This window comes from Arachis stenosperma, chromosome 4 (genome assembly GCF_014773155.1).
Source record: "Arachis stenosperma cultivar V10309 chromosome 4, arast.V10309.gnm1.PFL2, whole genome shotgun sequence".
NCBI classification, from domain to species: domain Eukaryota; kingdom Viridiplantae; phylum Streptophyta; class Magnoliopsida; order Fabales; family Fabaceae; genus Arachis; species Arachis stenosperma.
In genome coordinates this window covers 119,869,913-119,942,001 of record NC_080380.1, presented here as the reverse complement: position 1 = coordinate 119,942,001, position 72,089 = coordinate 119,869,913, and the positions used below count along the sequence as shown (strand labels likewise).

The 72,089-nt window shown below is 32.8% G+C and overlaps 2 protein-coding genes and 1 non-coding gene across 3 annotated transcripts; all 3 read left to right on the top strand.

Moving 5' to 3' along the window:
- Positions 1–28,510: 28,510 nt before the first annotated feature.
- Positions 28,511–29,596, top strand: LOC130975387 (protein FAR-RED IMPAIRED RESPONSE 1-like). The gene is made up of 2 exons (XM_057900192.1): positions 28,511–28,736; positions 28,842–29,596. The coding sequence occupies exons 1-2, from the start codon at positions 28,511–28,513 to the stop codon at positions 29,594–29,596; spliced, it is 981 nt and encodes a 326-aa protein (XP_057756175.1).
- Positions 29,597–41,619: 12,023 nt separating this feature from the next.
- Positions 41,620–41,727, top strand: LOC130978541 (small nucleolar RNA R71). The gene has a single exon (XR_009086166.1). It is a non-coding gene; the product is annotated as a small nucleolar RNA R71 (small nucleolar RNA).
- Positions 41,728–48,231: 6,504 nt separating this feature from the next.
- Positions 48,232–57,194, top strand: LOC130974224 (AMP deaminase-like). The gene is made up of 19 exons (XM_057899010.1): positions 48,232–48,772; positions 49,808–49,980; positions 50,186–50,399; positions 50,593–50,771; positions 50,875–50,926; positions 51,044–51,171; positions 51,276–51,455; positions 52,063–52,130; positions 52,234–52,376; positions 52,989–53,050; positions 53,549–53,662; positions 53,867–54,007; positions 54,667–54,819; positions 55,240–55,293; positions 55,369–55,479; positions 55,558–55,731; positions 55,810–55,890; positions 56,339–56,437; positions 56,556–57,194. Exons 1-19 carry the CDS (start codon positions 48,397–48,399, stop codon positions 56,622–56,624), a joined length of 2,571 nt encoding a protein of 856 aa, XP_057754993.1. The 5' UTR covers positions 48,232–48,396; the 3' UTR covers positions 56,625–57,194.
- The last annotated feature ends 14,895 nt before the right edge of the window (positions 57,195–72,089 follow it).

Genomic DNA, 72,089 nt, shown 5'->3' with positions numbered 1-72,089 from the left:
TATCGCAAGTCTAATGCTTCAAGTTCCAAATGCATGCTCATGAACGTTTATGCCACATATATCAATCAGATATCCTAATAGCACATACACACACCCAGAGTATGCCCAGAAGTATAATCAGTCCATCCCTCAGGCTCTATAGGAACGAACTGCTCTGATACCATAATGTAACACCCTACCACACAGGGCCTTACGCTTAAGTCGTAAAGCAGAGATGGCAAGGTATTACGACCTCTAAAAGAAAATGATATCTACATAGATATAGTTGGGTGAAATCATATCTAGGAGCCTTGAAGAACAAGCTAAACAAATCGATAAACAGAAAAACGTGACACACTCGCATGGATATTCGTAAAACGGACAGGTAAAATCGAAAGATAATTGAACACATATATATACATATCAGAGTTCCAAAACTCAGATAGCAAGCTCCAGACTCGACCTGCGAAGCTAAGGCCGACCAGAGTATATAATTATGTATATATACAACCCAAAATAAAACTCAAACCACAAAATAAACCCCTGTATCTCCAAGTCGACCTCTAGGAGGGACAAAACACAAAATATACATGCGGAGATTCTATAAACATATATACATAGCCTAAAACAAAATATGACAGTCCAAAAGACAGTTCTTCGCTCGTAAGGAGGATACCCAAACGCTCAACGAGGTGTCTCTCGACCTGCATCTGAAAAACAACAACATAGTATGGGATGAGAACCGGAGGTTCTCAGTATGGTAAAGGTGCCCGCATAGTTAATATAAAAGGTCTCGGGAAAGTAGAGGCATTCCTAGAACTTCGACACTCAGATTTCAGTTTAAGAATTCAACTAAACCAGAAATTAGGTAAGTTGTCTAAGGTATTCTAATTCTGAATCTAACTTTAACCTAATAATTCACGTTCTGTCTCCTCTAATCCTCCGAATCATTGGTGGAACAATCCTCTCTCCTCACACCTTCACCAAGAAGGATTTCTCAGAAAACATACACATATAGTTTAAGCAAGAAAAGCACAGGTAGAGAAGCATTTACAGCAAGTAGAACAAGTAGCGGATAAGCAGAATTAAACAGTTAAGCAAACAAAAGCAATGCACACTCAAGCAAACAAACAAATGCATATGATGTATGCCTGTCCTATGGCTGATGAGTCTCATCTGTCGGTTATACAGCCAACCCGACAAGTCCTGGTAGTTAACCATTGGACAGTCCCTCTATGCGCGCATCCCCAAGCTCAATAATATTCCATGGAGTCAAACTCCAAGCTCAAATATAATATTCCATGGAGTCACACTCCAAGCTCAATAGTATAGTATTCCATGGAGTTGAACTCCAAGCTCAATAATATAGTATTCCATGGAGTTAAACTCCAAGCTCAATAATATTCAATATTCATATTTATATGCATGCCCATGGGGGAATCCGGGGAGTTAAAGTACCTGGTCACATCTTGCGACAGAGGGTCAACAAATAGTCTCAAATACACAAGCCACATAATAATCTCTTTCCCTTTTAAAATATTACCTCAAATCAAAACTCCAATTCTTAAAGAAATTTTGGCAATATCTCTTCTAAGACTCAAATTTCTGCCACCCTTCAAGGGTCCCAACTATCAAACCAAACACCTCTCAATTATTAAATTCACTTCCAGTAACAAATTATTTCAAAACCAAACAAATACCAATATTAAATCTTTTTCCAAACCGACCAACTTCAACAGCAAATTATTAACAACAGCTGAACCACACATTCTATTCCATATACACAATCCATCAATTATACATTCAGTCCATTCCTATCTTAAGGTCTTCTAGCCTGAGTTTTCACGTGACATTAAACATTAACTACGAGAAACCAAAACCATACCTTCGTACGGAATCAAAATATTCAAAGCTCTGGAGAAGCTTTCTGACCGAGCTATCGAAGAAGAAAACGTCCAGAATCATCTTTGCCTCCTAAAACTCTCGTTGGCCAAATCCAAAGAAAAGAGGAGCTATGTCATTGTCAACTTTCACTAATCAAAAATGGTGTCAACGTGTAGAGGAGGAGGTTATGAATACTTTCACCAGATTAGATTTTTGATTGGAGTTACGGATTGCAAGAAATCGAAGCCGGAAGTTTGGTGGGATTTACGGTTTGTTACGTTCTTCTCTCTTCCATTTTCTTTTTCTTTTTTTTTTCTCTCCCGCATATGCTCATCATATACATATATATGCATGTTTAATTAGTAAGCTGTTAAGCCGCCTTTGGCTTTCTTTTTTATTATTTTATATATATATATATATATATATATATATAATATGCACAATGATAATGATAATATATATCTAACTCAATGATAAATGTAAACCGCCTTTGATTTCCATACTTCATAATTAATAATAATAACGATGATACTAGAAATAGTAATGATAATCATGTAATAATAATAATAATAATAAACGCAATAATAGTAATAATAGTAGTAATGCAATGAATATAATATATATAAACTTATAATGCAATTTAATACTTACTGTAATTATATACAATGTTAATAATAATAATAATAATAATAATAATAATAATAATAATAATAATAATAATAATAATAATAATAATAATGAATTTGATTAAATTAAAATTATTAGTTCAATTACTGATAATAAAAATAATTTTTCTAAAAATAAGGAATTCTAATTTTATAAAATAAATTATAACTTATTTTTATTTATATTTTTAAAATTGAGGGTTGCTACATGACTACTCAGTAAGTTAAGGTCTATAAATCGTTCTATATTGATCGACAGTTATTTGAAGTTGGATAATGTTATTCGAAGAGTGATCTAAATTTTTAAATATTTTTTTAAAAAATTTAATGCAATAATATAATGGATGAAAATAATGGTTGTATTTTTTCTCCTTCACATAAAGAATTATCACAGAGTCAAATCCTTTGGCAATGTGATCTCTAAAAAAATAAAGATCAATTTCAAATTACTTCGGCCATGAGTGCTGAATTGGGTTGGCAGACATGAGAACAGCTTCTTGGCTATCATAGTACATCATAGAAACTGACAAGGTGATACGAATTTTAAGTAGTAGCTGTTTGATTACAAATAACTTAGTGACAAGATTGTAAACACCTCTGTATTCTGCTTCGGTACTAGATCTAGAGACAGAGGTTTGCTTTCTAGATGAGCAAGAAATGAGATTAGGACCTATATAAACACATAATCTAAATGTGGACTTTCAATCGTCAAAATCTGAGACCCATTCTAAGTCACTATATCCAGTGAGCGTGAGGGATTCTACACGCTTTAGATGTAGTCTAAAGATGATTATTCTTTGAATGTATCGAAGTATGCATTTTACTATTTTTCAATGATTTTTTCTTGGAGCTTGCATGAACTTGCACATTTTGCTTAATGAGAAAGAAATTTCTGGTCTTGTCACTATGAGGTATTGAAGGCTACCAACTATGGACTTATAGAAATTGAAATTGTCAAAAGATCACCTTGATTTGCTGTCAGCTTTAAATTCGAAGTCATGGGTGTAGAAAGAGGCTTGCAGCTCTCTAAACCAATTTTTTTCAAAGGTCAATCATATATTTGAATTGAGTAAGAAGCAGTCTATCTGCTACAAGTCTCACTTCTATACCTAGAAAATAATGGAGGTCTCTCATATCTTTGAGAAAAAAATTGACATTTAATTTTCTTATGACTTCTGTAATAGCATTAATTGATCCATGTAAATTTGGTGCAAGCATCAATGAAATGCAAGTAGTAACGAATTTTATTTATTCTTGGAATTGGGAAAGGTCCCCAAATGTCAGTGTATACAAACTCTAATAAACTATTGTATTTTGTATTAAAATAGAAAAAGAGAGCTATTGTGACTTCTGTAGACAGCAAGAGACACAAACAGAACTTAAAATTTGAAAGAATATTGCATGATTTTAAGACTCTATACAACATCAAATAAAAGATGTCTTAATTTGAGATGTCAAAGTTTGAAGTTGTCTTTTTTCTGAACAGATATGACAAGTGTAATAGGTGACTCATGTCTTTTATTATTTGGACCAAAAGAATAAAGTTTGTGATCAACTGACCCTTGGAGAAGAGTCTTCTTAGTATCTTGAGATTTGATAAGATATCTTATCAGCATGAAATTCAATCCAAATATAATTGTATATGCATTAAATTGTGCAGTTTAAAGATTTAATAGCTGAAAATAGTTTAAACAATGAGCTACCAATGTTAAAGATGAAAAGTATGTTACTATTACCAACTTGCACTTATTCAATTCTATGATAGGGTGAATAATCTATGACTTGTGATATATTTGGTGTCATGTGGTGAGTGGCTCCAAAATATGGATACCAATTAGAATCAAAGATTGTTGATAGAAAAATAAATGCATAAGTGGCGGTGAGATTAGCTTGTGATCTGAACTGTGAGTTGCTGGTACTAGAAATTTGTGCATTGCTTGAGTACTTTCTATTGAATCTATGCCAAAAATCCGTATTTATGTGTTCATACCTGTTGTAAAGTTGACATGTAGGCCTTTTTGATAGTTTCTGCCTCTTCCTCTTAAAGGCATTAGGAGTGGCAGCTTGGATACCCGGCATGAACCCTATCTGCGGGTATCCAAGCTTATCGAATCCGGTCGGGTAGGATTGCCAACCCGATACGCTGCGGGTAGGGTTGAGTGCAAAACGGGTTTGAGCGCGGGTCAGGTAGGGTCGTGACCAACCCGCACCCTATATATGTATCTGTTATAAATATATGTTATAAGTGGATGTTAAACTGATGATTTCTGACTTAGTGCAAAAGGCCTTTACTATCGAGTCAAGATCATCAAGTAATAATTTAACACTTTTGTTTATATAAAAATCAATTCTATTTTAGTGATATATAAATACAACATTGTATCACAATATTTTATTTGTGTTTGTGTTATTAATTTAAATAAAGACTTTTATGTAAATTAACATTTGATAGTAATATTGTCTGTAGAACGATTGTGTTGTTTGTGAGATGATTGTGCTTTTTGTATTGAATTTTTAATTTGCATGCTTAATGTATTATATAATAATATTGCATATTTGTGAAAACTCGTGAGTTGGGTTGGATATCCGCTGGTTTACCACGAGTAAGATTAGGATTGGATTGCTTTCAACCCATGGGGTAGTGTAGGATTGAGTTTTAGTAACAAATTCAATCTACATACTCATTACCACTCCTAGAAGGCATATAGTTTCTACCTTTTCCTCTTGAAAATTTTTTAAATCCTCTTCCATTTTTTCTTTCAAAATTGTTACCTCTAGTTCTATTGTATCTATCATTCATGTATCTTTCTGAGCCTCTTTTATTGTTGTATCTTTTTTGTGTTAAATTTTCTTGAATAAATTGGGAGCTTGATTTTTTGAATGTCTCTATTCAGACTTCTTGTGTCAGCAACAAAGATTTAAGTGCTGCTACTAAAATTGATGTTTTTCTTCTAGATCTGACACCAGAAAGTGTAACCTAACGATCGTATGGTGAGAATCGTATATTGAAGTTAAAAGCCAGGATTTAAGTAGTTCATTTGTCTTTTCTAAATTTTGTACTCTGCTGTCGTTATTTTATTACTACGATCCTCTTCTAAGTTGAACATCATTGAAATATTTACTCTAAGAACACGATCCATTAATTTGTGACCTTCTATAGTTAATTCAGCTTGATCTCTCCATGGTAAGTAATTTGCTTCATTCAACTTAATTTCAATTGGATTTAAAGAGCTGTGTAGTCTAGCTTCAATATTTACTTCAAAATTTACCATGATTCAAGATCTGCAAGCTCTGATACCATGAAAGGTATCAGACTTCTAGTGACATCGTAAAAAAAAAGTGTGAGAAAAAGGTAGAGAATAAGAGTTGAAAGAAAGAGAATGAGTTGCATTAGGTATTTGGTAGGTGTTTAGTACAATATATATAGTAGAGTACTTAAACTCTAAGTAATTTTTACATCTTAACAAATTTGGATTAATCATAACTAATTTTGACTAACTCTAACTGACTTTTATACCCTTTTACTTTGCAAGATAGTGTGTTTTTCTCATAGTGCTTGTTTGGATACTATTAAATTGAAAAAATATCTTTTTTATTTTTTAATGCATTTGACAAATTTTTAATAGTAAAAATAAAAGTACTAGAAAATTAAAAAAAAAACATCTTTTTTGAGATGTTTAATTACTCTGTTGGTCCCTATACTTTTTTTTCCTTTTAATTGGATTCCTGTACCAAGTCTTTTTTTAAATTAAGTCCCTTTTAGTATTAATTGGCTTAATTGTATAGGGACCCAACTAAAAAAAAAAAAATTGGTGTAGAGACTCAAATAAAAAGAAAAAAAAGTGTAGGGACTCAATTGAAAAAAATGATACAAGACCCAATTAAAAAAAAAGTATAGGGATCTAATTAAAAAATTTGTGAAACTATAAGGACTAATAAAGTAATTAAACCTTTTTGAGAAGCTACAATTTACATTTTTTTTAAAAGATCTTTTTTTCCTTAAAAAAAGATATTTTTTCACATAGTAAATGAACAAAAAAATACTTTTATTTTATTTTATCCAAATATAATTGATAAATAAAAATATTTTTTTACATGAGATATTTAAACATAAAATTATTTTTATTCTTGTAAAAGATCTTTAAAAAAAATATAATTTAAAAAAGATTTTTTTCAAAAATAAGATCCAAACAAGCTTATACTAATTTTTTTAATTATCTTAAATTTTATTACTAAAATTCAAATTCAACTGGTAAATTATAAAGTGTTTTTATTTTTGGTGAAAGAGAAATGTTAAATTATTATCAAAATTTATTATTTTTTATTATTAATTAATTATTAATATTTAAAAATATAAATTAAAATATGTTTTTAAATTACTAAATTAAAAAAATTAGATTAATAACTAAAATAATAACAACAATAATAAATTCTGTAATATTTTTTTCAGTAAAATATGGAGCGAACGAAACGCATGCAAATTAACTATTGAGATCTAATCATGCGTAATATATATTGGAAGAGCATAATAAAATATTGTAGACATTCCAATATATACTACAGGTTGCGTCCTACACTACTAATGGGCTAATAATAATGGTAACCATTTTTTATATTTAAATAGATTTTTTACACAAATAAAATAAAATAAAATAAATACAATATGTGATAATTGTAATGACAAAAATTCTTACGTGCATGACTCATAAATCGTAGTTCAAAAGTTCAAATACATGTGATTCATGTTTAAAATTATTATTTATGCACAAATAGTATATAAAAAAAATAAAGAAAGGAATTGTGATACTAAGCCATAAAAATAATAATGTGCGTGACTTTTGTTGCTTAATTCTATTATAAGTCCTGCATTTCTCAAAAAGATAAGATATTTAGATATTTTATAAATATTAAATATTTTTATCTATTTTTTTAGAGATTAAATTATTAATTCTATTCAATCTCAATTCTAATATAATATTAAAATCTATTTAATTCATCAATATCGTAGTCTTTAAATAATTTATAAATATTAAATATTTTTTATTTCTTAAACTAACTTTTAGAATTGAATTAGATCACATCATCTCAATTCTAATAAGTTTCACCATTCATTTATTTTAATTAACCAAAGATATCAGAGTGATGATTCATGTGAATAAATGGTATATAATAAAAAAAATTAGAGCATTAGATATTTATTTTGAATATTTATTTCAAAAATATTTTTTAAATAACACAACCGGACAACAAAGGGGACTTGATGATAACTTTTTCAATTGCAAAATCTATTTGGCATAGTCAATTGCAAAATCAGTTTTATATACAAGATTTGTTTGAAAATTTTCAAAAGTTATTTTTTTGAACTTTTGACTTATAAAAAATAGTAATATTAATATTTGGTGTAATTTTTAAAATTAAATTATAATATTTTAAAAAATTATTTAAATATTTATAAAAAATTAAAAAAATAATTTTTTTATAATAAAATTTTTTATCATATTTTTTCAAAATAAATATTTTTAAAATTAAAAAATTAAATACAAAATAATTATAAATTATTTTTAATATAAATATTTATTATTTAAATTATTTTTTTAAAAATAGCTTAATTAAACTGTTTACAACCTGGGTCATAATCAACTATAATTTTCACTTAAAGAATATGCACTTCCGGGTGTTGGTTGGTAAATAAAGTCAACTTACCTTAACCTACTTTTTGGGCTAGATTTAAACGGAGCAAGATAAATGATCCCACCTAACTATATGTGTTTTAATACTCAAATTTATATTATTAATAAGTTATAGTTGAAATAGTATAATATTTTTATATTCACTACAGAGATTATGAATTTAAATCTTTCTATTTTTGATAAAAAAATATTTAATTTATATTATTTTTTGATGAATTAAGAATATTAAATAAAAAATATTATATTAATTATTAATTAAATAAATTTTAATTCTTTATTCATTATATTTCAATTAATGACTTAGATTTATTATTTAGAATTTTAAATTTAGAGTTAGAGGTTAAAATTTATAATTTAAACTTAAAAATTTAAGAGAAAATTATTACAAAGCACCATTAGAAAAGATATTTAATATAAAAATTATTTAAAAGTATTAATTTTTATAATAATTAGAAAGAAAGACCAAATTTTTTTTTGTAAAGAGATAAATATACTTAGGTTATTTTCTCATTTACTTCTTTCTTGTAAACATGTATTTTTTTTTTAATTTTCTATCATACTCAAATCCTTATTGATAAACCTTTATCTTATTGACACACCTTCATTCATAAATCATAATTCATAACAGAAATTTGTTACTGTGAATCACAAATTCATTTAGTAAGTCTTCTATTTTTTTTTTCTTATTTTCTCTAACTTATCGACTAATTATTGACTTTAAAAAACGTTAATAATAGAGTAATTAAGCGATAGACACCGAGGTAGAACAACGTCACAGTAATTAGGGTTACAAGTTACAAGGTGTGACATTCCTGATCACCGTTTTTCAAGTCTCAAATTTGATTTAAGCATCATGAATGCCGAATTTAAATTTATGAATATTCCAGATGTCATACATTTATCATGCATGGTTCATGAGACATGGCATGATGCGAATCAGGGTCCGTAGTTATTTTGGAATTGGCTTCAAAATCAAATAAGAGGCACAACACCATATTGCTATATTAGACTGATATCATCCCATAATACTGGAGAGCTGCAAAATTTTTTTTTGGAATAGCTAATAAGGTTACTAATAATAAACGTAAGACCTTGGGGAATATATTCTTCTTTTGGTTTTATAAACTAGTTCTTCTCAAACCTTAAGGCCACAGTATTCATATAAAACTCATTGATTGATTAGTCAAAGCTACAGTATTCGTATAAAACTCAACGCTACAGTATTCATATAAATTGTCAAAGCATAAAATAATTAGGACACATTTATTAGTCTTTAAGGTTTTTATTTGTTTCGCAGCAACAAATCTCTGATATGAGTTATGGACGAAGGTGTATCAATTAGGATTTAAGTATGAATGTATGATAGATAATTAAAGAAAAGATATGTTTATAAAAATAAAAATAAAAAATAACTTAAAAATATATTTATCTCTTTACAAAAAAGATTATTTAGTCATTCTCTTTAATTATTATAAAAATTAATACTTTTAAATAATTTTAATATTGAACTTTTTTTATAATTAAATTTTTTAACAGTTTTTTGTAATATTTTTTTTAAAATTTAAAGAATATTGCACTCCTTTTTTTACTGGGACGTATTAGTATTCGTCCAAGTTAATATATCATAGATAAAAATAAAAATAAAAATAAAAATAAAAACAATTAAAGATTATCCTAATTGAGAAATTAGAAAAGCAAGTAACATGGAGGCAACGATTGCTGCAATTGAGATCACTCATAAGAGGAATGAAGAATACATCAATCATGAAGAGGAGGATGGAGGAAGTGTAATGGCCAATGGTTGCTGAGAATATATGTCTCACTTATATATGCTATGGCGCATCCGCTACCATTACCAATTTACCATGCTTGGCTACTTGTCATTAGAAAATAGTTGCTATACTTATCTGTATTTGAGTCCACTTGGCATCTTCTCCTCATTTGTTGTGCTTGCCTAGCGTCGTTAATAATTTAATATTAGGGTATGTTATGTTATGTGCTCCTGAGTTCGATGAATGAAAAATATTTATTCAATTCATATTTTTATTAATATTTTTTAATTTTATTCTTTATTATTTAATTTATATATAAAAATGATTAGAAGTCTTAATTTATTTTTTAATTATTTTTTTAATTTTTAAATATTTTTTTATATTTTATATTTTTTAGTATTTAAAAATATATATTTAAATTCTTACTCATTCAAGTATTAAAAAGATAATTAAAAGAATAAATTAAGTCTCTTAATAATTATTTATATTTATTACTCTAGAATGATATTATTATAAATTTTTATTTTTAATGAATATTTGACTGATTAATTCAAATAATGAGGATTATATATTTTATTTACAAATCATATTAATTAAAGTTGATATACAATAAAAAATATAAATTAAATTTATTAAAATGATTAATAATATTTTAGTAAGATTTTAGTCATTTAATATCAATTTTCATATTATTTTAAAGAAAATATTTTTTTAAAATATTCTGAGAGGAGAGAGGTATGTATATTGACACAAGGAGCTGGAGTGTTCTCGAAGATCGATTTGAGGTCAGGTTATCACCTGATAAGGGTGAAGGAAGAGGATATTTCGAAGACTATATTCAGAACATATTATGATCACTATGAATATGCGATGATATTCTATGGGTTGACGAATGCACCTGTTGTCTTCATGAATTATATGAACATAGTATTTTGTCCCTTTTTGGATAAATTTATGGTGGTGTCTATAGATGACATCTTGGTATATTCAAATACGAGAAAGGAGAATGAGGAGCACCTGAGGTGGAGTAAATACTCATAGTCGTCCCTGAGATTCACGCAAATACCCATAGTAATCCCTAAGATCCCGATTTCTCTATTGTAGTCCTCCAAATATAGCTCCGAGCACTCAAACTGGTCCCTGGCCATATTTCAGGTGATGATGAGTCATCATCGGGGTGCTGACATGGCCTCGGATTGCCACGTGGGAGGGGTCCAAAACGTCGTCGTTTTGGTTTGGCGCCCTTCATAGCAAAAAACGACGCCGTTTAGATGTTTTCACAAACGCTTCACTTCACTCGTCTCTTCTTCTTTCACCCTCTGACTTCTTCTTCATCTCCCCATCAATGACGTAGCCGTAGGGTTGTATTTGCTGGCTAAAAAAATTTGAGAGAAGAAGTAATTCGACCAGAAATTATTATCATTTTTCTCCTCCTTCACGAGAAGAACGTGGTTCTGACTTTGTGATCGGACTCAAGGTTGTTTTGCTGAATTCATATTTTAGGGTCTTCAATTCTTCATAGTGTTGGTGATTTAATTAAGAAAGTAGCTTAGAAATTTCAGAGAGGTTGAAGATGAGAAAGGTTCTGTTTTTCGACATCTCTTGTATAATATAGTGCTAGAACTCATGCTGAGAAGACATTGGTATCCAAAGACAAAGAAACTGAAAATGGAAAGAGATGAAGTAGTTAAAATTAAGATCATCCCTCCACCTGGCTGTGGGAAGAAAATCTATGAAATTGATCCACTTTTGTTCACTCACCGCGATCATCTTGATTTCCGGTAACCTCACTTTTAAGCTTCATTTCCTTTAAGTATTTGTGGAACAACTATCTGAGTTACTAGATCATGTAAATTTTTCAAATTACAGTTTCGAACGATACTTGAGGTTGCGAGAGGATATCGACAAGCATGAAGGTGGCCTAGATCCATTTTCTCGCAGCCATGAAAATTTTGGCTTTAGACAGAGGTATCTAACTTCTTGCTCAAAAAGCTGCTATGAACTTATCTACTTTTATTAATACCAACTTATTTATCAATATTACTACTATTGTTTGCAGTGTCACAGGAATTACTTATAGAGAATGGGCACCAGGAGCTAAGGTATATATGCTTTCATATTATATTCTTAACTCTTATTATTAAAATTGGTTTCTTTTCTTATGCTCAAATTCAATTTAAGGGGTTGTATTATTAAAAAATCTGTTTTGGATGTTCATCTAAAGTTCAACAAAAATCTTGTTTTCGATGTAGAAATATAGCTTGACATGTGTCTTAAAAATGATTGGATATTTTCTCAGTTAGTAGCATTAATTAGAGACTTCAACAATTAGATTCCAAATGCCGCTGTAATGACTTCGGTATGTTTCGGTTAATGTATGCGAATGATTGTGCTAGTTGGAGCATGTAATTATCTTCGGTTAATATATCCAAACAGAATGAATTTGGTGTGTGGGATATCTTCTTGCCAAACAATGCAGATGGTTCGCCACCAATTCCCCATGGATCTCGAGTTAAGGTATGCTTATGCAGATGGTTCGCCACCAATTCCTCATGACATCGAAGCACCAATATATATCGCGAAAAAATGAACAGGAAGAAGTGAATGAAAGAAGAAGGAGAAGAGATTAACAAGACGAAGAGATAAAGTGTTTGAGAATTTGGGGATTTAGGGTTACATATAATAGGAGGGACCAATCTGGGTGCAATTGGAAATTAGCCAGCTCAGCTAGTTGTTGGGACCCCTCCAACGTGACAAATCGAGTCCACGTCAGCGCTCCGGTGATGAGTCATCACCAAAAATATACCTAGGGACCAGTTTGAGTGCTTGGAGCTCTATCTGGAGGACTACAATGGAGAAATCGGGATCTTAGGGATTAACATGGGTATTTGTCTGAATCTCAGGAACGACTATGGGTATTTACTCTTGCGAATTCTGAAGAAGAGGAAGGTTTATGCAAAGTTGCCTAAGTGTGAATTTTGGAAGAAAGAGGTGAAGTTTTTAGGTCATAAGTAGAGGAAGAATAGTAGTGGATCCTTTAAAAAAAGCGCTGAAAGCCAAAAATAAAAAATGCGCGCAAGGCCCTTTGTAATTTGTAATACTTCAACTAAAAAATTAAAAACTCCACTATCCCCATTATCTCCCCTTTTGCCATTTAGCTACTGTACAAAAAGAAAAACAAGGATTCTTGGTTGTGGAAAAAGAAGGATTTTCATATTGTTGGTGCTGTTTGTTTAAAGAAGGAGGTCCGCTGAAGGAGGTCCGCTGAAGGAGGTCCAACCGACGACACCGCTCAAGGAGGTTCGATCCACGACACAGCTGAAGGAGGTCCGCTGCTCCTTTCCACAAATCGCATGTTATGATAATCTCTTCCCATACTTGTTCTTATGTATTATTTAATAAGATTGTGATGGTTCTTGCATTCAAAATTTTCTTAGATTATCACTTCTTCCTAGAATTAGATATTTGCTGTTTTCTTAGATTATCACTTCTTTCTAGAATTAGATATTTGCTGTTGTAAATTTTATTGTTTATGGAGGCCCTGAAATTGAAAATTTTTTTAAACCTTTGAAATCATCTGTTCCCAAACCCAAATTATTTTTTCTCAAACCCTTAAAAGGTACAATTATATTCCATACTAAAATAGTCATATGATTAAATAAAATAAATAGAGATATTATTTTATTTTTGCACTGTTATTTTTTATTCAAGGACAATGCATGAATATTTCACAACTTATATTCCACTAAGAATATAAATATACGGTACCACCTTAAAATTCTGTTTTCAATCCCATAGTACATGCTCTTTTTTCTTTTTGTAAATTCAATTTTAAATTAATATTTTATTTTAAAATAAAAATTTATATAAGTATCTTTTTTGAGTTGGTGCGTTATAACGTCAGTGAAAAAAGTTTGGTGCATGTTTACATGAGTCACGGTCTTATACTTCTTGCCTCCGATAATGGAGTTGCAACTTGCAATAGAAACCTGTATGTTATTGTCAGTCAGGATTTGGAACTTTCTCTTATAATAGAATTATGTAGGTTCACGGTTCACCTATGCAAATAATTCAGAATTCCTTTCACATTTCTTCTCTTCTCTATTATTTTATATATCATTCTAGAATTATAATATTATATAACTAATAAAATTTATTATTTTAGACTAGTGTTTGACCTTAAATTTTAAATATTAAATTATAAATATTAAATTTTAAATTTTAATAGTATAAATATGATAATAACTAATCATAATAAAAAATATTGAATGTAACATTTTTCTTTTAGAATAATAATATAGCTTGACATTTATGTCTGCTAATGATATTTTTTTTAAATATTCTTTTATTTCTATAACTTGTTCTATGCATGCCATATAACTGCAAAATAGCCACTCTCATGATACTCCCAAGTTTTTTAAAAAGAATTTTCATATAATTATAGGAGAAAAGATGTAATTTTTTTTGACTATTTTAAAAAAAATAAACACAATTTCTAAACTCAAGAATACTCTTTCATGTCAAAATTGTCATTGTAGTTTCTAAATTCAAGGTTTTTTCCCATATTAAACATGCTACTTTCTAATCAAATCATTGGTTCAAATAGTTGCAAGCTTGGTGCATTAATGTTGTTCCTTTTTCAAGAAAATATACAATTCTCTATGAATTCTTTCACTCTCTAAATTAAAAGATTATAAACGTGTATTTGCATTGATGTTACAATTATCTATGAAATCTTCCTCAAAAAATCAGTAATGTGTATTATTGTTGCTAAAAATTTTGTTTTATTCTTGTTAATTATGCTAGAATTATGTATTAATTATAAAAAAAATCTACATATCACAAATAAATTAGTAATGTATGTTGTTGCAATTTATTTTTCAATTCATTATTTTAACAGGTTGTATTGAAAATATTTTAAAATCACTTTCTTTTTAATTTATTTTTTATTTGACAGATAATCATGACACCAAAAGGTAGAGGTGGACGAATGGTACGAAACACTCGTATTGATCAATCTCAGCTTTTCTCGTGTAGGCCAGGTATACATTTGGCGTTGAATTTAGTTTACCATTAACGACTCTTGATTTAGAAAATATGATGTATGCTTATTTTATTGAGTTTATGTGAGCAAACTGTTGACGTTAATTCTTCTCAACCATCGATACACGTATTAAGTATCTAGTTGTACTATACATTTAAGTTATATGTCTGATTTAATTAATCCTAGGCTAGAAAGTGGTTTTATCCTATCTATTTTTTTTCTCTTTTTTACTGTAGGTCAACAGAGCGATAATAATGATGAACCTCATCTTACATAATCGAATGAGGGAGCATCATCACAACCATCCCCACAAACTTTATCACAACTGTCACCACAATTAGATGGTATGATTTGCTTCAATTGCTAAATTTTTACATATTCACAAATGAGTACCTATCTAATTGAAAATTGTCTCTTATTCATTGTAGGTGTGAATTCGTCTGACGGATCTGCTTTAGCCGCAGAAGATAATGAGCTACCTAATGTTGGACAATCAAGTGCACATATTGAAACTAGGAGTAACAGGAAGTTGGTAATAGCTGTAGAGAAAGACAATAACCCGTAAGTAGTAATAATATTATTTTGACCTTACTATATCTGCATACTTTCTACCTAAAATAAAAAAAAAAAGAAGAATATCACTTAGTGCAGTTCCTTTAATTTACTAGTTTATTACTAGATTTTACTCCTTATTATGTTGTAACTTTTATGTATATTTATTTCACACCTTATCATGTTGAAATTTTCACAAAGGTAGAATAAATGGCTCTGATTTTACTATTTATTCATTAATCCTATTCGTAATGCATGTGTTGTATTTTTTAAAAGAAGTATAATAACATATGAGAATTAAAGGAGGTCAATGCATAATTTTAGAAATAGAAGGTCAGGTTTTTATTTCATCAAATCTCAAAAGGGGTGAGTCATGTGTGTAATTTGTCAGTGAATCATATTTGTAATTTGTCAGTGGTTTTATGATGATACTTTTGTAGTGCATTTGATAAACTTGATTTTTATTTGAAAAACTGCTATTAGCTAAACTCACCTAATCTGAGCAAACTTTTTTTTTCTTTATGCACTTGCTATTTATGGTTGCTAATGTTGTACAATATATACCATAAAAAACACCGGCTAAAAAAGTATATGTTTCACTACTACAACCAATCTGAATTATAGAATAGAAAATTTGATCCAACAAGTTTTGATGCAAAGTTTAAATGCTCAGATTATCTAAATATTAAAATTATTAAAGTTGACCCAATCTGCACCTACTTTTTTCATGTAATCACAAATTATCACAAAGGTATGTTTGCTGTTAGTGTCTTATATATGTGTCATTTATATTATAATATTTATTAATTTATTATATTTATTTTTATAAAATAAACAGAAAAATAAATTTGTATATGTGGATATTCGTTTCTTTGCAAAACATTGATATTAATTTAAGCCTAAATTCACAACACAGGGAATGTATTTCACTAAAGACCAAAACATATGGCCATTTCAGAGTACTATGGAAAAATCTATTAGTAAATAGTTTCAAAAAATAAATTATTACTTTTCTTTTATATCCTCTGTGCATATTTTTTGTATTTCTATCATTTTATTTTTGTCAAAACAGCAAACATAAATATGGATAACAGCAGCTCTATAAAAATAGTATGTGACCAGCAGTTAATACATGTCTCATGAGTAAACTAAATATTTACTCTGATTATTACTTTTTTTTCTTATCTGATCTTAATTTAGTTGATGCGGTTATATTTTCTTAATTTAGTTGATGTACTTTTGGGAGTTTTACATTCTTATGATCTATATTATTTTCATAAATTATTTTAAAGTTGTGAGTAGTATAGCTAAGCCTAGAATTTGTTGTTGCTTTGATGATCTATGTTGTTGTGTGTTAAACTATTTTTTATAATCGTATATTTTTTAATGTAGGAAGAGATTTACAAATCATACGGTAACTCGTGACATCACGAAAGATTTGTTAAGTAGGATGCCTTCTCCAGCGCCAAGATGGCAGAATTATTGTCCAAACATGAAGGACGAGTTGTTTAATTATTTCCTGGTAAGTGATTATAATGTTGCTTCAATGCGATTTTAACAGGTAATTGAATTGGGTAGTTACTAAGTCTTTCAATCTTTAAATTTAGGAAAAACATGAATTTGCATCAAATTATGATAAGGCTATAGCAAGAACTATTTGAAATAGGACAATGCTTGATCGCTATCCTGATATTTTGAAAAGAGTAAGAGAAAGAGCTTTTAAGGAGGCAAATTCAACTAGTATTACTGACATTAAGGGTCATGGACCTAAAGCAATGAAAGTTGATGTCTGGAATGGCTTAGTTGATCACTGGTTAGATTCAAAGTGGAAAAACAGGTCTGTGGCTGGTCAAAAAAAGAGGACTGCTATGCCTGCTCATAAACTACACACTACAGGGTCTATCAGTTTCAGCGAACACAAGAGGAGAAAGGTATAAAGAAAAATATTGCTTATCTCAAATAATTTATGATAGTATATTCTAATAAATGTTGTTACAGGAAGCTAAGTTGAAGCGTCGTGTATCTTTTCTTGAAGTATATGATGATGTTCATAAGAAAAAAGTGGAGAATATGTTTCTGAAGTATCCAAGGAAATTATTGTAAGCGCCTTTAATTTTGTAGTCTAATTTACTTTCGATTTTCTTAATAATATGTCCTTATTTTTCTGATGTAGAATTTATATGGAGAGGCAATATCACAAAAATATGGAGAAGATTTATTAGATCAACCTGAAGTTGATCCAGACGTGTGGACAGAAGTTGCAGGAACCAACAAGAAAGGACGAGTTCATGGGTTAGGCTGCAATCTAGATATTGGAATTCGTGATCATAGAGATGTGCCATTACCAGAAGATACAGGTGTTTCTACAGTCAAACCGGTTTCACAAGCGGACATCACTCAAGCTATTAAAGAAGCATTACCTAGTGCTATAAATGAAGTGTTGTCTAGTGTTGTAAATGAAGCTATACAGAGTAATCTACTGCCTCTCCTTTCTAAGATTCCAGGATTTTCCCAAGAAAAGGACCATTAGAGTGACTTTGCTGGCAATAATATTGATTAAGTGGCTTATGTTAATGCATTTTGTTAGGCTTAGCTTATTTAGGTAGTTAATTTGTTTGATAGATAATTGATTGGGCAATTTGTTTCATTTTCAGGTTTTATAGAAATTAGCTTATTTTTATTGGTAGTTTACTTAGTTGATAAAAAATTATATAGATTGATTTTTATAGTTATTGATATTGTTAGTTCAGCTTATTTTGGTATTTTATTTGTGTAGAGTCTATGTTGGAGATGTTACATTAGACTTTTATTTTAATCAATATGTTGGGTTTGAATTTTTTTTAAACATGTATAATTTTGATGAACTAATTTTATTTGTATGCATTATAATCTTTTAGTTTAATCACTAAAATAAAAAAATAATATGATGTTTATTTTTGTATAGCGTCAAAATTGGAATCCTAACCGATATTCTAGAAAAATTAGCAATATACTCACTGTTGATGATGGTGACAAATTAAATACTCTATTGCGACTGAAATATTTGTGAGATACCTAAAGATTTGTTACTAGTTTAAAAGGAATTTGCGATGACATTTTGCGATAGTATTGCAACTAATTGACTACATATTATTTCCTAGCAAATTAGCGACTATTTCATAACTTTACTTTTTCATTTTGAATAGTTTTGGTTTAGCGACAACATTCCTACAAATTTAATTAAAGATTTTCAAAAATTAGCTATAGATTTGCTACAAAATGTGACAGATTTGCGATCATATTTGTGGACAACTTGCAACGAGTTAGGTTCAGAAAAATTCCTCATTAATTAGCGTCAACTAAGTATTCTATTTTGTCTACGAAGTTTGCTTGCATTTAGCAATGAGTCTGCTATAGTAGAATTTGTCGCTAATTAGCGACTACCGTGTAGTCTATTTCTTCTATGGAATTAGCTTTTACTTTAGTAATGGATTTGCGACTATCTATTCGGTAACTAAAAAACTTTCCAATGAATTAGCGACTATTGTGTTTGCCTCACTGATCTGCGACTTGTAATTAGCGAGAAAAGCAATAGTTGCTAGGTGGTAGCTAATCCGTCACAAATTATATTTTGCGTCAGATTAGCGATGATTTTACGACTCTTTTTGTGGTAGCTAATCGGCCGTATTCTTGTAGTGATTGAAGCGGTGATGGAATGGTGAAGACCGACGTCAGTGACTGAGATTAGGAATTTTTCGGAATTAGCCGCATCCACTTCTTTTTTTTTGAGCTGCCCTTATTTTCTGTTTCTGTTAATACATGAATAATAAATCATCCTCAATATCTTGTTCATTCGGAACAAAATATTTTCTTTGTGCGGCGGTAAAAAAAACCATGCCCGGGCCCGTTTAAGGAAAGTTGAAACGGAAGTAGGGAAATATCCAAATACATGTCTTATTTTTTTTAATAATCCGACAAGTTAAAAAAAACTTGTCAAGTATTAAAAATTCTTTTTTTTTAAAGGACTCATTGGCGCTAAAAGAGATTCCTATTACTCCAACCAACAAAGTAAATAATACTAATATAAACATAGAAAAAAGCATAGTATTGGTGGATTCATGATCAATCCTTTTTTCTGTCGTTAAGGTAGAGAACTGAACCAAGAATTCTCTTTCTACACCTAGGATCCGACTTGTATGATTGATTGATACTAATAGGATCTAAAATTGGAAATTCTATTTTTGTTAGTGATTCCTTTTTGTATCTAAAGGATATATAATTGAATTAGTATCAAGGCTATATATAAAAAAATGTGATAGAATATTTTGAATATTCTATATTTATGTTTAATGATTTTTCTTCGAATGACTATTCATCTATTGTATTTTAATGGTAATAGAGGAAAAACTCATAAGAAATCAAATAAAAATACGACAATTTTTTCCAGGAAATCCCCATCGAAAGAATCCACTGCCAATTTTGGCATGACGAAAAAATACAATATTATTTTTTTTCATCAAAGGAAATCTTTATGACTTGCTTCTACGGAACCGAGGTCGAAAAGATTGAGAAATAGAACCATCTGATTTGATTCGTTCTCAATAGCCCTTCCGTAAAGGAGCTGAATGAAACAAAAGTTTCACGTTCGGTTTTGAATTAGAGACGTTAAAAAAAAAAGATAATAGAAAAGGATCCCATGATCCTGAACCGATCAGCCCGTGGTATTAAATCCGCAGCTTTATTTTTTGTGCCAACAATTAAAAATTGTTTCCCCTTACTTGCTGCATTTTTTTTTCGAATTTGAATTCATTTGTGGGCTAGAAAAACCCGCGCTCAAAATAGAAAGGCAAATCCCTTATGATACACCAAATCCGGCTCGGTTATTGATAGAGTATATAATGGCCTCTGGTTTAGGTGGACAGCCTGGCAAATAGACAGGTATAGTCCGTGTAGTCGCAGAAATTCGAAAACTGAAAGAATTTACAATAATAAAACTCAACAGTTACACCTACTTGTGCATGGGATTAGCTGCTTCAATGGGATCTTTTCTTTTGGCAGGAGGAGAAATTACCGATTTTTCTCAATCTTTATGACTTGCTCCTATGGGTAAGTCGTCAATCCCTAAAATGGACTATGTAATGTACTTTATCGGGTTACGGGTGGGCATTTTACCAGAGGTTTCTATTGTATCAATCAATTTACCAACAAAAGAAAACTATACCATTTGAAGGCGCATAATAGATCGATATGAACATGATGAGCCTATTAGAAGTAGAAGGCGCTCTGGTGGGATCCTCACGGACAGATAAGAAATCGAATAAAAATACGACGATTTTTTCCTGATTCAATTCCTTATTCAGCAATAAGCCAATATGAGTCTAGTACAGATATTTGTTACTGAATATACTTCTTAATATAGATAATATTAGAATATCCGTTAGAATATATGCACATAAATATATCTATTATCTACATATCGACTCATTAAAGGACTTTCTTTTGTCTCTTCTTCTGTATAATACGGACCGGGTAAAGTAACTTTGTGTTGATTTTTTACTTACCTTACATTTCGACAAAATACCCACACCCAAGTTTAGGACTGGTGCCAACAGTTCATCACGAAAGAAAGAACTCACTGAGCCGAAATCACTACAGCCTTGGCAAGAACGTCGTTCCGCGGAATATATGACTCATGATCCTTTTCAATCAAGTTTGAATTTGTTCGTAGAGAATTAAGAATTCTAATTTGTTTCAATTTTACTGTGTGAATCCTCGATTCAAATATTGAGATTTTTTGATAGACAAGAAAAATCAACGATTAATTACGATTGCTATAAAACAAGCTCGTATTTTATCTTATTTTTCTTTTTTATTATATCCATAAAGTTCTATATTCTAATCGATTAGATGGGGGAGGACTGCTTCTCTTTTCTATCGACCACTAACACTAATATATAAATATTATTAAAAAAATTCTAATAATCTTCGATTTTTCTTTCCTCTTTCTCTATCCCTATCTCGTAGGTATAGCGTTACTTGTTACTGGATAACTAACCAATTCAACGAGCAGCTGCTCAATCGATTAGTTATGAAATACCATTAACTCTATGTGTGTTATCAATATCTCTACGTGCGATTCGTTGATACAAAAACTTCTCGATGCTATTGCTATGGCCCTTTCCTTGTAGGACAACTTTATAAGAAAGTAAGAAAGGGGCAGAATATAAAAAATTCATGGGGAGAGATGGCTGAGTGGATTAAAGCGTCGGATTGCTAATCCGTTGTTCATAAATTCGCGGACCTGTAAATTAGAAATTCATCATGGATTGGCAAGTTCCTATTTGGAAGGCTGTAACTTCTTAACCGCTGCAGTCTCTATTTTTTGCTGAAAAAAAAAGAGGGGTAACAACAAGAAAACATCTTCCACAACCACTCTTTCCGGATTTGACGGGATTTATTACCACTATAGCTACTTTAGCGGCTCAACCGGTTACTCGAGAATGTCGCCTTACGGGGGCGAAAAAAAGAAAGAAAGAGAAGCCCGGCACACTCCGTTCCTTTGATCAAAGAATAATATTCAAAGAATATTTTTGTGAAATTGAAAAAATAAAAAAAATGTTTTCAAAATTCTTCTAATTTTTATGTCTAGGAAACACTTTAATGAAAATTAATACAACCCCCCAAAAAAAGAGAAATAAACCACATATTTTATTTCAAAAGCATTAGTTTTTTCGAAGTAATTTCTTTTTTTACATTTATATACTCTACATTTCTAGACTCTAATATATATCTTAGTATTAAGTCTGACGAGAATAATATTCTACAACCAGCAATTCATTGATTTTTGTTCAAGAATGAAATCTTATTGGAACTGTCCAGTTCATGCGGCTATTGAGATAGCCCTTTTGGCTATATTTTCTGCGACTCCGCCCATTTCATGAAGTATTCTACCGGGTTTAACGACAGCTACCCAATATTCGGGAAATTTCCGGAAAAGCTAATCATAGGTTCAAAAATTCTATTACAGTTACAGTAATTATATTAATAGATTAATATAGTAATATATACTATTAATATAGTAATATATATTATATACTAATATAGATAGTATCTAGAATATAGACCAAACAAAAATATCTAAATATTAAATTTTTGTTGATTCCATTAAAATATTATGTTCAATTTTTAAATTATCCTAATTTTATCATTTTCAACCTTTTGAAATTCTCATATTTACCAATAAAGACCTCTAAATCAATCATTTTAAACTAAAAAAAGAGTCAAACCATCTTCACAAACCATAACATCAGTGCCACTAAAATAGGAATAACAATAGGTTTATCATCAATGACACCACCACAGTTGCATCTCCTTCTATATTGTTACAATCTCTCTATCCCCCTTTCAATTGAAATCTGCCATTGCCATCCAAATCTTCTCACTTTTTATTCATCTTTGTAGCTTTGTGTCACCCTCTATCACCATCTTAATCTTCTCTATGCTTTTAGATTTCAAACCCATGTGAGTACTTATCAAACTTTTCATGGTTGAATTTCAACCGCAATATGTCAAAATAATTCAACAAAACATGTAACAACACTTCAACCAACAAACACTACCTTACTATCTCTCTCCTCCCTTTGTTTTCCTCCTAATTTTTCTTTATAGCTTAATTCTTCAAATTCTAGGGATGACAACGGGTATCTGGAGGGCAGTACCTTTTTCATACCCATTTTTATTTATAAAAACGTCTCCTATTCTCTCTACTTTTGTTGCGAGTCCTCATTTAATTGTCCTTGTAGAGATGACGAATATTTGCGAGTACCTATGTAAAAAAGTTTTAAAAAAATTTAACGTAAAATCCATAACACAATCCTTAAAATATTCAACAAATTAAAGTTTAACTTAAGATAATACCATGCAAAGTTTGAAACAAAATTTAACACAACTGAAGACAATCATTAAATATTCAACATGATAACATATAACTTTTATATATAAGTGAGGATATTTTAGTAAATTATCTCTCTACGAAAATTTTGCAGATCTCTAATAGACAAATACTAATATTCCGTCTTCATTTATTCGTGGCGACTAGTCCCCATCCCATGGAGATTTCATGGATACCCGTTTTTATCGATATTTTTGTCATTTTGTATAATTTTTTTTTTCTCAATGATTTTGAAGGGTTGAATGTGGGCCATTATCAGCATTTATTGGTTCGGGTGACAAAGGACAAGTAAGAAATGGTGGAGGAAGATACATATTTTGTGCACAAAAGATTTGAAAAAAGCGATGTTGAAGAAAAAGGAAAAGTGGTGTTAGGCAAAAAATGAGTAAATAGTCATTTCTGATAATTAAAAATTTGGATGCTGACATTAATAATGAAAAATTGAAATTAAAGTTATACTCATATAAGATAAGTTTCATTATACAAAAATGACTAATTGTTAAATTTTTGTTGATAATTTCATAAATATTCCCCGCCTTTCCTCTACCTTCTTCATCTTCCTTCCATAATCACCACCATATCTATTGCAAAATCAACTATCTCATTAGATCTACTCCTCTAATCCCAAAAAACATCGTAGCAAAGTTCATCTCACCACAACGACATTGCTTTATTCTCTGACCAAACTCCTTTCACTCCTCTTTTCTTTTTTCTCTTTCTCTCTTTGTGAATGATGGCATTGGAGCAACACGGCACCGTTTTTCCAGAAGAAGACATAGACAAAGATGATGAAGAGTACCAAGAGGACGAAAAAGAGAAAGACATCAATGACGATGTCGTTTTGTTAGACGACGAAGAAAACAAGCCCTCTCCTTCTACATCATTCGCTACCCTCTGTCAATGTCGCCGTTCCCTCCTTTGTCATCCCGAACGGCGAAAAGGCTCAAATTTCAACCTCCACCGCCAACGCGGCCAACACTGTGGTCATTGCCCTCGAAGGCAGCTCCTTCAATCCAAAATGATAGCAACAACTCGAGGAGAAAAAGCTGTCCAACGATTCACGGAGGCTGTTCTAGTGGTTGTGGACAGACGAGGATGAGATCGAGCTTCTGCAAGGGTTTCTCGAGTACACATTGCAATGAGGTTCATCTCACCACAACAATATTTCTTTGTTCTATGATCATATTAGCTTTGGAAGTTGAAGAAGAAGCAACGTTCTCAACAAGATTGGTTTTGGTAAGGAGTTCAACAGTGAGAATAACAAGTGTAGCAATGGATATGGCATACTGGGTTTGGTTGAAGAGACGGTGAAGAATTATTTGTCACCATTGGTGAAGGAATTAGTAGACGATGTTGTCATGGGAGGTGGTCACTTTGGCGGAAGAAGGTTTGCTGAACCCCATTCCATTGAGGTTCGGAGCGATGAATAATATGGGATTGGGTAGAGAGGGGTATTTATGAAATTATTAACAAAAATCTAACAATTGGTTATTTTGTCGAGCAAAACTTATCTTGTATAGGTATAACTTTAGTCTTAACTTTTTATGGTTAGTTTTGTCAATGTCCAAATCTTTCATAGTCAGAAATGATTATTTACTTGGCAAAAAATTTTATTATTAAAAAAAATAATTTAAAGAAATTATTATAGGTTAATTTATGCTATATTATTTATTTTAATTAAAGTTAGTTTAAGTCATTTGACAATTTAGTTATTTTTGAAGTTTTCAATGAATGCAGAACGATTATCGAAAATGGATGTCAATTAACAAAGGATGATCTATAAATAGGGTTTTAGGTAAATATTACAAGGAGTTTAGTTTTTTTTGAAAAATACTTAAAAATCCAAAATATTTTCAACCCCTTTGGTATCACAATTTGAAAATTGAGAATCTTAAATAATTTTTTCGAACTCAAAATACTTGTACATTTTTAGTTTTTCTTAATAAAACTTTTTTGCTCTTATATATTCTTTTTTTATGTTTGTCTTTCTTTTCTTCATCCTTCTTTTAATTTTTTGTTTTGTTTTAATTTTTGTAGTTTAATTTTGCTTCTGGTACCTTATGTTTTTTATTTTAATTTTTAATTTTGTCTTTTTAATTTTTGTTGATGCTACAATTGAGACATTAAAATATTTATATTTTCTGTTAAACATAGAACAAAAATTTGAATAAAATAGATGGTAGAGCAAAATAATTAATTAAAATGTGTTTGTAATTTGGGTGAAAGTGGCAAAAATTATTTTGTAACATGGAAATAAAATTTGCCTACAATTTAACCTATTTTTATTAACATGCAAATATTTCACACAAGATGTTTAGACTAAATTAGATTAAAAAATAGGTTACGCTGTTTAATTTGAAGGTTAGATGGATATGTTACAATTTTTAAAACGACTTAAAAATCATTATCATGTTGCTAAGACATAGGGTGGTAAAATTTTTATGTTTTAAAAGTAGTTTATCAGAGTTGATTTTTAAAAGACAACTTTCAAAGTATTATAATTTATATGTTTGATAAATTAAATTAAAATTTTTTAATAAACATAAATAATTTTAATTATGTTTAATAAAATACCTTTTAAAATATAAATAAACCATCACAAATATAAATATAATGATAGATTTAGTTATTTATTAATATATAAGATTATATTAAATTTTTTAATTTTAATAAATACAACTTAACTTTAAAAAACACTTCTTTTAATATTTTCTAAAACACCTCTAACTTTTAAAAGGCACAAACATTAATATATATTTTTTATAAGTAATGTTATATATCCAAGTCTTTTTATGAACAAAGTTTAACTAGGTTAAATAATAAGATTTAAAATAATGCTAATAATAACTGATTTTTGTTAGCCAATGAGTTATAGCTCAAATGGCATAGTCTCCTTATACTCACTTAAGAGGTCGTGGGTTCGAGTCTCCCTATATTCGGTAAAAAAAAGCTCTACATCCATGTAAAAAATGTATCCAAGTTATGCAAGCCATTTTTGACAGACGCGCCTCTCCCACTTCTTCACTCGTTTGTCATACATGCGCCACATATAACATAAACCTTTTTTGCATTGCAATCTAAACCTTTGTTTAACATAAAATTTCTGCTGCAACCTAAACCTTCTTCTCTGCTCGCGTTTTCTTCTTCTTCTTCTCTGCTTGTGGCTTCGTCTTTCTCCTCTGGTCACGTTCATCTTCTTCGTTTTCTTCTTTAGATCTACTTACATTGCATTTATCTTCTTCCTATTCTTTTTCGTTTTCTTCTTTGATCTGCACTTCTGAATCGAAACAATGAATGACTTAACTTCAAATAAGTTGAACAAGAGTGATTTGAATTATTCTTCTGAAACAAATCGAACTGACGAGGTTTGGATTATTCAATTTTGAATCAAATTGAATGGAATGCAATTGCTAATTCGAATTGAATTGAATTGAATTTGAATTGAATGGACGGAGGTGTACTGAATTGAATTGAATTAAATTGATAATCAATAAATTATAGACATAGCTGTTTGAATTTGATTTTATATAATGAATTATATTTCGTTCATTCAGTACTATACAATTATTTTACCATTTGTACTTATTTGGTTCATTATGCAAAAAGCTGTTTGAATTTGATTTTATATAATGGATTATGTTTCGTTCATTCAGTACTATACAATTGTTTCACCATTTGTACTTGTTCGGTTCATTCTACAGAAAGTTGTTGGAATTTGATTTTAGTACTATACAATGGATAATATTTCGTTCATTTAGTATTATACAATTGTTTCACCATAATGATGTGTTCGGTTCATTATGTAAAAAGCTGTTTGAATTTAATTTTATATAATGGATAATATTCCATTCATTTAGCTCTATACAATTGTTTCACCATCATGATGTATTCGGTTCATTTTTCAGATAACTGTTTGAGTTTGAATTTATATAATGGATAATGTTCCATTCATTTAGTTCTATACAATTGTTTCACCATAACAACATGTTCGGTTCATTCTGCAGACCAGGTGTGTTGTGGATGAACAATTTGTCCCAAAGGTCGGGATGATTTTCAAGACATTAGAAGAAGCTGGAAAGTTCTACAAACATTATTCCAAACTTGCCAATTTTTCTACCAAAATAAGGAACACGACTCGAGACGGAGACAAGATTAAGAATCAACTAATCGTATGCAACAGAGAGGGGAGATGGAAATCCAAGATATCTCATACTCTGAAGACAAATCCCTCAGTCGGCATAAACTGTCCAGCCAGGATATACGTACACATATTGAAGGACGTTGGTCTCTGGACAATTTTCAAAGACATTTTGAATCACTCACACCCCTGCTGTCCAGACGGGGCAAAGATGCTCAAACAACACAAGGAGCTAAGCATGTTCGTGCGTTGCACCATTAAAACCAACGAGGAAGCCGAAATCAGACCAAGTAAAACTTACCAATCATTCGTAGCAGCAGCCGACAGTCACCGTAAACTAAGTTTTATAGAAAAAGGCGTGAGAAATTACATCACACGGGAAGTACGAAATGTGTCCGAACAAGACGATGCCAAAGAATTGGCGAAGTACCTATTAAGAATGAAAGAGAAGAACCAAAATTTCTTTTTCGAGCTCAACCTCGAAGGCGATCCCTCCATCAAGCATGCATTTTGGGCCGACGCAAGAAGCAGGGCGGCATGCGAGTATTTTCGAGATGTCATTTCATTTGACACCACGTACAACACAAACAGGTATTTGGTTCACCCAAATTAAGTCTTTACGTTCCCCATATGTACAAATTTCGGTTTACCACTTTGTGAGAGTGTCCATTTATGCAGGTACAATATGGTTTTTGGTTCTTTTATGGGCGTGAATCACCACAGTCAATCGACACTTCTCATATGCGCACTGATGAAAAACGAGGACATCTAATCATTCAAATGGTTATTCGAGTGTTGGCTCCATTGCATGGGAGCCAAGGCACCAAAAGGCATTTTCACCGACCAATGCGCATCGATGCAAAGGGCCATTGAGATATGCATGCCAACAATAATTCACCGCTGGTGCATCTGGCACATCATGAAGAAGATCCCAAACAAACTAAACAGCTATAAGCGACATGAAAAAATCAAACAAGAGAGGAGCCACGTCGTTTGGAACTCGTTCACAAAAGAGGCATTCGACAGAAACTGGAACGATTTTCTCACAAAGTATAGCCTCGGAGGCAACAAGTGGCTCTCAGGTAACCGAGGGTTTAATTCAAATTATTTTCATGCCATTACCTTTTGGGTCAAAACATGCACATATTTTGGTTTAGTACACCTCATTGGTTTGGTTCATTCTGTAGAGTTGTACGACGATCGACATATATGGATTCCAGTTTACTTGGATTACCAATTTTGGACCGGGATAAGAAGCACACAAAGGAGCGAGAGTATGCACGCATTTTTCAACAAGTTCATCGCACGCAACAGCTCCCTAAGTCAATTTGTGAAGCAATACGACAATTGCCTAGCAAGCAGAGAGCAAAGAGAGAGAGAGTTGGACGCTACAAATTTTCACACCACCATACCATACACAACAAAATCAAAAATAGAGGCACAGTTTCAATACGCGTATACCCACAAGAAGTTCAGGGAAGTTCAAGCACAATTCAGAGTAAAGGTGAACTGCATCACAAGATCAATACATTCCACCTTAGGTTTCACAATATACGAATTCATAGAGCAGGTTTCTAACTACACATTCAACAAGTTTTTAGTCACTTACGACGCAGTATCACGAGAGGTAAAGTGCCAGTGCCTATTGTTCAAGTCAAGGGGCATACTGTGCCGCTATTCCCTAAGCATCCTAAGCTTCGAGCGAGTGGATAATGTGGCACCGAAATACATACTGGAGCGTTGGAACAAAAACATAAAGAGGAGGCACATACACATAAAAAATAGCCAAGACGAGCCTCTATTAAAGCTGAGAAGTAAAAGATTCGACGATTTGGTGTTTTGGTCGCACAATATATGTGAATTTACATCCGAGTTCGAGGAGTTGATCAAAATTCTGCACCGGGCGTTTGACAATGTCATGGTTGAGATGCAAGAATATTAAGTGAGAAGCAAAGCAAAAGTTCCTTATCCCACGAAGAAGCGACGTTGAGCGACATGAACAACCTTCAAAGCTCGCCACGTGTCAAAACAAGACGCTGGCCCAAGAACAGACTTGGATCAAACTTGGAAAAAAAGATCTCTAACGCCACGAAGAAAAAGAAAAAGCCAGTTCCAAGCGAGGTAAAATTGATTTGCTTTCGATTAGGCAAACATTCATTTGTGCATTTTGCTAATATACGATTATTTTCTTTTTTTTGCAGTTGAATCTTTTAGACGGCGGACCAACGATTCAACCAAGTTCAAGCTTTTACAATGCACCGGATATGAATTATCCGGGAGAGGATTATATGAGTTTATATTAACATAAACTTTCTTTCATCTATGAGCACATTTTGGTTCACTGAAGTTATAGGAGGGTTAATTTCTGATTGTTGTTTGTCTTTATTGAATAGTCACTTTTTTTGTTTTTGATATTAGCTTTTGTGAAATTCTTTATTCAATAGTCACTTTTTTAGTTTATTGAATAGTCAATTTATTATGATATGTCAGAGAGTTCAGGTGCTTCTGAAACTGAATACTGATATATACATTTTTTTTTCAAATTATCTCTCTGCTATATTGATATATGCACGTTTTCAGTTCACTGGGCGTAATAGTTTCGATTTATTTGCTTATTCGGGGTTCGTAATTTTGATAAATATCCTGATTTCATTCACTGTAATTCTGGAACAAAATAGCATCCAAACAGTTCTAACAGATATATACATCTTGAATCAGATATAAATATTAACATTAGATATATACATTAAGATTTACATTAATATTCAGATATATACATTGAAAGAATGATTTTTTAAACAAAATAATGTTAATTACAACTAGTTAAACAAAGTATATCCTATTTTACTACTATATATATCCCCAGACGTGAATTTACAAAAAGGGCTGGAGAGGACAGCAGATGGCTTTGAGAGTCTTATTTCTTCACATGCCCGAATCACTTAGTCTCTCATTTTGTTCAGTTTGTGGAAGATAATATTTGGACCATATTCAAGCCTGAAAGCATCAATCTCTTCCTACATTTCAATTGAAAGAAATTAGTTACATAAGAAATGAAGCCAACTCAATAAGAAATGAAAGAATTTTATTTTATTAATTTAGAAACTACTTACTTGTTTCTAAACTTTATATTGATACTTCTTCCTGTTTTTGCTCTTTCGAGGATTAATTGTTTCAAGCCATTTCGTGACGTATATGCCACAATCATAGCTAAGCAAGAATTTAAGTAAAATATGATTAATAGTATACAAAATAAAACACATTAAAAATAACACTATAAATGAGAAAGATTTATACCTTGTACGTTGCCATTCAGCCTGATATACTCGGCTTCTTCTCTATCTCTGTCCTCCATTAAGGGTTCCGCCCCACCGTAAATCCTCATCTGAAATATTATTAATCCCTGAAAGTGATAAAAATAGTGACTTAAAATTAGGTGAATCAAAATCAGCAACTTCACTAAACAGAACACAAATCATGACTTGAATAAAATGTCATAAACATTGAATCAACAAGGGAAACATTTAATTAACTTACAACAAATTTTTTGATTTTAATCCTCAAATCAGGTATTTCATTTTTGTTCACGGGGTCAAGCACATAGAATGCCTTTTTCCAGACATCCGCAATCCACAACCACCAGTTCCCTCCATTACAAATCGGCACAAACAACTGAAGTTTGGAAAAATGCTAGAATATCTCAGTCCAAACGATAGCAAATGAGAGAATTATCAAAGAAGGTTTAGAAATCACAACTTACAAATGGATGCGATGCGAGTTTTCTTTTGTCAAGAAACCGGCGTTGGTGTGCATATCGATCGACATCGAATCGGTAGGCCTTCTTGGTCTTTGGATCAATGTACTTCTCGCCATGGTTTTTCAACATAAACATCTGCAAAATAAACCTCAGCTAAATCAGAAAAAAACTAGTAAATACCATTCATGTGCTGAATAAACAGACATAACTGAAGACACTAACAATCAAGTGAACAAAAATGACAAACACCACTGAACCGAACGCAATTCGTGTGCTGAATAAAACGTGATACACTTTTTATCATCAAGAAAAATATTTTCTGCATGCAAAAGGATATAGCTGAAGGCATTAACAATCAAGTAAATGAAAATGACCAACCACTGAACTAAACGCAATTCATATGCTGAATAAAATGTTATACACATTTTATCATCAAGAAAACTATTGTCTACATGCAAAAGGATATAACTGAAGACACAAACAATCAAGTGAACGAAAATGACCAACACCACTGAACTGAGCGTAATTCATGTGCTGAATAAAATATTAAACACATTCAATCAGCAGTGAATAAAAAATTTGGCTTACCACAATATCCGTTGGCACACAGTATATATCTTTCTCAAACCGAGGACATTTCATGTCGTTGAGAATCATGCAATGTGTATTGACCACCTATAGGAAGAAAATTTACGAGATATGCGGTATTAGAGTCTTTAGAAAAATAATTAATGTTAACGCAATAGGCAAAGAATTTACCGTGCTTTCCACATGTTGTATGAGCATTAGAGACATGAAGTGATGTCTAATCCCCTCGAAATTTGCTTGATGGTTCAAGATGAATAAGGAGTCATATTCATTGGTATTATCTTTGGTTTCTTTGATATGTATCATCAAATGATAACACCTCTCCTTCAACTCCTCCATGATTTCTTTTTCTTTCTCCAAAGTTTTGTAAACTTCAATAGCTACGAAGCTCGGCTCGGCACGGCACTCGTTGCTTCAGCAAACTTTAATGCCGCCGTCACCCCAGCATCTCCACCGCGTCTGCCAGGACTTCAAGCTTTGACACCGTGGGCTCAGAGGGCTGAGTTGGTTGAGTCACTGTCACTTGAGACAGGAGAGTTGGTTGAGATGCTAGGGGACTTATCCCAAGGCTGAAGGAAGGCACATCATCTTCCCATTGCCTAGGACGAGCATCACTATAAGAAGACAAAGAGAGTAATTGATTTATGGATTAAACAAATTAGTGAACCGAAATTAAACAAACTAGTGAACCGAAATTATCCAGATTTGAACAAGCAGAAAAATTACAAATCAGGTCGTGCTTCTTCTTCCAATTGTCGTGCCGCCAGAGCTTCTTGGCATGGTTGTTGTTGTTCTTCGGGAAGGATGTTGCATTAAACAGAAAAGAGTTCAATAACGACCCATAATTATTATCCTATAAGATTAAAACTAATAAAAAGAATTTAATTACAACTTAAGGGAACAATGAAAAAGCAATATATAAGACATAAGATTATAAAAAATGATAGCAATTAAAACTTACACATTCAACGGAGGTTTTGGCTCTGTCTTCTTCGGGGAAGATTCCTTCGTGGCCTTCTTTTTGGGATCCGGGGCAGCTGTAAGAAACAGAAGAGAGTCCAAAAATATGAACACATTGAATTCAGTTTTGGATGTAACTGAACCATAATTAAACCATGTAGTGAACCGAAATTATCAAGATTTGTACAAACAGTAAAACTTACACATCAACAGGTGCTTCTTGTTTCGATTGCCGTGGCGGTGCTTCTTTGTAGGGCTGCTGTTGCATTTCCAGAGGGCTGCTGCATTAAATAGAAAATAGTTCAATAATGACCCTAAATTATTATCCTATATGATTAAAATTAATAAAAAGAATTTTATATACAACTTACTCATTATCAGAAGGGACATAGAAATAGTAATCTTTGAGTAACTATTCCTTAAGAGAACTTGGAAGAGACACCGCAATAGGATCTCTAAGGAATGTAAAGAAGGAAGAAGTTAATGTTGAATAATTAGAATAGGTTCTGAGAAACCAAAATTTACACATTGAAAAACTCACATTTCCAAAAGTTGAGGACAAGTTTCTTCTCGAACCTCAATTATTTGTAGGTCAGAATCAGGTGTAGTACTACTGACATTTAAACACAATTTCCGTGTGATTAATCAAACAAAATTTATTATCTAAATCTAAAAGAGCAACATAAATATTTTTAACTTACACTGGTGGAGTTTTAAAACGTTTTTTTGATGGATTTTCTTTCTTTGAAAAACTTTTACCTGGGTTTTCGGGGTATTTTTCCTAATAAAAAAGATACCAATTTAAAATCAGCAACCAAGATTAAAGTAGAGGTCTAGAAACACATGAAATTCATTTCTGGAACCCGCTGAACTGAAAGTAAAGCCTGCAATAAACAAATTTACCTGGTATTGTCCGGAAAATTCACAGACGGTGTGGAGCTCACTTGATTCTTTAAGATAGGTTCGCTACCCAGATTCACAGTCGGCAATCTAAGCAAGATAAATAAATATTACTCAGTGAATACAGAGGAATTAGAAGAGGTTCCAGCAAATGTTAGCAAACAAAGAAAAAGAACTCAATATAAGAAACCGAATCTTACGTATCAAAGAAATCATTTCGTGCTTCTATGGAGTCAAACCTATCTGGAGCAACGTTTGCTGTCTGAGATCCGTCATTTTTTTTCTCTTTGATCTCTTTTCTCTTAACATCTACAATGCTTGTCTTCTTCTTTCTGCAGCACTATCCTTTTCTTGTTCAGTTCTAAAAATTCATAAAATAAGTATCAATGAACCTAAAATGAAAGCATTAATAACCAAAAATATGATTTGAGAAACTTACTCCTTGTCAGATTCAGTTTTACTCTCTGAATTTGTGATAACAAGCTTTCCTGATTTGGTTTGTTTTTAGGCCACCCTCCCCGGTTGTTTTCTTTTTACTATGGGTGTTTTTTCGATTTCTTTTTCTCTACAACATAGACAAACACATTGAATTTATACTGGAGACAAATATCAATAAGAAAAACATTTCTAATGCGAAAGGATCCAACTGAAGACACTAACAATTAAGTGAATGAAAATGAGCAGCACCACTGAACCAAACGCAATTCATGTGCTGAATAAAACGTGATACATATTCAATCATCAAGAAAAACGTTTCTGCATGCAAAAGGACAAGTGAAGACACTAACAATCAAGTGAACGAAATTTACAAAGCCCACTTAATCGAATGCAATTCATGTGCTGAATAAAACATGATACATATTTAATTATCAAGAGAAAACATTTCTGCATGCAAAAGACTCAACTGAACAATTGACAATCAAATGAATCAACTTGACCAATTCCACTGAACAATATCACATTTGTAATTTACTTAAAAAGCATACATAAACATTTTCAGCAAAGAAAAGCAAAACTAAACCAGTTCAATATCATACAATCACATAAATGAACATCACTCGATACTTACTGGCTTTCAGATTGGCTTGTGCTCTATGAATTCGTTGGCACAAGCTTCCTTTTTTTGTTTTCTTTTGTAACCACCTTTTATGGTTTTCTTTTCTTTGTTGCTGTTTCTTCAATTTCTTCTTCTCTGCAATACATAAGAATAATTTTAACCAAATACAAGTAAAACAAAACCAATATGAACATCAAACTTATTGGTTTTCAGATTTACTTCTGCTTTCTGAATCCGTAGGATTGCTTTCAGTTTCTCTTGTTATTTCAGAATCCGTCTCAACAATCTTCTGTTTTTTATCCAGATCAACAATTTTCTTTTCTTCTTTCTTCCCTTTTCCTTTCTCTTTCCCCTTCAAAAAAGTTTGTTTCTTCTCCACCTTCTTTCTTTTTGTTTTTTCCTCCTTTATTTGCTTTCTATACAGAAGTCTCTAAAACACAAACTTATTTAGTTAGCATAGTATTTTAGAAGCATCTAAAATGAGCAAATACAGTAACAATTAGGTGAATCAAAATGAGCAGAAACACTGAACTGAACATCATTCATGTGATGAATAATACGTGATAAACATTCAATATCATCAAGAAAAATATTTTTGCATGCACCAGGACTCAACTGAACACACTAACAATCATGTGAATCAAAATTACAAACCCAACTGAACCGAACAACACTCATGTGGTGAATAAAACGTGATAAATAATTAATCATAAAAAAATATTTCTGCATGAACAAGGATTCAAATGAACACACTAACAATAAAGTGAATTAAAATTAGAAACTCCATTGGACAGAAAGAAACTAAGAACACATTTCAGAATAAGTCGATCTACTAAATGAAGCAACTCAATCCAATAAACTTAAAATGCAACTAGGAGAAATAAATAAGTAGAGTATTTAGTTAGCAAAGTATTTTTAGAAGCAGCTTAAAAAAAATTTTAGGGGGAAATTTTTGTTTAATTTACTATTGTGTCTGTTGCTTCTTGAGTAATTCGGTCGAGCATCATCTTTTTTGTCCAGTGGGCCACCCACGGTGGTGGGGGAGCATCAGATCCATTGGTGCACGAAATTGTGATCATCAATGGCGCCATCAACATGGTACGCTCAATTGCAATCTCAACTCTTTATCACAACTTCGCACAACTAACCAGCAAGTGCACTGGGTCGTCCAAGTAATAAACCTTACGCGAGTAAGGGTTGATCCCACGGAGATTGTTGTCATGAAGCAAGCTATGGTCATCTTGTAAATCTTAGTCAGGCAGATTCAAATGGTTATGAATGATATATGAATAAAGCATAAAGATAGAGATACTTATGTAATTCATTGGTGATAATTTCAGATAAGCGAATGGAGATGCTTTGTCCCTTCCGTCTCTCTGCTTTCCTACTGTCTTCATCCAATCCATCTTACTCCTTTCCATGGCAAGCTGTATGTTGGGCATCACCGTTGTCAGTGGCTACAGTCCCGTCCTCTCAGTGAAAATGTTCAACGCACCCTGTCACGGCACGACTAATCATCTATCGGTTCTCAATCAGGTTGGAATAGAATCCATTGATTCTTTTGCGTCTGTCACTAACGGCCCAGCCTTCAGGAGTTTGAAGCTCATCACAGTCATTCAATCATTGAATCCTACTCAGAATACCACAGACAAGGTTTAGACCTTCCGGATTCTCTTGAATGCCGCCATCAATTCTAGCTTATACCACGAAGATTCCGATTAAGGAGTCCAAGAGATAAACATTCAAGCCTTGTTTGCTTGTAGAACGGGAGTGGTTGTCAGGCATGCGTTCATAAGTGAGAATGATGATGAGCGTCACATAATCAGCACATTCATCAAGTTCTTGAGTGCGAATGAATATCTTGGGAATAAGAACAAGCTGAATTGAATAGAAGAACAATAGTAATTGCATTAATACTCGAGGTACAGCAGAGCTCCACACCTTAATCTATGGTGTGTAGAAACTCCACCGTTGAAAATACATAAGAACAAGGTCTAGGCATGGCCGTGAGGCCAACCTCCCAATGATCTAAGATAGCATAAGACTAAAGATAGCTACCCAGATGAGAATACAATAGTAAAAGGTCCTATATGTAGAGAACTAGTAGCCTAGGGTTTACAGAAATGAGTAAATGACATAAAAATCCACTTCCGGGCCCACTTGGTGTGTGCTTGGGTTGAGCATTGAAGTATTTTCGTGTAGAGACTTCTCTTGGAGTTAAACGCCAGCTTTTATGCCAGTTTGGGCGCTTAACTCCCATTCTTGTGACAGTTCCGGCGTTTAACGCCGGGCAGTTTTGAGCTGATTTGGAACGCCGATTTGGGCCATCAAATCTCGGGCAAAGTATGAACTATTATATATTGCTGGAAAGCCCAGGATGTCTAGTTTCCAATGCTGTTAAGAGCGCGCCAATTGGGCTTCTCTAGCTCCAGAAAATCCACTTCGAATGCAGGGAGGTCAGAATCCAACAGCATCTGCAGTCCTTTTCAGCCTCTGAATCAGATTTTTGCTCAGGTCCCTCAATTTCAGCCAGAAAATACCTGAAATCACAGAAAAACACACAAACTCATAGTAAAGTCCAGAAAAGTGAATTTTAACTAAAAGCTAATAAAAATATAATAAAAACTAACTAAAACATACTAAAAACAATGCCAAAAAGCGTATAATTATCCGCTCATCACAACACCAAACTTAAATTGTTGCTTGTCTTCAAGCACTGAAAATCAATAAGATAAAAAGAAGAGATATGCATGAATTCCAAAAACATCTATGAAGATCATTTTAATTAGATGAGCGGGGCTTTTAGCTTTTTGCCTTTGAACAGTTTTGGCATCTCACTCTATCCTTTGAAATTCAGAATGATTGGCTTCTATAGGAACTCAGAATCCAGATAGTGTTATTGATTCTCCTAGTTAAGTATGATGATTCTTGAACACAGCTACTTTATGAGTCTTGGCCGTGGCCCAAAGCACTCTGTCTTCCAGTATTACCACCGGATACATACATGCCACAGACACATAATTGGGTGAACCTTTTCAGATTGTGACTCAGCTTTGCTAGAGTCCCCAATTGGAGGTGTCCATGGTTCTTAAGTACACTCTTTTTGCCTTGGATCACAACTTCATTAATTTTTTTCTTTTTCCTTTTTTTCTCCCTTTTTTTTCGTTTTTTTTTTCTCTTTTTTTTCCTTGTATTCACTGCTTTTTCTTGCTTCAAGAATCATTTTTTTATGATTTTTCAGATCCTCAGTAACATGTCTCCTTTTTCATCATTCTTTCAAGAGCCAACCATTCATGAACAACAAATTCAAAAGACATATGCACTGTTCAAGCATACATTCAGAAACCAAAATATTGCCACCACATCAAGATAATTAATCTGTTATAAAATTCAAATTCATGCAATTCTTCTCTTTTTCAATTAAGAACATTTTTCATTCAAGAAAGGTGATGGATTCATAGGACATTCATAACTTTAAGGCATGGACACTAAGACACTAATGATCATGAGACACAAACATAGATAAACATAAGCATGAAATTCGAAAAATAGGAAAATAAAGAACAAGGAAATTGAAGAACGGGTCCACCTTAGTGATGGCGGCTTTTTCTTCCTCTTGAAGATCTTATGGAGTGCTTGAGCTCCTCAATGTCTCTTCCTAGCCTTTGTTGTTCCTCTCTCATGATTCTTTGATCTTCTCTAATTTCATGGAGGAGGATGGAAGTTCTTGGTGCTCCACCCTTAGTTGTCCCATGTTGGAACTCAATTCTCCTAGGGAGGTGTTGATTTGCTCCCAATAGTTTTGTGGAGGAAAGTGCATCCCTTGAAGTATCTCAGGGATTTCATGATGAAGAATTTCCTCATGTCCATGAGTGAGATCTCCAGTTTGCATTGAGCTCCTTCCACACAGATATCCATGAGGACTTGGTCCAACCTTTGATTAAGGTTGACCCTCTTTGAGTTTGAAAGGAACCTCGGGGGTCACCTTCTTCTTGGCCACAACTTCATAGAAGTGGTCTTGATGCACCCTTGAGATGAATCTCTCCATCTTCCATGACTCGGAGGTAGAAGCTTTTGCCTTCCCTTTCCTCTTTCTAGAGGTTTCTCTGGCCTTAGGTGCCATAAATGGTTATGGAAAAATAAAAAGTAATGCTTTTACCACACCAAACTTAAAAGGTTTGCTCGTCCTCGAGCAAAAGAAGAAAGAAGAGAGTAGAAGAAGAAGAAATAGAGGAGATGGAGATGGCTTTGTGGTTCGGCCAAAGGGGGAGAAGTAGTGTTTAGGTTGTGTAAAAATGAAGGAGTGAAGATGGGTTTATATAGGGGTGGAGAGAGGGGTAGGGTTCGGTTATGAATGGGTGGGTTTGGGAGGGAAAGTGGTTTGAATTTGAATGTTGAGGTAGGTGAGGTTTTATGAAGGATGGATGTGAGTGGTGAAGAGAATAGTGGGATTTGATAGGTGAGGGGTTTTTGGGGAAGAGTGGTTGAGGTGATTGGTGAATAGGTGAAGAAGAAGAGAGAGGGTGGTTGGGGTAGGTGGGGATCCTGTGGGGTTCACAGATCCTGAGGTGTCAAGAAAAATTCATCCCTGCATCATGTGGCGAGCAAATATGCTCTTTATGCCAATTCTGGCGTTAAACGCCGGGCTGGTGCCCATTTCTGGCGTTTAACGCCAACTTCTTGCCCTTTCCTGGCGTTTAACGCCAGTCTGGTGCCCCTTTCTGGCGTTAAACACCCATAATGGTGCCAGACTGGGCGTTAAACGCCCATTTGCTGCCCTTACTGGCGTTTAAACGCCAGCAAGGTCTTCCTTCAGGGTGTGCTGTTTTTTTTTCTGTTTTTCATTCTGTTTTTGCTTTTTCAATTGATTTTGTGACTGCTCATGATCATCAACCTACAGAAAACATGAAATAACAAAGGAAAATAGATTAAATATAACATTGGGTTGCCTCCCAACAAGCGCTTCTTTAATGTCAATAGCTTGACAGTGGGCTCTCATGGAGCCTCACAGATACTCAGAGCAATGTTGGAACCTCCCAACACCAAACTTAGAGTTTGAATGTGGGAGTTCAACACCAAACTTAGAATTTGGTTGTGGCCTCCCAACACCAAACTTAGAGTTTGACTGTGGGGGCTCTGTTTGACTCTGTTTTGAGAGAAGCTCTTCATGCTTCCTCTCCATGGTGACAGAGGAATATCCTTGAGCCTTAAACACAAAGGATTCTTCATTCACTTGAATGATCAATTCTCCTCTGTTAACATCAATCACAGCCTTTGCTGTGGCTAGGAAGGGTCTGCCAAGGATGATGGATTCATCCATGCACTTCCCAGTCTCTAGGACTATGAAATCAGCAGGGATGTAATGGTCTTCAATCTTTACCAGAACATCCTCTACAAGTCCATAAGCTTGTTTTCTTGAATTGTCTGCCATCTCTAGTGAGATTCTTGCAGCTTGCACCTCAAAGATCCCTAGCTTCTCTATTACAGAGAGAGGCATGAGGTTTATACTTGACCCTATGTCACATAGAGCCTTCTTAAAGGTCATGGTGCCTATGGTACAAGGTATTGAAAACTTCCCAGGATCTTGTCTCTTTTGAGGTAATTTCTGCCTAGACAAGTCATCCAGTTCTTTGGTAAGCAAAGGGGGTTCATCCTCCCAAGTCTCATTACCAAATAACTTGTCATTTAGCTTCATGATTGCTCCAAGGTATTTAGCAACTTACTCTTCAGTGACATACTCATCCTCTTCAGAGGAAGAATACTCATCAGAGCTCATGAATGGCAGAAGTAAATCCAATGGAATCTCTATGGTCTCAGTGTGAGCCTCAGATTCCCATGGTTCCTCATTAGAAAACTCATTGGAGGCCAGTGGACGTCCATTGAGGTCTTCCTCAGTGGCATTCACTGCCTCTTCCTCCTCTCCAAGTTTGGCCATGTAGGTCATGTTAATGGCCTTGCATTCTCCTTTTGGATTCTCTTCTGTATTGCTTGGAAGAGTGCTAGGACAGAGTTCAGTAATTTTCTTGCTCAGCTGACCCACTTGTGCCTCCAAATTCCTAATGGAGGTCCTTGTTTCAGTCATGAAACTTTGAGTGGTTTTGATTAGATCAGAGACCATGGTTGCTAAGTCAGAGTGGTTCTACTTAGAATTCTCTGTCTGTTGCTGAGAAGATGATGGAAAAGGCTTGCCATTGCTAAACCTATTTCTTCCACCATTATTGTTGTTGAAACCTTGTTGAGGTCTCTGTTGATCCTTTCATGAGAGATTTGGATGATTTCTCCATGAAGAATTATAGGTGTTTCCATAGGGTTCTCCCATGTAATTCATCTCTTCCATTGAAGGGTTCTCAGGATCATAAGCTTCTTCTTCAGATGAAGCGTCCTTAGTACTGCTTGGTGCAGCTTGCATTCCAGACAGACTTTGAGAAATCAAATTGACTTGCTGAGTCAATATTTTGTTCTGAGCCAGTATGGCATTCAGAGTATCAATCTCAAGAACTCCTTTCTTCTGATTTGTCCCATTGTTCACAGGATTCCTTTCAGAAGTGTACATGAATTGGTTATTTGCAACCATTTCAATTAGTTCTTGAGCTTCTGTAGGCGTCTTCTTCAGATGAAGAGATCCTCCAGCAGAGCTATCCAAAGACATCTTGGACAGTTCAGACAGACCATCATAGAAGATACCTGTGATGCTCCATTCAGAAAGCATGTCAGAAGGACACTTTCTGATCAATTGTTTGTATCTTTCCCAAGCTTCATAGAGGGATTCACCTTCCTTCTGTCTAAAGGTTTGGACTTCCATTCTAAGCTTACTCAATTTTTAAGGTGAAAAGAACTTTGCCAAGAAGGCATTGACTAGCTTTTTTCAAGAGTTCAGGCTTTCTTTAGGTTGTGAGTCCAACCATATCCTAGCTCTGTCTCTTACAGCAAAAGAGAATAGCATAAGTCTGTAGACTTCAGGGTCAACCCCATTGGTCTTGACAGTGTCATAGATTTGCAAGAATTCAGCTAAAAACTGATGAGGATCTTCCAATGGAAGTCCATGGAACTTGCAATTCTGTTGCATTAGAGAAACTAATTGAGGCTTAAGCTCAAAGTTGTTTGCTCCAATGGCAGGGATAGAGATGCTTCTCCCATAGAAGTCGGGAGTAGGTGCAGTAAAGTCACCCAGCACCTTCCTTGCATTGTTGGCATCGTTGTTGTTTTCGGCTGCCATGGGTTCTTCTTCTTTGAAGATTTCTGTTAGGTCCTCTACAGAGAGTTGCCTTAGCTTCTCTTAGTTTTCGCTTCAAAGTTCTTTCAGGTTCAGGGTCAGCCTCAACAAGAATGCTTTTGTCTTTGCTCCTGCTCATATGAAAGAGAAGAGAACAAGAAAGTATGGAATCCTCTATGTCACAGTATAGAAACTCCTTGAGGTGTCAGAGGAAAAGAAAAATAGAAGGGAGAAGTAGAAGAATTCGAACTTATCAAGAAAGATGGAGTTCGAATTGTGCATTAAGGAGGAGTGTTAGTCCATAAATAGAAGGATGTGAGAAGAGGGGAAGAAATTTTTGAAAATAAATTAAAAAGATTTTAAAAACATTTTGAAAAACTTTAATTTATTTTTGAAAACTAAGAGTGGAAAAGAAATCAAGTGATTTTTGAAAAAGATTTTGAAATTAGAAATAAAAAAGATATGATTGAAAACTATTTTGAAAAAGATGTGATTAAAAAGATAAGATTGAAAAGTTATGGTTTTAAAAAGATGTGATTGAAAAGATATGATTTGAAAAATAATTTAAAAAGATTTGATTTTAAAAATTAATGACTTGGCTAACAAGGAAAGATATGATTCAAACATTAAACCTTTCTCAACAGAAAAGGCAACATACTTGAAATGTTGAATCAAATCATTAATTGATAGCAAGTATTTTTGAAAAATGGAAAGAAATTGATTTTAAAAAAGATTTGATTGAAAAGATATGATTTGAAAAAGATTTGATTTTGAAAAAATTTTGAAAACTTAAAAAAAAATTGAGTTAAAAAAAACAAAATCTTCCCTCTTGTGCCATCCTGGCGTTAAACGCCCAGAATGGTGCACATTCTGGCGTTTAACGCCCAAAACACTACCCTTTTGGGCGTTAAACGCCCAGCCAGGCACCCTGGCTGGCGTTTAAACGCCAGTTTGCCCTTCTTCACTGGGCGTTTTGAACGCCCAACTTTTTCTGTGTAATTCCTCTACTGTATGTTCTGAATCTTCAATTCTCTGTATTCTTGACTTGAAAAGACACAAATAAAAAAAAATTTTGGATTTTTAATAATCAAAATGTAACTAAAATCAAATAACAATGCATGCAAGACACCAAACTTAGAAGTTTGTATACTATTGACACTAACAAATGAGAATGCATATGAGAAACAACAAAACACTCAAGTCAAGAGAATTCAAAGAACAGCGCAAGGAAATCATCAAGAACATCTTGAAGATCACTTAAGACACATGAATGAATGCAAGAAGAACAGAAACATGCAATTGACACCAAATTTAAAATGAGACACTAGACTCAACAAGAAACATGAAAATATTTTTGGTTTTTATGATTTTGTAATTTTTTTTGGATTTTTCGAAAATTAAGTGGAAAAGAAAATAAATGTATCAAAATTCTTAATGAGAATTCCAGGAATCATGCAATGTTAGTCTAAAGCTTCAGTCTAAAGAAATTAGACATGGCTAGCCAAGCTTCAGCAGGACATTGCATTCAAGAGCTAAATTGATGAAAATCAATAAGCTTTGGTGATGATAAGAACATCACCTTGAAACACTAGAATTCATTCTTAAGAACTCTGAAGAAAAATACCTAATCTAAGCAACAAGATGAACCGTCAGTTGTCCAAACTCGAAACAATCCCCGGCAACGGCGCCAAAAACTTGGTGCACGAAATTGTGATCATCAATGGCGCCATCAACATGGTACGCTCAATTGCAATCTCAACTCTTTATCACAACTTCGCACAACTAACCAGCAAGTGCACTGGGTCGTCCAAGTAATAAACCTTACGCGAGTAAGGGTCGATCCCACGGAGATTGTTGGTATGAAGCAAGCTATGGTCATCTTGTAAATCTTAGTCAGACAGATTCAAATGGTTATGAATGATATATGAATAAAGCATAAAGACAGAGATACTTATGCTTGGTGATAATTTCAGATAAGCGAATGGAGATGCTTTGTCCCTTCCGTCTCTCTGCTTTCCTACTGTCTTCATCCAATCCTTCTTACTCCTTTCCATGGCAAGCTGTATGTTGGGCATCACCGTTGTCAGTGGCTACAGTCCCGTCCTCTCAGTGAAAATGTTCAACGCACCCTGTCACGGCACGGCTAATCATCTGTCGGTTCTCAATCAGGTTGGAATAGAATCCATTGATTCTTTTGCGTCTGTCACTAACGCCCAGCCTTCAGGAGTTTGAAGCTCGTCACAGTCATTCAATCATTGAATCCTACTCAGAATATCACAGACAAGGTTTAGACCTTCCGGATTCTCTTGAATGCCGCCATCAATTCTAGCTTATGCCACGAAGATTCCGATTAAGGAGTCCAAGAGATAAACATTCAAGCCTTGTTTGCTTGTAGAACGGGAGTGGTTGTCAGGCACGCGTTCATAAGTGAGAATGATGATGAGCGTCACATAATCATCACATTCATCAAGTTCTTGAGTGCGAATGAATATCTTGGAATAAGAACAAGCTGAATTAAATAGAAGAACAATAGTAATTGCATTAATACTCGAGGTACAGCAGAGCTCCACACCTTAATCTATGATGTGTAGAAACTCCACCGTTGAAAATACATAAGAACAAGGTCTAGGCATGGCCGTGAGGCCAGCCTCCCAATGATCTAAGATAGCATAAGACTAAAGATAGCTACCCAGATGAGAATACAATAGTAAAATGTCCTATATGTAGAGAACTAGTAGCCTAGGGTTTACAGAAATGAGTAAATGACATAAAAATCCACTTCCGGACCCACTTGGTGTGTGCTTGGGCTGAGCATTGAAGTATTTTCGTGTAGAGACTTCTCTTGGAGTTAAACGCCAGCTTTTATACCAGTTTGGGCGCTTAACTCCCATTCTTGTGACAGTTCCAGCGTTTAACGCCGGGCAGTTTTGAGCTGATTTGGAACGCCGATTTGGGCCATCAAATGTCGGGCAAAGTATGAACTATTATATATTGCTGGAAAGCCCAGGATGTCTACTTTCCAATGCCGTAGAAAGCGCGCTAATTGGGCTTCTGTAGCTCCAGAAAATCCACTTTGAATGCAGAGAGGTCAGAATCCAACAGCATCTGCAATCCTTTACAGCCTCTGAATCAGATTTTTGCTCAGGTCCCTCAATTTCAGCCAGAAAATACCTGAAATCACAGAAAAACACACAAACTCATAGTAAAGTCCAGAAAAGTGAATTTTAACTAAAAACTAATAAAAATATAATAAAAACTAACTAAAACATACTAAAAACATACTAAAAACAATGCCAAAAAGCGTATAAATTATCCGCTCATCATCCATCCAAGGGAAGGAACTTGGTTTCATGGAAAAAAAATTAGCATCAAAACAAAAACATAGCTGTCAACGGACTGTTTCTTTCCCTTTTTTTGTTCTTGATTCCCTTCCGCAAGAAGCTGAGCACATGATTTGCCCAATCCCACTATCAGATGTTGTCCACATGAAAGATAGGCGGCTTATGGATCGGGGAGGCCATGCTTACCATCGTTGGCAGCAAGAAGCACTTCTGTACGAAGATGAAAAAAGTCTTTTGGAATTTTTGCCGGTTTTCCTTCCCTTCAACACTCATATCCAGGACAGATTTTGTCAAAGAAGCCAACGTAACACATTTGAGGCTATCAAATATTGCTTTATCTGCCTCATTCAGTCTGCCATACTCAACCTTTTCAGAAAAATGATTCCCTATAATATTTTAATAGCAATAAATCTGCCAAAAAAGCTCAATTTAATTTTTTGTACCCATATGAACCGAAATCAAAGAAATCAATGAACCAAAAATAAGCAGAAAGTGAAAAGTGTATTATCGCCGTGGTTTATGCCCAGCGCAGCTGCTATCTTGCGAGGTGTTATGTATATTTTTTCATGGAAAATTTTCAGGCATCCATGGTATTCATCATAGCAATCAATCAATTCTCTCAAGAGGGCGTGAGAGACGTTCATTTTCGGGACATGTGCCAGGGCACCGAATCCTTTTTTTTCAACTATATCTTTCTTTTTTTGACTTAAATTCTTGAACACTGTTGCTATTGCCTTTGTTTGACATCTGCAATCGTGAGTTTTCTCCAAGGTTTCAAAACAGAATGTCACGATATATTTATAATACAAAATATATTTTATTCGAATCAAAGCGGATAAATATATTTAATGTGCTTACGTTATAGTGCGGCTTCTCCTTCTTTGTCACTATTGTCTTCTTCATTTTTTCTATAAGGACAAAAAAATTTGGTCAATACTTCACTCAATACACCGACAAACACAAGCATGTATATCTTAATCAAGTGAATGAAAATGTCTCAACCCACTGAACTGAACTCACTTGATGCACTGAATAAAACGTGATAAATTATGAAACAGCTAGAATATCAATTCTACATGCAAAAGAAGCTACCTGAACACACTAACAACCAGGTGAATTAAAATTATCAACTCCACTGAAAATTGATAAACATTCAATCATCAAGAAAATCATTTATGCATGCGAAAGGATCAAACTGAACATACTAACAATCAAGTGAATGAAAATGGCCAACCCCACTGAATCGAACGACAATCATGTGTTGAATAAAACGTAATAGACATTGAAACAGCAACAAAATCATTTATTCATACAAAAGCAATCAACTAAATAAACTAATAATCAAGTAAATGAAAATGACCAACTCCACTGAACTGAACACCATTTATGTTGTGAATAAAACGTGATAAGCATTCAATCAGCAACAAAAGCATTTTTGAATGCAAAAGAACTCAACTGAACACACTGACAATCAAGTGAATGAAAATAGCCAACTCCATTGAACCAAACGCCATTCATATGGTGAATAAAATGTGATAGACATTCAATGATCAAGAAAAATATTTCTACATGCAAAAAGGCTCAATTGAACACACTAACAATTAAGTGAATGAAAATGAGTAACTCCACTGAACCGAGCAACATGAATGTGCTGAATAAAACGTTATAAACATTCATTCATCAAAAATAGTATTTTTGCATGCAAAAGAAGTCAAATGAACATACTAACAATCAAGTGAATCAAAAATAGCAACTCCACTGAATTGAATGAAAATAAGAACACATTTCATTCCAAGCCCTAGTTACGTTGTAAAAATAGAATCAAAATACATCTATACTAAACGAATAAACTCTATCCAATAAACCTAAAATGCAACTAGGAGAAACGCGAGATTGCAATATTTAAAATGAACATTGGTTTTTCTCATACCTTTGTCGGTCTCAGTTGCTGTGGTGGTTCGTTTTTGCTTCTTACTTCCGAAATCTTCTCGCGATTCTTCTTCAGTGGTGGTTTTCGCGGAGAACGTGAGTGAAGTTTGAGTGATTTTGAGAGAGATTCGAAGAGAAGAAGCGTTTTTGTGTGTGTTAAAGAAGAAGGAACATTTTTTTTACTTTTTCATAATAAAGTGCGAATGAAGTAGCAGTTTCGTATGTGTTGGACGCGTGTATTTCACATTTCATTTAATGGTATTGGTATTTTTGGTATGAGTCAGCTTAAATAGACTTGGATACAAAATTACATGGATATATAGCATGACTAAAAATAAAATATATGTACTTTTTAAAAATTTAAATACCTCATCAAAAAATTTTATCTAACTAAATCTCAAAGAGATTTTATAGACTTTATGATTTTTCTTTAAAGTTATTAAATCAGTCGATGCTTTATCTTTTTGGAAGCATTTCAAATACACCGGGAGTACCGGTGTACCAGTTGTTTTAACCGTTGATCTGAATTATAAAAAATATATATAATATATATTAATTAAAATCAACGGTTAAAACAACTGGTGCACCGGTGTTCCCTGGTGCACTTGAAATGTTTCCTATCTTTTTAACTAATAATATTGAGTTAATGTTTATATCATTAGATTAGATTTTTTTATTAATTTTGGTTCAATTTTATTCCTTTATTTTTGACATCCTTTCCATTATTAGAGAGAGAGAGAGAGAGAGGTGTGAGGGAGACATACCCTCCTGGCTGGACTGTTCTTGCTGGTGTTTTTTTCTATAAATACGGACATACCATCTCTTCTCTCTCCCTCTCAGCTCACCTCACCTCACACTTCTCTCTGACTCATAACTCTTTCTTTTCTCTCTTTCTTCTTTCTCTTCGCTGCCATTTCCACCACTTGTAGGGTTTATCTATCTCTCTATTTCTCAACGCTCTCACTGTCTATAACAATATTATTCATCATAGCGATTGATGATGGACGCTTATGCCTTCCACCTCGCTCTTGCCGCTCTCGTCGGAGCTTCGGCGGTAGCTGTCTCTGCCTACTTCATGCACCGCAAGACCCTCTCCCAGCTCCTTGAGTTTGCGCGCGCCGTCGACGATGACGCCGGTGATACCGGCGGTGACGGAGATTTGACGAACCATGCAAGGAAGCATGTCAATGGTGGCGGCGGTGGAGTCCGCGCCAGGAGGAGGGGTAGAGGTTACTACCGGCGAGGGTTGTCGCTGCCGGATGTCGGAGCGATCTCCGGCGGTGGCGGGATGGACGGTGAGGATAAGTGGAACGGACTGCCTCCAGTCGATGGGATTCCGGCAGGATTGCCGCGGCTGCAATCGCTCCGGGAAGGTATGGCTGTCATCAAAATGCTTGATAGTAAAATTGTATAATTTAAAAATATGAAATTGAAGTCACTGTTATGAATTATGATGTGTTTTTCATTGATTCATGGATTGGAGTTAAAGGCTATGTGAATTGATGCCGTAGTTTCTGGAGCTACTCTATTAGTGGTTTATGAAATTTTGTGAATTTTTATTTGTACTAGTAATCTAGTAATTCGAAAATTTGATCTTTGCTTTGGAAGGCTTGGAAATTCGGATTCCATTGAATTAATGGTACAAGCATTGGATAATGGATATGCCTTCTTTTTTCTCTTAAATCTTTTTCTTTTTATCCTCCATTGTTTTGTTCCAGTTCATAGTATATGTGATTGAATGAAAAGTTCAGAAGATAGAGGATCAAGCTGGGTAATTTAAAAATTTTAAAATATAGAAAAACAATTTAAAGAAAAAGCTACTGAAGAGGAGAGAATATGGAGCACTAAGTAAAAAGTTCCTTTAAAAAAAAAAAAGTAAAAAGAGCAAACAAGAATATTTTCTATGAATAAAAATATTAAAATATCAAACTTCTTGTAGGCATCTTCACCTCTTTTGGATAGAAAATGAATCTTAATCATCCAAAAAATGGAAAATTAATCCTAAATTGTTTTCTGAGTTTATTCTGCGTCTGGTTGAGATGGAATAATTGAATGGGAAAGATGTTCCACTATATTGAATGGTGGGAATATTACTTTATTAGTAAAGTGGGTTTTAAAGTATAAAATTGATCGAAATAGTGAGGAGCATCTGGTTTCTAGTATAAGTATATCAGAAAGGTGCTTTTGGTGAGAAAATGATCCCTTGAGCTAATATGGATTTCATCTAATCTACTTTAAAATGTTGCCATGCCCTTTTCTACAACAAAACTTTATGCTATGTTTAAGCATAGTTATCACTGTGCTTTCTTTATGCCCTGCCTTCTTTTTGGCATGATTTCCACATAAATACAAGAAATGTTTGATCAAATCATTAATTTGTTTTATTAACCAAGGAAAAAACTTTACAGCAAAATCCATGCATCCTGGTACCCCAAAGAGAAATATTTTAAGACCAATTTCTCCCAAGTCACCTGTTGCAAGTGCCAGCGCCTTTGAAAGTGTAGAAGGATCAGATGATGATGATATTGCCGCTGACAATGCTGCGATGGATACAACATATCTGCATACAAATGGAAATGTTGTAAGTCTTGTGATGTTGTTCTTCATAGGTTTAAATCTACATTCATATAGCATTCTATAAGCAGAACCTGTTAACTGTTTTCATGATATAAATTTTGTGATGTTGCCAACTTGCCATTGCTGTTCCATCTGATGCAGTGTTTTGCAAAGTATAATAATATATTTAAATGCTATACAGTGTTGAATTTTATATAACGTGCAAGCAGGGTACAGAAGTTAAAAACCCATATGAGACTTTACCTGATAATGTTAATGCTAATGGAGAGAAGATGCAAATAGCTGCCACAACACCAAGTATGATCCGTTCTCATAGTATGTCCGGTGACCTGCATGGTGTTCCACCTGATCCAATTGCAGCGGACATTCTCAGGAAAGAGCCAGAGCAAGAAACTTTTGTTCGACTTAAAGTTTCTCCCATTGGTATGAATATTTCCTGTCTCTTAATTCTATGATTTTCCTTAAATTTGTTTTTCTACAACCTGCAGAGTCCATTTTCTATTGAAAAAAAAAAAAAACAGATTTAACTTCTGTCTACATGTGGTGGCCTTGCAAATTTGCCAGTTTTGAAAATCATTTGCCGAAATTATAATTTATATATTTTTATTGGGTTTAGAGGCTCCATCACCTGATGAAGTGGAAGTCTATGTGGTTCTTCAAGAGTGCCTTGAAATGAGAAAAAGATATGTTTTTAAAGAAGCGGTTGCTCCATGGGACAAAGAAGTTATATCTGACCCCAGTACTCCAAAGCCTAACCCACAGCCATTCTTTTATGCACCTGAAGGAAAGTCTGATGTGAGTTTTTGAGTTTATTTTATACTTTTCCATCATCGAAGAGGTAGATATCCCAATTTTATCTTCTGTGATTAAATGAATGTTATTTTGTTTTGTAATGCAGCACTACTTTGAAATGCAAGATGGGGTTATTCATGTATATCCAAATAAAGACTGTAAGTAATTAGTAATACACCAAGTTTCTTGTAGTGTTATCCTTAGACCTTTTTCCAAAAGAAATTTGTTTCTTCTTTTCAACTGGATTCTTATGCAACTTTGCTTATAATATGCAGCAACAGAAGAGCTTTATCCTGTTGCAGATGCAACTACTTTTTTCACCGACCTCCATCATATACTTCGAGTCATAGCAATAGGGAATATACGAACTTTATGTCATCACCGGCTTAATCTTCTAGAACAAGTAAATACATTCAATGTTGCTGTAACTTCTTATTAAAGTCATAAACTGCATTATACTTGTATTTCATTTAAAAATAATATTTGACAGTTCTATATATATTTCAGAAATTCAATCTGCATTTGATGCTAAATGCGGATAGGGAATTTCTTGCCCAAAAAAGTGCTCCACATCGAGACTTCTACAATGTCAGGAAAGTTGATACACATGTCCACCACTCAGCCTGCATGAATCAGAAACATCTTTTAAGGTTTATAAAATCAAAGCTGAGGAAAGAGCCCGATGAGGTGATAATTTTGATATGTTATATATTTATATTATTACATGGATTGCTTCTCTCTCTCTCTCTCTCTCTCTCTCTCTCTCATTTTTTAGAATTATTATTATTATTGTTATTATTATTATTATTATTATTAAGCTAAAGTTATGAATTCAATTTTCAAGATGAATGGTTTCAAGATGAATGGTTTTCTTTTAGGCTGCTGTACTGGATAAGTATGTACCATCAAAATGTCGGTGTGTGTATATTTAACCAGTATGCAGTGGGACAATTGATAACTCACATGTAGGCAATTGTTTTGCTTATTAGTGCATGCTTCTTTAGTAAGTGTAAAAATGAAATGCCTTACATGTAAAAGGTTTCAGTTTACTATGGAGTTCAATTGTTCAAAAATTACAAGAGTTCTTAGAACATGCAAATGATCGATTGATTTCATGAGATGCACCAGTACAGATGATATTCATGCTTGCAAGTTACAAAACCAAAATATGATATGCTATGCATTATGTTATGCTCTTTCAGTTCTGGATACTGTGACTGATAATCTTGGAAACTGGTATACATTGCAATGATTGGATACTCATTACAACCTCTATAATTTTAACTTCATTCAGGTTGTAATATTTCGAGATGGGACATATCTCACATTGAAAGAAGTTTTTGAGAGTCTGGATTTGACTGGGTAACAACTTTCTAATTCATACCATAATTATAATTTCTAATTGAATTTTCTTGGCTACATCTTAAAATAACAATTTTTTATTTTCAAATTGCTTTTTGAGCAGATATGATCTCAATGTTGACCTTTTGGACGTTCATGCAGACAAGAGCACATTTCATCGCTTTGACAAATTTAATCTTAAATACAATCCTTGTGGGCAAAGTAGGCTGAGGGAGATATTCCTTAAGCAAGATAATCTCATTCAAGGTAATTTTTTTAATGAGGACAGTTGAATCTCTCTCTCTCTCTCTCTCTCTCTCTCTCTCTCTCTCTCTCTCTCTCTCTCTCTCTCTCTCTCTCTCTCAATAGAACAACCCCCCCCCCCCCCCCCCACCACACCACCACCACCACCAAAAAATACAAACACACGAAATCTCAAAATTGTGTCAAACTTTTTTGTATTTTTTATTTTACTAAATATTGCTTCAGAGGCATCACATCGTTTTAGTGTTCTTCAGAATTGGATCATTAATTTGCTTTAAATATTGAGTTACGGGTTCCTATTTGGGAAATTTGTATCTGTGATTAAAATGGGCTGGTTATTCTTGAAGGAGGTTCATAATTCTTTGAAGTTGGAAGTTTCATATATTTATTGTGGTCTTTGCATTTTCAATTGGAAATAAGCAGCCAGGCTTTGAAGTCAGTTTTTGAATTATATTTCCAAAAGCAACTATGATTGTGGATTGGTATAGTAGTAGAAGCATCAGAAAAAGAATACCGGTGGTTGTTGGGAATCAGAACTCATTTGCATTAATTCTGATAATTTCAAGATCATCTGACTCATTTTCATAATGTTGTCATTTGTGTTACACCAAACAGGTCGTTTCCTTGGTGAGGTGACAAAGCAAGTGTTTGCTGATCTTGCGGCCAGTAAATATCAGGTATTTTCTTAACTTCATCTATATGTTTTCCTCTATTATAGTCTAACGAAATGTAAAATTCATGTTAGACTGCTTATTTTCTGTGCTGGGTCTTTCAAATTTGTGCTTCTTGTCTTATACACCCTAAGATTCAGCATGGTTTTACTTTGGTGAGTCATGCAGGTTAATGTGTTAAATTTGCCCTTGCTTCCATAATCATGTCCACTTATTTTGTTCTTCCCTCCACCCCACATTTTGTACTCACAAGAGGTTGAAATGTTCATGAGGATTGTACTTACAGCTAGCTGTATTTCATTCATGTCGAAAACCTTTTTGTAACCAATGATAAAAAAAATTCTCACGTATATTTTATAGCATTGAGGGGTAATAGAATTTACTTTTTATTTTTATAACTTGCTATAATCTTTCATCTCTTGATTTCTATTTCTGTATGCTTATTCCCTTTGAAGTGGGTGCCAAATGATTCCGAGCTTATTGCTTTGCATGTATTGTTCACAGATGGCAGAGTACAGAATATCAATATATGGGAGGAAACAAAGTGAGTGGGACCAACTAGCAAGTTGGATAGTCAATAATGAACTGTATAGCGAGAATGTTGTTTGGCTGATCCAGGTATTTATTTATTTCACTCCTTGATTACTACGCATAGTAGTTCTTGTTTAGTTCAGGAGTTTTTAGATATATACTTCAGTTTTTGTAATTATTCTTTTGCCACATCTCTTAGGAGTCTCTATTATTTATGACATTTACCCTTTTCTCTTTATTGCTAATAGATTGTAAAGTGTAGCTAAGTAGTTTTAAAAAATTGTCTTGCAGCTTCCAAGGTTGTACAACGTATACAAAGAGATGGGAATTGTGACCTCATTCCAGAACATCCTTGACAATATCTTTATTCCACTTTTTGAGGTTACTGTGGACCCTGATTCGCATCCTCAACTGCATGTTTTCTTGAAACAGGTTTGATAGGATTTCATTTAATTTAAATTGTTAAATAGTAGTCTGACTTAGGCTTAGTTTAGTAAAACTTTTACTTTTCAAAAGTAGTTTATAAAAGGTAGCTTTTAAAAGTTAGCTTTTTAAAAGTTGTAGCATCTGTTTTTGGTAAATTAAATTAAAAATGATTTTTAATAAGCATAAACAATAAGTGCGTTTGGTAAAATAACTTTTAAAATTTAAAATACTATAATAGACATTAATGTAAGAATTAAATTTGAATATTAATTAATGTACAAGGTTATATTAGACTTTTTAATTTTGATAAGCACAAGTCAACTTTGAAAAGCTCCTCCTTTGGTGCTTTCAAAAGCACTCCTAACTTTTAAAAGTTGCAAGCATAAGCACATGAGCTTTTTATTTACCAAACGCAAAACGAAGTGCTTGCTTTTGAAAAGCACAAGCACCTCTCCGAAAAGCTTTACCAAACCAAGCCTTAGGTGCTAGCTTTGCTTTGTAATTTTAAGTCTTGCCCACCCAAAAAATTATTTTAAAAAAAGAAAATAAAACAAAAACAGATTTAGACACAGATATTTAATCAATCATGTTATTGTTTTGTAGTGCTTTTCTTGTGCAATATAGAGCCGTTGCCCAGTTATGAGTTTTTGTTTATGTATGTTTAGGTTGTTGGGTTGGATTTGGTGGATGATGAAAGCAAACCTGAAAGACGGCCAACAAAACACATGCCTACACCTGCTCAATGGACTAACGTATTCAATCCAGCATTTTCATACTATGCCTATTACTGTTATGCCAATCTTTACACCTTAAACAAGGTTTGTAATGGTTTTTCTTAAACAACTTTATACTTTCGTCAATTTTTGATTAGCTGTTCTAGCTATTCACTTCACCACAATAGAAATCAACTCCCTTTGTTGACAAGGAGAAGAGTAAACAAGGGTTCACACTCTTTTCTTTTAAATACTATGTAGCATAAGTTGCAGACCTCTTGATCATATTGTACCAAAACCATTACTATATATATTTATTGTGTTGCTTTCTTCTTTCCTTAGTCATCCATGGATTCCCTTAGATGGCCATACTAAGATTTTCTGCTTTTATTCATAATGAGCATCCAGAAATCCCCAACTAAAAAACTAAAAAACAAAAGAAAGAAACAATAATCATAGTGAGTATATAGGTATCTAGAATTTGTTTTGACACACCAAAATTTGACATAATGTAATATTTCTCAGCTACGTGAGTCAAAGGGAATGACAACAATTAAATTCCGTCCACATTCTGGAGAGGTAATTATTGGATTGTAATTTTTGTTTGGATACTTGTTAGTTGTATGGGTCCCTGATATATCATGTTTGATGCAGGCTGGTGATATTGACCACCTAGCTGCAACCTTTCTTACGGCCCACAACATTGCGCATGGAATCAATTTGAGAAAATCTCCTGTTCTTCAGTATTTATATTATTTAGCTCAAGTATGGTTAATTTTCAATTGATTTTTGTTTATTTAAATTTTTTAAGTGACTAATTGGTAATTGTATATTTGTTATCAGATTGGACTGGCAATGTCTCCTCTCAGCAATAACTCCCTATTCTTAGACTACCATCGAAATCCTTTTCCAATGTTCTTCTCACGGGGATTGAATGTTTCACTTTCTACCGATGATCCACTCCAAATTCACTTGACAAAGGAACCATTGGTTGAAGAATATAGCATAGCAGCTTCTGTAAGTTACATATTTCATTCTCTACCCCTTTCTCTCTCTATGAGCAGGCATTGCTGATAGAACACAATTCCTCTACAGGTATGGAAGCTGAGTGCATGTGATTTGTGTGAGATTGCCCGCAATTCTGTTTATCAATCAGGTTTTTCACATGCATTGAAGGTAATCTTAACTTGAATTTGGTACTCTTGTGAACAAGTGAAAAAAGCTGAGATCTTTGCTGTGGCCTAAGTATGGATGGTGAGAAGTGTCATATGTTTACAGTGATCTCTTCTAGGAGAGCGTTATCCAATACTCAATATCATTCTTGGTATTTTAGAATTATAAAACTTTTAACATCATTATTTGGATGACACATGAATCCTTGTTTATATTCAAGGAGAGAATATGATTCACTGAACGAGGATAATACTACATAACTGCAAAGTGTGAACTACCAACTTAATTCAATGTTATACTTTGATGATATTGTTGAAATACAAACTTAATAATCACTTAAATCATTGCTTGAATATAGTAAAGAGACAAGAATGATAATTATACATACATGGATACAAATATATTTTATATATACACACACACAGAAATTCATCAGCTTTTCTTGTGGCAGTCACATTGGATAGGTCAGGAGTACTATAAGAGGGGGCCAGATGGAAATGATATTCAAAAAACAAATGTTCCACATATACGGTTGGAATTCCGAGACATGGTATGATTTCAATGAATGGGTGAATTCAATATTTTAAACTAGATTCTTTTTGTGCTATATAAACAAATTAGGATAGAAAATTACATTGAAGCTATGTGTATAATTGCTGTCCTTGCAGATTTGGAGAGATGAGATGCAACAGGTTTATCTGGGCAAAGCCGTCATTCCTGAAGTAGTGGACAGATAGATAATATGCCAGAGGCACATAGCATTTGTATTTGGCTCTTTCTCACTTGCTCCATAGAATGATTGAACCTGTTGCCCTTAGCCCACATTACCCACCCAGCAATCCAGCATAAGGTTTTAGGCTTTTGGCACGCACAAACTTAGGCCGAAGGCATTTTGGTTCGAAGAGTTTGGACCTGAGACAGAGTATATATGTATCCCACATGATGTCCTAGCTGCGCCATGGATCAAATCAATTTGGTGCTGTAAAAGTGCTTTTTCTTTTGTTCATTTGGGGGCTAGAGTGAAAAGAGTGGGGTTGCCAATAATTGCAGGTGCATTGATCAGTGATGCTTGTTGCAGTTAGTAATATATGTGACATAACATACGCAGTTGAAAGAGAGGCATCCAGTCTCAAATTTTGATTCCAATTTGTTTATAGGGTGTTCTTTCATTGTTGGTGTATGACTATGAGAGGGCCTCAGTTTTGGCATTGTGAAGTACTGTAAGTGTATCAAAATTACTTAACAATATAACTAGATAACCCAATGAAACCTAAAATCACAACAAAACTTTGTTTTTCCTACTCAATCCTTCCCTTCAAATTCAAATTGGTTCTGGTTTAAATTAAAGTGTTCATCTAATTCAATCCAATTAAAAATTGATCAAAATTATACTAATTAGATTTAATTAGATTTTATTTTTGACAAATTGCAGAAATTGGATTAGATTTTAGAACTATTTTTCAAAAGCAATACCTGATATAATATTATATTTAAAATTTTATTTAATGTTTAATTTGTTATATATTTTTATATTATTTATGGATGATTATTATTATTATTTAGTGAATATTTTATGAATTCAAAATAAAATTTTTTTATTTGTTTATTTTAACTAACTTATAATTTTACGAAAAGATTTTACAACTAAGCTAAATGGCTAAATAAGTTCAACCAAGTTATTATAATGTATTTCACATCTATGCACTCACATTTAGACTCTGCTGCTTCTTTTTTTTCTCTTCCTTCTTTTTCTTTATTATTCTCTTTTGTTATTATTGTCGTCACCACCACCACATCTTCCTCTTCTTCCTCCTTTTCTTATTTAGTTTCTTGTTTTTCTTTTTCTTTTATTTTTTGCTTCTTTCATTATCACTACCACCACCACCATCATCTTCTTTTTCTTTTTAGTTAAATATCATATATTTATTTAGTTGTAAATGATATGGTTAAAAAATTTTGGTGTCAAAACTAAAGTTTTATGTGTCACGATTAAAAAATTTTGGTACTATTTTTCTGATATATTCTGCATTATTCAAAACTCTTATTCATCCTCTTCTTTATGATCACGATGATGATCATATTCATCTTCTTCTTTTTAACAAGAACCTGTGTCATAGTTAAAAAAATTTGATATCAAAATTAAGAAATTTTTTGTGTCAAAAAATTTTGGTGCTATTTTTTGTTGAATTTTACATAACTTAAAATTCTTCTTCTTCTTTCTCTTCTTCTTCAGTTTAATACAACACAATCAATTCAGTTATAACAAAACACATTATTTAGTTAGAAATGACATATAAATTTTTGGTAAATGATACAAGAAATCTATAAAGAATTACAAGTCCAAAACCTTAACTCACTTAACCAATAAAAAATTATCAAATATGTTTTAGAACAAAAAATTACATCAATTTGTTGTAAATAACACAGGCTAAACCTCTTATATATGAATTCAATACCCACCCAACTAGTTCAATGATAAGAAAAATACATAATTTAATTGAAAATAACACGGTTATGAAATTTCTATGTCACGGTTAAGAAATTTCGGTGTTAAAATTAAGAAAATTTGTGTGTCACAATTAAAAATTTTTGGTATTATTTTTTTAATAAATTATACACAACTCAAAACTCTCATTCCTCCTCTTCTTTTTTCACATTCTCATAATTCTTGTTTCATCATCTTAACAAGAACTTGTGTCACAGTTAAAAAATTTTGGTGTCACAATTAAAAAGTTTCGATGCTATTTTTTAATAAGTTTTGCATAAATCAAAAACTACTTCTCATCATCATCTTCTTCTTTTTTCACTTTCTCATAATTCTTCTTGTTTTATCCGCTTAACAAGAATAAAAACAAGAAAGAATTAAATAAAGAAAAAGAAGAAACACATAATGTTACAAAATTAAACCACCAGGAAGAGGAGGAAAAAAATGCAACAATAAAAAACAACAATGAAGAAGAAACACATGAAGAAGAAAGAACACAAAGAAAAATGTATTCAAGTTAAAGAGCGCGGGATACGTTCGCGTTAGTGGGGAGTTGGAGTGTGTCTAACACCTCACTATGAAAATTGGTGTTTGTTAGATTTGGGTTAATTTGGTTTGACTTATTTGTCGAAAAGACTTGGATATATAGCAGGACTAATAATTTTATTTCTATTATGTTATTATTGTTTTTTCAAAATATTTGAAGGTTCTCAACGGCTTAGAGAAGAGAGGTTGAATCTACGACCTCTTTTAATTTTGTGCACTTTTAGACTTTAAGATAGTATTTTAGTCTTTGTTGTTGCGAAGTCTGCAATACTGATTATGCAGGAGATAAATTCATTTTGTCTCTCAACAAGAGAATCAAGAACAGACCAAAGAAAAGAGATTAACACTCTGTGTTGCTGTGAATTCTGTAAAGTTGATTAAGTAGGAGACAATTTTATTTTGTCTCGTAATATGCAAATTAGAAAGAGCAGAGAAGAGAAAATAACACAGCTATATATCCTGGTCTAAAAATTCAACCTAATCCTATCAAGGACAAACCAAACTTTTAACTAAGTTTGATTTGGCTAGGTTCACTCCTTAAACTCTCAACACTAAGTACTCATCCAACTTAGCAAGAAAAACCTCTCAGGTTCATGAAAACAAAACAGAAACAATTATAAAAGAGATTGACATAATTTCAGACTTTTCTCTAGGATTACTCTCTTTACCTTTTCTCTCGATGACTTTTATTGATACATCACATATTTACCTTTTTTCATTGATTGAAACAAAGAAAGATAAATCTGAAGAACATATTTTCAATGTAAAACCATGAAAAAAAAAGAAGGTATAACTAGAAAGCTATGAAGACTCAAATAGTGTGCTCACTCTCCTTACTTTAATTTATGGTCATTTACCCTTGTATATAAGAGTAAAGCTTCCAAAACTTGAGTTTAGCTAAACACCTTAGGTTTGTTCTTCTTTTCCAAAAATTAGAGCAGTGACTCAGAGAAGAAATGGGACATTATCAGAGTTTCATGGCTTGCTGCTTCTCTTTCTTCCTTTTTCTTTTGACTTTAAAGATCCAAACTATTGATTCATTTTTTGGCTTCAAATTTTAATTGTGACATTTGATTTACAGCAAAGAAAAATAACCATTTTTTCTTCTTACCCGAAAATGTACAACAGAAAAATAGTAGCTTCAACAAGTTAGAGTAGTTACACAAAGATGACAACTTAGATTCTTTGATTTGTTTTTGTATCAAATCAGATTTGATTTTTCTCTTTTGCCTCTAACATTGACTTTTTTTCTCTTTTTCAATTTTAATGCTTAAATTAGGTGTATCACTTTTTCATTTTGCTTCAACCAACTTCTGATCATGCCATTTAGTTTTGTAAAACATCTTTTCACCCTTGATTTGGGGTACATCATGTGAATTTCGGGCTACTGGAGGAAAGAGAGAGTTTGCAAAAGAATTTTAGCACATTGATTACAGGATAGAGGAGAGAAGAGTGTTGGCAAGTGAATTGAGCCTGTTTATTTTTCTGCACAATAACCACATACATTACAAAAATTTTTGGGCTTTTAACCCAACTAATAATATTTCATTATTTTGTCAATCGTCAAATTATTATTGTTTTTATTAATGATACATTATTTAAGAAAATAAATTGTAATTAAAAGTGGTGAGAAAAGTTAATGATGCTTTCTTTTGATGATCTAACTTCATGTAGTTCTCTTCCTTTTTTATTCGGTTAGCTCCCCCTTAATATGTGCTATCTCTCAGCCTGTAATCACTATTAAAATAGCAATATATGAAGGAACTATAGCCAATGAAGATTAGAGATAAAAAAAAAAAAGCTACAACCAACAATAATAAGATTTTAGTAGGAATAAACTGATAAGAATAAAGAATCAATTCCCAAACTCATAAAGTAGCACCAAACTATACCAAATATAGCATAGTCTCTCAATATATCATTCATTCAACTTATTTTTTATTTTTACTCCCTCTTTTGTCATCAAAGAAGTAAAAAATGCCCTGCATAAAATATTTTGTTAGCCATATAAATTACGTAGTTCAAAGTTTAAGTCCTACTAGTCATATTACAGTTATTTAGACAAAAAAAAATTATATCCAAAGATCATAACACACACAAAAGAAACAATTTTTAAGCAACAACAATAAACATAATGGTTTAGAAATCAGATCCCTCATCCTCAGTTCCCAAGAGCTCTTCATCTTCTTGATAAGATTGGATTGATTCTTCTCTCAAAGAATCAATGTACTTCAGAAGTACTTCAACTCGGCTATGAGATTTTTTCATTCTAAATTGCCAATTTTTTTTCTTGTTTACTGGAGTTGATGAGGTGCTTGGTCATACTTATAAATTCTTGTAAAACATCCTTGACCACTCCATTGACTATATACCTGTGGGAGAAAAATATATCCGTAGCCAAGGATGGAGGAAGACTTTCATCTTCTTCTTATTCTTCTTCCATAACAGTGTCCTTTTCAATCCTAGTTTCTTTTTTTATTTACTTTACTGCACCATCGCCTTTCAGATAAGAGGTTTTATTTTCTTGTTTCTCATCAGTGAGATCAACACCAAAGTATTTGAAAAAGCAAGTTAAAAATATGACATATGGTAAAAAAATATTTTTGTCACTTCAGATGCAGCCATACATGTGACGCATCATCAAATATGCAAAAGAAATTTCAGTTTGTTGTGAATGGTATACAGAACTAAGGTGTCGCAGAATGTGATTCGAATCGCTTTGGGGTAATAGAATATGAGTAATAATTCAATGTAATTGAGCTCTAACAGGACCTAGAGATCTATGATTTAGAGTAGCACCATCCAAGAGAAAAATATTCACACATATATTGGCCGAAACCTCTTGATGAAAAATACCAAGATCATCATCCCATTTTTAAAAAATGTAAGCATTAACACCTAGGTCATAATAACCTAGAGCTTTACTAATGATGTCTTTGTTTAAAGAAATTTTATGGCTCTTTACATATGAGTGGATATTTTCTTCATGATAAAATATGTTGGCATAGAATTCATGAACCAAATATGAAAAAATAGGATTTTGGATTTTGAAAAGATGTTCTCGATGTAGGTAAACAATATTTTCCACAAAGTTTAAATCTTTATTAGTCAAAGCATCTAAATCAACAAGATAGGTAGAACACATGGGATAATTAGTCACTACTGTCCTATGAAACTCAAAGTTCATACTAGAAGAAAAATGAAAGAAATCAAAATGACAGTGTAAAAGATTGCCAAAATGAGATTTAAAACCAATGGGCTCAAGATCACAAGGTTCTTTGACAAATTGAAACATAGGACTTCGGTGACCTCTATTAGAATGGACGTTAGGAGGCGGAGCATCCTCAAGGATGAGAGGAGGATCGGCGAGGAGGAGAGAGATGATGGTCTTTCTCTGTCATAGGTTTCTTGCACTTGGTCGTATTTGCTCGAGAAGTACCAGTGTTTGGAGACATGCAGTGGGACGACGTGCTGTGTTCTTCGTTCGGGCCATGTTTCGGGAATGGGTGAGGAATGTGAAGAGGAGTGAGAGTGAATGTATATGTGGATGTGTGCTTGAGTTTTAAGAGAAGGGTTTTTAGGAGGACAATTTGTCAGAGAGCCTCTGCGAGTAGCCACCTTCTTTCTCATTTTAAGAAACACTTACGAATATAGTTTTTGAAAATAATGAAAACTGTAAAGTGAAGAAGATGGGTGATTTTCAATAAATATACAACAAAGACAAATTTTGAAAAACAAAAAGTGACCTTTCAAAATAAATTAAAAAGATATTTCCAAAAAAAATAATTAAAAGATTTTATGAAGATGAAGAAATAAGTTTAAAAAGACAAGTCCAAAGAAATCTTCTGAATATCTGAGAGTGATTTGACTTGATAGAAAAAGATAAATAAAAAATATAAATTTATGATCTAAAGATGATGAGGCTAACTCATAGAATATAATTTTTTTTGGACCCAAAGGTGAATTTTAAAGAAACACAAGGGACCACAAAAGAAATTTAGCTTGACCCATCTGTTCAGAAGGCAATACTTAGCGTTGATCAAAGGAATCTTGAGGAACTCATCATCTGTACAGAATTGTCTCTTATCGACCTGAGAGACTCTGACCATCAAATTAGATTAATGAATCAACACAGATAATGCCTAGAGCTGTTCTCAACTTGCAGAATCTGTCCTCAGTCAGTGGTTTAGTAAAAATATCAGCAAATTAATCTTCTGATTTAACAAATTGAATGCCAATATTTTCTTTATATACATGCTCTCTAATTGAGTGATATCTCATTTCAATGTGCTTAGTTCTAGAGTGTAAGACATGATATTTAGAAATATTTATCACACAATAAAAGAATGTTATTGTCTTTCAATTTTTAGTCAGCGAATTGTGTTTTTAACCATAATAACTGAGAACAACAAGATGATGTCGCAATGTATTCAACCTTGGCAATTGATAGAGCAACCGTAGATTGCTTTTTGCTTGACCACACATTTAGAGATCTCCCAAAAAAAGCAGTAATTGCCAGATATGCTTCTACGATCCACTTTATTACTGGTAAAATTTGCATCATAATAACCTACTACACAAAAATTATTAGACTTAGGATACCACAAATCAAAATTAGAAGTGCCATTACATATCTAATAACCCTTTTAATGGTTGAAAGATGGGATTCTTTAGGATGTGATTGGAATCTAGAACAAACTCCAACATTTTGAACTATATCCGGTCTAGAAGAAGTAAGGTACTATCAAGTATCATTTTACACGATAAGTTATATTGGAGAAAAAGATAAAGATCGAGTATTGCAACATAAATGAGTAACTGGCTGACATGTCACTAAGACACTACCAAGATCAAAGTTCAAACTATTTCGAGAGATGATTAGAGTTACATAAATGTACATTAAGAAGGAGTGTTGATTATGCTACACATTTTGTAGAATTTTCTAAAATTCTCAAGATCTTGTTCATAAAAATAAATATCTAGATATTATGATAAAAAAAATTAAAAGTTAAGTAAATAAATCAAGTATTAGAAATATCTAAGATTAGTATCTAAAAATATTTAAGTTAAAATCTAAAAATATCTAAAACTTAGAATTATCTAAAATCAACTTAAGAAGCCTATAAATAGACCATCATAAAATTCATAATAAAAACTAACAAACACAAATTTCACTGACTTTTATACTCTCTCCTTAACACATCAATAATATAACTATCAAATTCTTCAAACTATTTATCCAAAATTATTCCTTCATCAAAACTATCGTTAGTATTCTTACTTCATCATATATTAAACCAATTTCTAACTATTTCATACAACTAACAAAAAGTAAATTAAATCTCATTTGAATGTTAGTTTTTTAAAGAATGAATAGTGGGTATATGAAAATTAATATAATTAAGTTTTTTTATTTAGAAGTTGATTAACAGTTGAGGACTTGTTGGGTAAATAGCATTTCTCTTGCTTTAACGCTACTGTTTTATTAATATTTTTCTTTTAATCCGTGTATAATTAGAGGCTTCTAACTGGAGGTATTATGCTTTTCATCCTATGTCCCATTTTCTTTGAGTCTGTTATTCTCTCCTCTTTTTTTTTTTTTTGACGGTTTCTAATATTGTTTTCAAACATTCTCTTAAATACGACAAATTTAAGAGGAATTTTCCGTCTTTAATTATCAGTGATTGGAGAGTATAAGATATAGTTTTATCTATGGGATATAGAGAAAAGTATGGTACATAATTTTTTGTTCTTAAAATGTCTTTCTTATATATATCCGTAAAAAAAATGCTTTTTATAATTTCTAATATTTGAATTAAAAACCTTTTAATGTTAGTATAAAATGTTTAGCATTTTAATTATAATGGCATGTAATGAATAAAAGAATATGAGAATGGATTAATAATAGACTGGTAAACACAAAATAAATGTCTTATTTCTCAAGATTTTTTAAAATGATTTGTTTATATAAAAATGATAACTCGTTATTTTTTATGTGAAAATGATAATTAAAAAATATTAAATAATTTATATTTAATTAAATTATTTAAAAAATATATATTTACATCTTAACTATCATTTTTTTATTAAATAATTTTATTTAAATAGCTATCTTATTTAAATTATCACAAATAAAACATGTTAGAAGCACAACTTTTTGTTCAATTTTTGCTTCTTCAATGGTTTTGTAGTATGAACTAGGGTATGACCTGCGTTACGTGCGAGTCGTGTGATTAATCTATTTTGTTATATTTATGTATAATTTATTTACAAAAAGATAAATACATATATTTATTAAAAAATTAATTTAATTCATATATATGTAGATTGAGTGGTTACTTTCTTATTATGCTTTTAATATAATTATAAAAGATTAATATACAAAATTTAGAATGGTTAATATCAATAAAATTAATCATTTTTCCTGCCACTTGACTAGTACTCTAAATACTAAGTACTAATTTCATTGTAAAATTTTAATAATATAAAAATAAAATATTAACATAAAAAATTGGTCCCTAATATTTTTCTAAAAATAAACGCGCTCATGTTATTTTATACATAACATTTTACATATAATCTTAATACCTTAAGCCTTCTTTTTCATTGTAATTTTCTTATCAACTATCATATGTTGTAAGATTTTTTTATTATTTAATTATTAAATCTAAGATTTTATTTACATTATATTTAATTTATTATTAATTTTTATCTTATTTATGAGATATTATTATGAGTATTTATTCAAATTGATCTCTAAAAAATTTTAAAGTGAATATTTTAGTTTCAAACTAAAATTAATTACTCATTACTCAATTAGTCCTCAATATTTTTTGGCATCAGACAAATTAATCCTTCTGTTAGATTATTCTGTTAAACCCTAACAACAAAATCCAACGTGTCTCATTAAACTGATGACACAGATGTTAAGTGACACGTGAGAAAGAAGATAAAATGGCCGTCCCTGCTTGGATTGCACAAAAATAATAATAGAAAACTGCTAATAGCCATGAAATGACGTGTGAAACCAACTTCTTCTTCCTCTTGCCAAAACCTTCTATTATTGAATAGCAAATAACACAACAAAAAAGGCTATAGTTGTTAATAACCGAAGAATGTTGTGAAAGTTCATATCGGCGGCGAGTTAAAGTTAGTGGTGACGGCAGTTTGGCAGTGGTTCTTCCGCTGGCGCTAGGTTAATAGTCGCAAGAGAGAAAAATCCAAGATGCTATTATGGAGCCCATGCCATAGTTGTAAAGTCTAGAATGGAAAAAAAAAACTCCAAAAGATCTTTTTTGGCTGTCATTTTTATAGAGTAATGTATCAATAATTTGAAACTTTTTGTATGCAAAACTTGATTTCTAATAATGTTGTACCCTAAACCCTTTTATTTGTATGGGCAAAAAAAAATTCTGCACTGTAATTTCTTTGTGCCATTTGATAGGGTATTTGAATGTGAAGTTCATGGTGGAGAGGATGATGATGTTCAGGCGGATAAGGTGATGAGGCTGAAAGAATTGGTTAATGCGTTCAAGAAGAAGAACAAGAATTCCATTGAGAATAGATGATGGTTCAGATATTGCAGTACTGTATTCTTTTTCGATTTAGAATTTGTGATCTGTTTTCTTGTAGGTAGGATTTAGGTAGATTGAGAAAGATTTTATCTTAAGTTATATAATTGAATAAGTAATTACATTGTTAGCTTTTGTTTATGCAACACTAATATATAAGTGTTTGGAAAAGTAATGAATGATGAGTATTTACTGAATGACAAAAATTGTAATAGAAATAAAATCAAATCAGATGTACTTAAATCTAAGTACCATAATATCATTCCATATAACTAAAATTTTAAACAACTACAAACTTCAACTAAGGGTAGCTAGTCTTTAAGTCTTTGTTAGGACTAATAAGTATTCCACCAAAAGGTGCACTGGAATGCACTATCAACATAATAAAATATCACGAAGTTGTATTAAACTCCTAAAACTACATTTATATAATAGGATCAAATCTAATTTGGAAGCCTAGTCCAAGTGTTGGCATGAACTTGAAGATTTTTGAAGCTGTGCCAGGACTTGCAGTAGCAAGTGTTTCAGGTGATGCTAACTAAGTTGACTTCTGTGGTGATGCAGAGATAGCTGGAGCTAGAGAGGAAGCTAGAGCAGACGGTGGGATAGGTGCTGGAGGAAGAGGTATAAGGCAAACAAGTTCCTAATGATTTCACCAGTCAGTCACTTAACCCTTACATAGATTCGAAACATGACCACAATATCACATATTAAATCAAAGAAATGCAGTTAGCATCACACCAACATGATCACAAATAGAAATGTAATGACAATATAACTATAAAATTAATAACTATAAACCAAAAGAGTTAAATATGATACAGTGGTGTGATGGGTGGATAAATGTCGGTTAAGAATTTCTGAAAAGTATTTTCTAAAATAGCGTTGCAAGTACAGCTTTAACCAACAAAATTTCTACTATCAATTTAGAATGTGTCACAATTAATAATAAATAACCGGGAGTAAAATTCCGGGTCATTTCCCTAAGAGTTGATACAAGATGCAATTTATTGGTTAGGATTTTTCTGAATATTTTTGAAATTGAGAACGAAAAAAGAAATAGTTAGGAATTAAAGCAATGAATAACTGGCAAGAGATGATAAGTAATCAAAATAAAAGGCTTTGGTTAGGGGAGAGAATTGGAATTTCTATCCTTGTTATCTTTTTCAATTGTAATGATAAAGGTTCATTGCTCCCACTTAGTTATCCTCTAGCAATTGAAGGAAAGTCAAGTGGGCATCACTAACTCTAGCTCACAAGTTCTAGTCACTTCATGGGGAAAGACTAGAGTTGGTAAGAATCGAGCTAGCCAGCAATTCCTAATTACAGATTAATACTTGGGTATAACAATTCAAGGGGTTCCAATTACTCAACCCCCAACCAAGTTGGGAGCTTTACTCCATTAATATGAATGCCATTTTCAGAGACACATGGTAGGTGTAAATAAAAAATATGATAATTATGAGAAGTTAATTAAATCAAAATTGGCACTAACAATAATTAACAATGATCAAATAAGCAATAGAAATAAACATAAAAATAATTCAATGCATTAATAAAATTCAAGAATAACAAGATCCAAACATGAATTCAATAATCAAATGGAAAAGAGTAATAGAGTAATAGAGAAATTAGAAAAGAAAACTATAAGAAAATTGACTCCAATTGAAAGTAGTAGCAGCTCTCCCAAGATCCAAATCAAAAGCAAAACTAAGAATGTCAAAAATCCTAGGAGAAGTAGTAGTTTCTCTCCCTAGAATCCAAAACTAATAAAAACTAAAGTGAAAAGTGAAGTGTGTTCAGTCTCAACTCCATCCCTGCTTCTAGTATGCATTTTCAGGCTTGAAACTGGGTTCAAATCAGCCCAGAAATCACCCCCAACGAGTTCTGTTAAGTGCAGCATGTGACGCTCTGTCATGTGTACGCATCGGTCACGCGTACGCGTCACTAAAAGACGCTCCTGATCACGTGCACGCATCATCCGTACGTGCGCGTCTCTCTTCGCTTCTCAAGTCTTTAATTTCTTGTGTTCTTTTCACTTTAACATGCTTCATCTTCATCTTTTAAGCCATTTATGCCCTATAAACATGAAAACACTTAACAAACACATCACGGCATCGAATGGTAATAAAGGAAAATTAAAAATTAACAATTTTAAGGCTTAGGAAACATGTTTTCAATCATAGCACAAAATTAGGAAGAAAACTTAAAAACATGCAATTTACATGAATAAGTGTCAGAATAGTTGACAAAACTCACTCAATTCAGTCCAAAATATATATGATAAAATAGTGATGTATCATGGTGTTATCATTTTTATCACCTAGCTTGAAGAATTTATAACATAAACTAACAGAATCCTGTGTATACTATCTGTGCAGAAAAGAGAAAGTGTGAAATGGAGTAGCTTAGTTGAGAAAATTTCATTTGAGGAATGGTTATCTAATTATTAAGAAATACTAATCACATCAAATTATAAAGATAATTAGTTTTGATGCCGTAGTTATATAATTAGATGTTGCTTTTAAAATTAAATTCATACACAATTATTAAGATATAAATTCACCTGCAGACTACATTTAAGAATTATTAGATAATTTTGACTAAATTATTGTTTAACACATCAATTCTTGTTTACCTTCTACTAGTCAGAGATAAAATTTCAGCCTTCTACTGTGCAAGCATTACGGTCTTATTGCAGGAGTTGTAGAAATCATTTCCAACTTTGCTTCGTTTCACTATCAACTATTGCATAAGCAATCACATAGAAGTGATTGTTTGCATTCTGAGCTATCGCTAACAACAGTTGCCCCCCATTATATCCTTTCAAATGACATCCATCTAACCCAAGCAGTGGTCTGTAGCCAGGCTTAAAGCTCCTTTTTACAACCATCCAAGCAGACATACAACTTGATGAACAATGGTGGTGAGTCAGAAATTGTTGAGATTAATTCTAATAATGCAGTGCTACTAGGGTTACTTTCGTGTATTTTCGTAAGGTAATCTCTCAATTTCCCATACTGAGCCCTCTCATTCCCAACATACCTTTTCCTAGCAACCCTTAATGCTCTATAAATCATCTTGTCATTGTACACCACATTAAAGTCTATCTTAATATGATCAAAGGCTTCTCCATGGGTCAGATGAGGCTGGGTCAATAGCCTCTGCTCTAGTTTATCAGCCACCCAGTTCTGATCATCCATGTTAGAACTGAATTCCCATGCACAAGTATGTTTAGAGTCATAGATATTAATTTGGTAGCACCCCCTTGCACTGTTCCAAGCACAATAAATCAGCCACGAACATTCATTTTTATTGCTATCACTCTCATCCTTCCCTTCAGCCTCATTGATTTTTGTTGCAACTTCTGTAGGCTTTGCTTACTTACTCACATCTATAGTGCTTTTTGATCCTGATCCCTTAGCAACATCAACATTAGCTTGCTCATCAATTACTCCAGAGTTATTAGTTTCTGTTCCTTCAATGGCTGCCCTCTTTGATTTACACTTGGCTCTGAACTTTGCCTTTGCACTTATAGCCTTCTCACCACTTCACACTTGCACCGAACTCTCCTCTTATCATTTTTGACATAAAAAATTCTCCTCTCTTCAGTAATAGTGTAATCCTTTAGAGCTTTCTTGAATTGTTCAAGTGTGGTAAACTCCATGTTCAATTGGAGTTGAATATCACCGAAGGCTACTTTCTCATTGAATTGGGGCCAATCAAAACCATCTCCCTCATTGTTAAATGATAGAGGTATATTAAAACCCTCTGACTCAAAATCTAGACCATCAGACTCGTCAATAAAGTTCTCACTCTCATCCATTGCTATACTATGTCCAGCACCTAAATTTGACCAGCCAGCATTAGGAGTAAGCCCAACAGTAGGAGTAGGACTAGTATTGTCATTGGGCCTAGCATTGTTACTGGGGCCAGTAGTGTGTTTGGGCCCAACCTTCTTCTTTATATTTTTTCCAAGTTTTTTCTTACCAGCCTTCTTATCTCATTTGCCACATTTTCTCTTTGTTATATTCATGAGAAATTCATCTTCATCATCCTCGGTATCATCCTCAAAGCCAGGAGGCAGGGGTTTATAGGCCTTATCCTTAGCACTTTCATAGCTATCATAGCTATCACTATCAAAGATTGGTTAATCAGAAAATATCTCGGCCTCTCTATCGTCATCAGTGTCTTCTTCATTTATGTTGTTATTGACATAATCTCCCTAGCCGAAATTCATCTCATCTTCTTCCACAAAATTAGCATCATCCATAATTGGATGATAAAAAAAACACAATTCATCAGTGTTTCTGTCCTTCATTTTCTTGTCACACATCTCTCTAATTTCCTTGTCTCTATAAATAGGGTGTAAGCTTGCTTCCATGCTAGGAGCTCTTGGATCATACCAATACATCTTCTTGTATTTTTGGTAGCCAAGCTCTTCAAACATTTTCTTCAAGTCAAACAAATTTACTAAGTCCAGATCCATCGGAGGAAATCTTTTTACATTGCCATTAAGATAAAGAAGTTCAATCTTGTCATCTTTGACAAAGCTCTCCCCATGTTGAAAGACAGGAATAACCCAATCAATCATCTATAGTTCACAAAGATAGAATAACAATATCAAGGTAAGAATACAAAATATTATCCTTAAATCAGAAACTTCTACATAGCAATGACATATCAAACCCTAACTTCTCTTATTTGGATAAAATTTCATAATCAGATTAATCCATGAATAAGTTATGTTTATCATAAAATATTGCATCTTTTTTATGTTAACCTCATATATGTATGCACTACAACACTTGTCAGTAACCCTTTTGAAAAAGTTTCAAAGAACCAAAAAACACTTTTATTTCCAACAACTAATAGTATACTAGCAAAAACAACTACTTGAGGATCACACAGTTAAACAATGACAACAATGATCAACTATACCATCAACAACTTAATCAAGAAGGGATATACTAACCTCGACTAGTGGCAGTGGCAATTGATAGACTCACAGAACCTTCTTCTACAATAACTTTGTCTCATACAAAGCCTAGCGTCGACTATGTCAGCGGAGGTGGTCGGAGGACTAGCGGTCAACGTGGTGGCTTTCTTCGTAAAACCTATGAGAAGATAAGGAGCTCCGAGTAATTTTGTTTTGGTGGAGGGAAGGTGAAGAGATTCTTCGTATTAGAAACCCTCTTCCTATCATGAAATGACGTCATTCCTTACTCCTAAATGCAACGTTTGTATCCATCCAGCAAGGGATAAATCTGTCTTAATAAAATACGTGGAACTTAACGGCTGACTCATCACCATCACACGACACATCACCTCATTCCGTTAGTGGTTAATGGATCTGAGTTCAAAAGGACCAATTTGTTCGACGTCAGAAAACATTGAGGACTAATTGAGTAATCAATTTTAGTTGGGGACTATAATATCCACTTTAAAATTCTTTGGGGACTAATCTGGATAAATACTCTATTATTATTTAATGAGTATTTTGAGAATAAAAAAAATTATTTTACCAACCTAAAGCATCTTTTATTTCTTTTAAAAATAAAATCTTAAAATTATAGTTAAAAAATGAGTAAAGTATCATT

Excerpts from the sequence above, each read along its gene's own strand:
- LOC130974224 (XM_057899010.1), top strand. The coding sequence starts at position 48,397 with ATGATGGACGCTTATGCCTTCCACCTCGCTCTTGCCGCTCTCGTCGGA. Across the intron at positions 51,456-52,062 it reads TGAGGAAAGAGCCCGATGAG|GTTGTAATATTTCGAGATGG; the intron begins GTGATAATTTTG and ends AACTTCATTCAG. Across the intron at positions 53,663-53,866 it reads ATGTTGTTTGGCTGATCCAG|CTTCCAAGGTTGTACAACGT; the intron begins GTATTTATTTAT and ends ATTGTCTTGCAG.
- LOC130975387 (XM_057900192.1), top strand. The coding sequence starts at position 28,511 with ATGCAAAGGGCCATTGAGATATGCATGCCAACAATAATTCACCGCTGG. Across the intron at positions 28,737-28,841 it reads AGGCAACAAGTGGCTCTCAG|AGTTGTACGACGATCGACAT; the intron begins GTAACCGAGGGT and ends TTCATTCTGTAG.